The sequence below is a fragment of the Cibotium barometz genome, chromosome 56 (genome assembly GCF_041138505.1).
Source record: "Cibotium barometz isolate CiBa-2024 chromosome 56, ASM4113850v1, whole genome shotgun sequence".
NCBI classification, from domain to species: domain Eukaryota; kingdom Viridiplantae; phylum Streptophyta; class Polypodiopsida; order Cyatheales; family Cibotiaceae; genus Cibotium; species Cibotium barometz.
The window spans coordinates 11,280,818-11,352,906 of NC_141101.1; the positions used below are offsets into that span (position 1 = coordinate 11,280,818).

Here is a 72,089-nt window from a genome sequence, read left to right on the forward strand (position 1 = left end):
AATGGATGTGAATAAATGTGATGAGAGATGAATGGATTTGAATGGATGTGATACGATGTGTGAGTGGATGTAAATGGATGTAGGACGATGGGAATGGATGTGGAATGTGCGATGTGAATTAATGTAGAAGAATGTGGAATAATGAGAAATGACCTAGAACGATGTGGAAAGATGGGAGTTGTTAGAAACTGTAATTTTATATAAAACTTGTTTTTAAAATATTGTTTTATGTCAAGAATGCTGGGAAGCATTTTGACTATCTTGTAGATTAAGGTTGTGAGGACCTATGTAATAAGGTTGCAACCAGCTGACGGAGAGTCACTGGAGGACGTCTCGCATGGCACGGTCAACTGAGGTCTTGACCAGCCTCGGGTCGATTAAAATGGTGAGCTTTCAGTACGATGGATAAGGGCCCAAAGAAGCGGCCTATGAGTGAAGCGCTTGGTGACCTACGAAGGAGCCTAGAGGGTGCTGACCATACGGTGCTCGTTCGCGGGCTCTGGGTCACCGAAGATACCCACGCGTACGTCAAGGAAGAAAAATGAGTTGGAGTTGTTTTCTGACCATGGGCATGGATCTGATTGATTGGCCTTGCTGGTCTTCAACGGATGAGTCCATGGCTCTTTTATATGGATCTTGTTTGTTGATCTTGCTCTTCAACGGAGAGTCCATAACCATACCTTGGCCCATTTTCGCGGGCATATTTAGCAGATCCGTCCTTGTGAGTACATTTAATTCTGCGTTAAGATCCACCATTTGCCTCCAAGGAGCTACTCCCCCCTACCTAGACCATGTCCTCTTCTTGGATAAGTTCTTCTATTCAATTCGGGTCTATGGCTGGGTCCAGGTAATTCCTCATTGCTTGGCTCATTGTTAGCAGCATCAGCCCACCTTTGTTCGATCAAAAGTTCCATGCTCTGCAAGAAAGTGGGATCATTGATCATTTCTTGTATATCCTCTCTTGTTAATCCTCACCACCTGCTGCCTGCAGGTGCCCTAGGTAGGTTGTCCTCATCTTCTTACGTTTCAAGGCTTCTGTCACCCCTTGGTTCCTCATTGATGCATTTTAGAGTTGGTTGCACTCCTATTATTCCCATCCACATGCTATCAGTTGTATTTCTAAATGTTTATGGTTCTTTGCCATTGTTGAGATATGGAGCTCATCTAATGAGGCGGTGGACACCACACTGATGACCCGCCTAGGGGATAGGCCCCACACTTACACCACTGGCATGGTTGGTGAGATCATGGGTGATATGCGGCCAGTGGGATGACAGGCTATGCGACAGCCATTCTAGAAACTGGCATAGTTATAGCGCCAGCTCATTTAGTTGGGTTCACACTATAGAGAACCCTAGTATGTATTTGGTTGAGTACCTTTCATATTGTGTGTACTTTTATCTTTGTATATGGTGTGTTGAGTGTTGAGTGAAGAAGAAGAAGATTTTCACCCTCTCATCTTGTGTGTTCTCTATTAGGGTTTTGTGAGTGTGTGTGTGCTTGCAAGAGCTCAAGCTCTTGCAAGAGCTCAAGCTCTCTTCTCCCCTGCATCTTTTCATGGTATCAGAGCCTGGTTCATGCTAAGGGCTGAGCTGCAAGCAAGAGAAGCACAGGAAGCTGTATGAGGGTAAGAGCTTCAACTACTCTTCCCTATTTGTGTTGGCGACTACACCCTTGTCGGGAGCTCTACGGGAGGTACCAGCAAATGATCTGTAATTGAGGAGCTTTCTTCGTAGGAGTAAAGCTATAGGGCAACTACAGTGTCCTATCGGACACCATTTTTTGGGCCAAAAACGCATTTCGAGCACGTCAGGACCTCCGTTTTTCAGAAAGCAGGCGATTTTGAGCACTACGTAAGTCATCGATTCTCTACAGAACTCTGTTTTAAGAACTGCAAAACTCTGTTTTAAGAACTGCAGGAAGACAGATTGGTTGTGTAGACACTGTGTGTGCTGCAAGGAGGTCAACAGTTGCCATTAGGTGTATGTATGCACATTGAGGTCACTGGTTATGACATTCGAGTGCACTACAGTACCGCTGCAGAAAATACAGCAGTTTGTGCAAGACAAACCAGAGTGCTGTTTCTGGTAAATTTGTGTGTCTGGCAAGATGTCAAATGATGGCATAAACCTGATTGTTGCTGAGAAGCTTGATAAGAATAACTTCCATGCTTGGAGATTCAGGTTGACGAATTTCCTAATGGGAAAGGGTTACTAGGACTACATAGAAGGTGAGCATGAAGAGGCACCGGAGATACCGGAGATCAATCCGACTGCTGCAGAGACGTGAAAGAGTTCACTCAAGGATTAGAACCAAGGAGCCAGAAAAGTTATGTATTGGCTCTTTGTCAGTATACAACAGGACACCATGATTGGGCACATACAGGATGCCAAGTCCCCCAAGGAGGCATGGGACACCTTGGTAAAACTCTATTAAACGAATACCAAGGCACAAAAGATACAGTTGAAGAATGAACTTCATACTGTGGAGAAAAAGAGTATCTATTAATGACTATGCATTGAAGATAAAGGGTATTGTGGAATCCCTTGCATCTATTGGTGTTTCAGTAGATGATGATGATAAGGTGGAAGTCTGTCTACGTGGTCTCGGGCCACAATACACGGCATTCAAGACGTCTATTCAAACTCGGGAAAACATTCCCAATTTTACAGATTTGGTGTCTATGTTGATTATAGAAGAGAAGAGCTTAGGTGAAGACCAACAGTCTTCACAAAACAAAAACAATTCAGAGCAACAGGCCTTCTACACAAGTTCAGGAAGAGGACGAGGTAGAGGAGGCTGTGGACGCGGTCAAGGAGGTGGCCGAATGAGCACCACGAATTCTAACATGGTATCTAGAGCTTTGGTTGACTAGGCCCTTTTGTGGTGTAGAATAGGTCAAATCTATCACCTTTTCTTGTGTGGAGCTGAACCTCCTGCCAGTGGGTGGAGGAGCTCTAGCAGCTCGTGGAGGCAACAACTCACCAAGCTCTCATCAGGAAAAATGTAGAGGATAGCTGGGTGCACACGTTCGTATGGCCAATCGACAAAAAGCCTCATACGCTGATGCGGCATTGCCACATGTGCAGGCCGACGCATGTTCTGGCTACCGTCGATGTCGTACAGAAATACGATGCCTGCAGCTCATCACAAGCCGCGTGGGCTTAGGGCTTTTGAAGCCCATAGTCTCAGGACTCTATAGCTCGAATTTCAACCCTAATGGTGCATTGACGCGTCTTCTACAGTGAAAAAACTAGGACTGCCCTCTTGAAAACCATTGAAGCTCACCCATTAAAGCTTCAAAATCAAGTTTTTTCTTGCTCTAATCCTCTCCTCTTTGCTCTAATCACCTAAGTGATCTTGTGAGGGCTTGTTTCTAATCCTATTTCTGAGTTTGAAGCGGTGGCCATACACCATGAGGTATTCATGAGCCTCATACTCATCAAGCTCCATCATCAACATCATTTTCAAGTGGACAAAGCTTTTCAAAGTGTGCTTATAAGCACTAATAGTGTTGATTAACACTAATAAAGCTACTAATCTAATAGAGGGGAGTCATTCTAAAGTGTTTTTAAACAGTGTTTTTAAACACTAAGAGTGTTCTTAAACACTAATGGTGAATCTAATCACCAATGCAAGTGTCATTAGACGCTAGAAATGTGCTCTTAAGCACTAATCGTATTTTTAAATACTAATGGTGATCTTAATCACCAAACAAAGTGTTCTTTAACACTAATGAAGCTAATCCCCATCAAAATTAGTGGTTGGGCGCACAAACCCTAAGTGCTAAACCATCAAAATTAGTGGTTGGACGCACAAACCCTAAGTGCTAAACCATAAAATTTACCATCTTAATCTCCTTTTTATGCAACATCCTTGGCTTGATTAAGAGTTGTTGCACTCTCATAAGCCTTTCTCTTTCTACTTAAGCCAAAATATCATAAATTTTTGGTTTTTTCTTCTTCATAAATCAGCCCATTACTCTCTAGTAACCTCCTTCAATACCCAATGTCAAAGGACAACACCCAAATTAAGAAGTTCTCAGGAGAGGGCTTCCACACTTGGCAAGTCCTTGTCGAGTACAAGATGATGTCCAAAGGTTTTTGGCCATTCATCTCCGGCACTAAGGCTATTGATGATCAAACTAAGGCTGAAGATATTGAAGATGATGAGAGGGCACAAGCCATCATCATGCTTCATCTTAATGAGGCTCTCATTCACCATGTGGACCAGCTTTCGACTGCAAAGGAGAAATGGGATGAGCTTGATAAGATCTATGGAGCTCGTGGGGTAAAAATTCCAAGATCTCACTTAAAATTGAATTTTTTTAGCTTGGAACTCAAAGAGGGAGACGGCATTGGAGCCTTCATCTCACTTGAAGGGCCTTATGGCTCAACTGAATGGCTCAACTGAATGCGAGAATGGATGAAGATAATGTAGTGGCTGTTTTACTAAAAGCAGTCAAGAAGGTGTACCCCACCTGAGTCTCACCACCTTGAAGAACATACCTAATCCCATCCTTGAAGGAGTCATTCAATCTTACCTTGATGAAGAAAAGAGGCCAAAGGGAGGAGATGAATCTTCAAATGCAACCACTTCATCGAATATCAAACAAGCTTTGTCACATCAAGTGATCAAAGTAAGATGTGCCCACCATTGCAAAAAGGTGGGTCATTTGGCAAATAATTGTTGGATCAAATATCCCAACAAAATGAAATGTACCAAGTGTAAACAAACGGGATATATCACTTCTAAATGTCCTAACAAAGAGTCAGAGGCTAACTTTGTATCAGCCTCTAACTCCACTGAGAAATTGTTTTAAATCTCAATGTAATCACACCTATATTCCCAACCTTGTTCGCCTAATGTTATAAAGGCAAGGCAACCTATGTCCAATACCACACCTATTCCAATTTTCTTTCATAGTTGGTATTGAGGGGGGGTATTAAGAGACTAAGGTTATGTAGAAGGGGAAGAGAAGGGTGTGTGTGGTGTGAATGGACCTATGGTCCACTAGCTCACCTATTTAAAGGTGGAGCTAGAAGGCAATTGGTATGGAGCAAGAAGGCAATTGGTATGGAGCAAATAGCCTAGTTGTATTTGAGTAACTTAATAAGCAAGATATTTTCTTGTATTTTGTGAGTCTCTCTCCTCCACATAGTTGATCTAGCATGAGCACCACAAATTCTAACATGGAGCTCTAAGAGGATGGAAGAAACAATGGTGTTTCCTCGATAGCGGTGCCAAAAATGTTATGGGCTATCGCACCTCCCAAGAGGAAACTCCACACAACCGCAAATGAGAGAAGCAATAGACATAACAATCGTTGGGTACTTACCAATGCTTCAAGTTCACATCCCAAGCTCACTTTTGGAAGCCCCACTCCTCCAATCTCCACCTCCATGTTGTCATTGTGCAGTCGCTCTCACCACAATGCAAGGCAATCTACCTCTCACTCTCTCACATACATGTATGATAGAGGAACATGCACTAGAGTACACACTCTCTCTCTCTCTCTCTCTCTCTCTCTCTCTCTCTCTCTCTCTCTCTCTCCAAAGACAAGCGCTCTCATAGCATAAAGGGAAATTGTGTCATTTTATTTTGAGAATTTTCCTTTTATACAACTAGCCCTTATTCACACTTGGGCTCCCAAAACTTACTAAGGCCTTGAGTAGCTATTATATCAAAATGTACAACTTTTATAGTGCCTTTACATATGACACTTATTAATGTCCTCAATTGGAGGAGCATCTTTGTTAATCCAAAATGGTATTAACATACTCAATTCGATTATTTGAGAGGGCACACTAATCTCTTTGTGTGATTACACTCCCAAGTGCAATTATAAGTGAGATGAGACTGGTGCACGACTATATGTGATGCTGATAGAGAAGAAGTAAATGATCTTGTAAGAAGCAGTAAATGATCTTATAAGAAGTAAATGATCTTGTAAGAAGCAGTCACTAATAATCATGAAGATTTTGGTGTGTGCAGAGGAACTCTGCACACACCAATAATCATGAAGATTTTGTTGTGTGCAGAGGAACTCTATAAATTGTGAGAGTTACCATCTTGGCACAAGATTTTGGTGATTATGTTGAGCAACAAGTTTAGTAGACGTGTAAGCAAGAAAAGGCCAATAGGCAGAAGAGAGAGAAGGACATCATCATAATGCATGTAGAAGAAGGGCCCTAGTCACTATAAGTTAGATGTATAAAGATTATCACTAATAGCCTTGACGACATGAATCCAAGGTTTGGTGGTAGAACTCTTTACTCTAGGCGAGGCGAGATAAGAGCTTTGTGCTCTAGATAAGGTGAGACAAGAGTTTAAACCTTGTTATTAACAATTTATAATAGTGCACGTATGCTATAAGCCCTTAGATTCTTAGCTTGTAATGTTAGTACCTTGTTGTGGACTCTCGAGTAGTCCTTGTGGCTTGATTCATGCTTCATGCAAGGTAAGTATTCACATGGTAATCGATGGTATTCTAAAGCCTGGCTGCATCAAGAGAGAACATGCTCATGGCCATTTTTATTATTTTTGGATTGTTATTATATGGGACAAGTAGATGACCCACGCGTTGCTACTGTAGCATGAAGTTTTTTCTTGTATACATATGTATGTGCATATACAAGTGTGTGACTACGTGCGTGTGTGTATGTATCTATGTATCTATGTCTATGTATCTATGTATATGTATGTGTGTACAAGCATGTGTGTACAAGCATGTGAGTGAGTAGTGAGTGAGTGAGTGTGTGTGTATGTATCTATGTATATGTATGTGTGTACAAGCATGTGAGTAGTGAGTGAGTGTACAAGCATGTGAGTAGTGTGAGTGAGTGTGTGTGCGTGTGTGTGGTATACGCATATGTAAACTTATGTGTATGTGTGTGTATACATATGTACATGTGTGTATGTGTGTGTGTGTGTGTGTGTGTGTGTGTGTGTGTGTGTAAATGTGTTTACATATAATAGTATTAATATAATAATATTATATATATATATCATTATTATATTATATTATTAAATATTTACTTTATATATTTTTAATTTTCTTATTTTATATATATTTTACTTATTAATTATATATTTATACCACATTATAATGTATATTTATTCATTATGTTATATCATTTATATATATTTATATTAAATTATCATATTTATAATATCTTATTATATATTATATATTATATATATATTATTATTATTATTTATACTTATGTATTATTATTAGTAGTAGTAGTAGTAGTAGTAGTAGTAGTAGTAGTAGTAGTAGTATATATAACATTATATTATAATACATTAGTATACACTGAATATATATTTATATATTTATTTATTTATTTAATATCCTTACTTATTAATACTGTATGTTGAACAAAGAGTGCTCGAACTCCAACAAGAAAGAGAATAAAGCATAAAGCAAATGCGAAAAAAGTATAAGCAAGCTCGTTCTTCAAATTGAATCTTTCATGCCTTGGTGTTAGTTTCAATAGCTTCACCAAGGTGTCCCGTGCCTCCTTGGGTGACTTGGCATCCTGTATATGCCCAATCATGGTGTCATGTGTACTAATAAAAAGCCAATACATGACTTCTCTTGCTCCTTGATTCCAATCCTTGTATTCTTTTACATCTGCAGCAGTTGGATTAATCTCTGTTATCTCTGGCGCCTCCTCATGTATACTAATAAAAAGCCAATACATGACTTCTCTTGCTCCTTGATTCCAATCCTTGTATTCTTTTACATCTGCAGCAGTTGGATTAATCTCTGTTATCTCTGGCGCCTCCTCATGTTCACCTTCAATGTAGTCCCAATAGCCTTTTCCTATCAGAAAATTTGTCAATCTAAACCTCCAAGAATGGAAGTTGTTCTTGTCAAGATTCTCTACAACAATCTAGTTAATTCCATCATTTGACATCTTGTCTGCAAAACACAAACTCACCAAAAATAGCATTCTTGTTTGATATGCACAAACTGTTGTATTCTTTGCACAACAGTACTATGCTACACCCAAACTGTCACAACCCGTGCCCTCAACTTGTATACATACACCCAATTGCACCTGTAAGACCTCTTTGCAATACACGCAGTGTCTGCACAACCAATCGCCCTTCTTGTAGTACCAAAAATAGAATTTTACAGAGAATCAAAACTTACCCGCAGTGCCCATGAACACTTGATAACTGAAAACGGAGGTCTAGACGCACCCGAAATGCGTTTTTGGCTTTAAAAAATCAGTCCAAAAGAAAATATAGTTTTCCTTAATCTTCGCTCCTGCAAAGAAAGCTCCATAATAATCGGAGTTCATTTGTCGGTGCCTGAAGAGCTCCTGACAAGGGTGTAGTAGCCAACACAAAGAGCGTAGAGTAGATGAAACTCTTACCCTCGTACCGCTTCCTGTGCTTCTCTTACTTATTGCTCAACTCTTCGCATGAACCAGGCTCTGATACCATGAAAAGATGCAGGGGAGAAGGGAGCTTGAGCTCTTGCAACACACACTCTCATAAACCCTAGAAGAGAACACACACTCTCATAAACCCTAGAAGAGAACACACACACTCTCATAAACCCTAGAAGAGAACACACAAGGTGAGAGGCTGAAAATTGTTCTTCTTCTTCTTTAACAAAAAAGGTCTACAAAAAGGAGATAAAGTGACTAACAAAAAAGGAGACGAAGGAGATAAATTGGAGTGGGTAGGTGTGAACTAGTCAAAGTGTAGTCCAGCGCTGCTGCTGCAGAATTTATGGGGAAGATATGTTGGTGCCAACTACCAAACCCACCAGTGATGTAAATGTCAAATGTCAAATGATCACTCAAACGCCTCATGAGTGTTAGCTCATGTTGAGCTTGACATCTCGACAAAATACCCACTTCAAATCAGTTTATTCTCTATTTTTATGCTTTTGGGAGTGTGTTTGGCATTCATTAATCTTTATCTAGCGCTAATCGAACCATTTGTAAAGGGTTTCTAGGCACTACCATTGGTCTATTAGATCAACTGGTAAGACCACCTTATCTCACTCACAAATCAAGGGCATACAAGTGGATTTCAAGTTTAATGGGATGGACTTCCACACATGGCAAACTAAAATAAAATTAATCTTTGTCAGGATCTTATGACACTTGGAGAAGAACTCTATTTCTTAACATAAAATTAGAGTAAACCATAGACTAGGAATGAATTAAAACATTAACTATACATAAACAAAATAAAATAAAAAAGAGAACCATAGACCAGGAATAAATTAAAAGCATTAACTATACATAAACAAAATAGAATAAATAAGAGAACTTGAAAAATAAAAAAGAGTCACCACATCGACACAAGATTGGGTTGAATCTCCCGTGGGATGAGTGTGGCTCCTTGTACCACTCATCCATATTTATATGTATTAAAGCTTGCTTTTAAAAAAGATAGCTCCAAAAATAAAACATATGTGCTTTTGAGTTTTTGAGCATAAAAGCTCTTACAAAAATATAGCAAGCTACAAATATAAAGTCTTAGGCCTACCAAAAGTGTAAAATACTAGTTGGTATGTACAAAGATTTGAGGCCTTAGCCTTACAAAAATATTAATGTCGAAATATGAAACCATAATAGGTGTTCACATGTCTTCCCAAATATCTCATTGTAGTCCTAACAAATGTTCCACATGTGATTAACAAATAATCCACCACTCAATCATTACCTACATCCAAAATAATATAAGTTAGTGCACATAATCAATTCTCCAAAGCTTGTAGAGATAGAAGCATCACCCTCCTTAGAGGAAAAAAAGAAAATCAAGTAGTGGGCATGGCATCCAAGAGGGAGCTTTCTACAACACGTGGTGGTTTCATTCAAGAAAATCAAGTAGTGGGCATGGCATCCAAGAGGGAGCTTTCTACAACACGTGGTGGTTCATTCAAGAAAGCTATATCCAAAACTTTCTCCAGTGAAGAAGGATTTTTCAAGAAAGTCTTGTAACTTATGTGGGAAACCCAACCACAAAGAAAAATATTTTTTTAATATAAACAAGCCCCAAAAGGGAGCTAGGTAAAGCAAATGATGAAGAAGCCGAGAATAAAGAAGAACAAGACACACTCACCAAGGCCAACTACATCAAGGATAGCTGGGCTTTCTAAAGCCTAAAAGAACAAGCCGACTTCTAGCCCCCATCTTAAACTTGATGTGAACATAACAGAACCAGCCCATCTAGAAGTCTACTCTCTATCTTAAACTTGATGTAAACATAACTAGATCTCTAGCATCAACCATCATTATTGGCATTGTAAGCCTAACTCTGAGGTAAGACCTATGGGTGAACCAACATGGCCATCATAATTAGCATTGTAAGTTAGGACTAGCATTGTAATCATCTATAGTCATGGATATTTTATTGAGGGAGGGTGTTAAAATAAACACCAAAATATAATGGGTGTACCAACATGGCCATCATAATCAGCATTGTAAGTTATAACTAGGACTAGCATTGTAATCATCTATAGTCATGGATATTTTGTTGAGGGAGGGTGTTAAAATAAACACCAAGATATAATGGGACTAAGGGCATAAGGTTCAAAGGTTAATAGCATGATCTTCACCTAGCAATAAAGTAACATAGATGCTCAGCAAATGTAGAAGGAATCTATGAATTGTATTAGTGGATAAAGGAGCCTCAAGAGCCTTGAATATAGTCTACAATGTTGACTTCAGCCCATGTGATGGAGAGAATCATCAAGTGTGCTTATCACCTAATCCATTAATTAGATTAGTTTAATCATTTGTACTCATGCCTATATAAGAGGCATTCATCTAATAGAAATTTAAACTCTCTGTCATTATCATTATGTTTTCATTAGCTTGACCTTTTTGTGATTAGTGTTAACAGTCTTGCTTAGATACTCTCCATGCTTACACCATGACTATCCTCATTTCATATGAGCCACCATGAATTCAATTAGATTCCTCAAACGATGTCCCATTCTTGCATTCTTTGGCATGTTGCACATTTGAGAAGCTTTATCCAACCAACACCTTGAATCTTGAAAATTTTAAGTATATACAATGCTGTCCAAGACCCATATGCAATAGGAAATTGCCAAGTTGGTCAAGAATTCAGACTCTAATTTCTATGCTTGATAGCTTGACTCAATGCTTTCAATCCACGTGATCATTTTCAATCCAATCTGCATGGTTTTTGATTGAATTAAACTTTTTGTGTTAAGTTGTGTGTTAAAGTGTAAAAAAAAGCACCATAATTTTTCTTGAAAAAAAGTTAATCCCCCCACATCAAGTGTGATTAATTTGAAAATTAATACTCATTCAAGAGCATACAAACACCAATGTATGCATCATACATCCCATCATTGCCATTCAATTACATCAATTCATTTGTCAAGTGAGCATGGTACCAAGTAACCAATGAAGAAGAATAGCACAAGAATCTCCATTTAGGTATTTGTGGAATCAATTTCTTAGACAAATAAATTAAGCTTGAAAATAGCACATAAAATAACACATCAAAATACTTAGCTTCTGCACAACAAAATCAATGGGTGCAATCTCCCTTCCCTCATGTCTGTGGATTACTCTTTTCACCAACTTAGGCACTAAGTTGGATTGCTCGTTTCTCTAACTTAGGCACTAAGTTAGACTTCTCCACATCTTTCTGTCCATTAAAAACGAATGGATAGATTGAAGTTACTAACATCACTATCTTGGATCTACTTAGAGCCTAATGTTACCTAGCAACCCAGTTCATGGGATGAGTACATTCATCTTCTCCAGTTTCCTTACAATAATACCCCTCATTCAGCTACTACTGGTTGTGCAGAAGCTAAGTATTTTGATGTGTTATTTTACCTAGCAACCTAGTTCATGGGATAAGTACATTCATCTTCTCCAATTTGCTTACAACAATACCCCTCATTTAGTTGGTTGTGCAAAAGCTAAGTATTTTAATGTGTTATTTTACCTAGCAACTTAGTTCATGGGATAAGTACATTCATCTTCTCCAATTTGCTTACAACAATACCCCTCATTTGGCTATTGGTTGTGCAACAACCTAGTTCATGGGATAAGTACATTCATCTTCTCTAGTTTGCTTACAACAATATCCCTCATTCGACTATATTGGTTGTGCAAAAGCTAAGTATTTTAATGTGTTATTTTATGTGCTATTTTTTAAGCTTAATTTATGTCTAATTTAATGCAATTACTTTAGGTTAAATGGTTGATTAATTTATTTGCTTGAGAAATTGATTTCACAAATACCTAGATAAAGATTCTTGTGTCAAAGAAAGTCAATGTCATGCAACTACTTTCACCGCCTCCTCTCTAGCTCACCTAATATTCCTCCTTACCGTTTTTTGAAGACACTCGTCTCAAGGAAGATTCATTGAAATACTCCCCATGGCTCCATCTTACTCCTATAGCCATGGGTACTCCTCTTCCACGTTCATGGAAACACTCCATTTTACTCCTCTAGCGTGGGTACTCCTCTTCCACATATTATCTAGATTCTATTTTTGGAATGGAGATTACGATGAAATGTTGCTCCAAATACAAAATCAAGCCACTTACATCAAGTGCATGAACCCATGCTTATAATATTCCCATTGCACCATCATCATCCATAACTCCATGTTTCATGTCAAAATTGTCAAAGCCTCTTACCAATAGGCTCAAAGAAATAAAGGATAACAACATCGTACCCAAGCATAAGCCAATTTGTTAAGACACTTGGAGAATAAATTATATTTCTCAACATAAAAACTAGAGCATAGTATAGACTTGTACAAATTAAAAGCATAAATCTTAAACATAAAATTAAATAAATAAGAGAACTAGAAAATAGGAAAGAGATCACCATCGTTAACACAAGATTGGGTTGAATCTTCCCTGCCCTTTGTACCACTCATCCATATTTATATGTATTAAAAGCTTTCTTTTCAAAAAGATAACTCCAAAATCAAAAGCTCAAGTGCTTTTGAGTTTTTAAGCGCAAAAGCTCTTACAAAAATATAGCAAGCTACAAATATAAAGTCTTGGGCCTACAAAAGTATAAAATACTAATTGGTATGTACAAAGGTTTGAGGCCTTGGTCTTACAAAAATATTAATGTCAAAATATGAAACCATACTAGGTGTTCATGTCTTCCAAGATATCTCATAGTGATACAATACGATCCACACACGATTAACAAATAATCCACTACTCAAGCAATCGCCTATATCCAAAATAATACTAGTTAGCACACATAGCCGATTAAACACATTAATCCTGACTATATCTTACTAATGCATACAGCTGATTAGACACATTAATCCTAGAAAATGATATTATAACATACCATTGCACCCAGCTGATTAGACACATTAATCCTAGAAAATGATACTATAACATACCATTGCACCCAGCTGATTAGACACATTAATCCTAGAAAATGGTACTATAACATACCATTGCACCCAGCTATTATAAATAAAAGGCACATCCAAAAACAAAATATCCTTGAAATATTCTCAATGAAATAATTGGTGTCCCCAATAGAGGTTATGACTAACACTATCATAAGCCACAATAAAGTGATTAGCTTTCATCATTAAGCTCATAGTAGTTAGCTTTTATACTTGAGCCCCATTACACACTACATTATTAATGTCCACCCTTGTGGCCTTAGCACTTAGCCCTATGTCCACACCTATTATTCATGTCCCATGGCCTTGGGCCCATACAAGTATATACATTAGAGTAACCATGTTACACACATTTCTAGCACCACAAGTGTGTCCACCAGAAGATAAGCTACATGCCCAATATAGGAAGCCCTCTCATGGTCCTTACAAGGACAATTTGGCTTACAATTTGGCTTGTAGAAATGCTACGCGACGACGAGTACAAAATTGACCACCCAAATTTACTTATCCAAAGGCAATTAATGGCTAGAGCTCTTGACACATGTGGTTAAAACATTAAAGAGTATGATGGCATGCCAACATATAACGAGATTGTAGGCAAAGAGGGGTAGCTTTAACTTTGAAGACGAAGGCTCCGTGAAGCTAGAGAGCATATATACCATAAATAGAATGCCACTTTAGAGTCTCAGCAAATGCCCAAAGAATCAATAAAGAGCTTGAGATAGAGATCAAAGCACTTCAAGACAAAGCAAAGGGAGACATAGGCAAGTAGCTAAGATTTTTATTTTTATTTTGTTGATTGTACTAAAGAGGGCCAAGGACTTGGCCAAAGAGGGGTCAATAGTAGAATGCCCAACTCACTATAGTAAATATCTTAATTACTAAAGTTTTAGATCTTTTTGAAAGGTGATCTTTAATTATTTCTGAATCTTTAAATAATTATTTCCACCAAGTGGAGTCACCCATAGGAGAAGGTTCCATTTAAGCAAACCATAAAAAGAAACCTATAGCTTTAATGATGTACGTTTGAACATGCCACAATGTCATATAAAGGGTGTATTCTCTTTTTCAACTTCTTTACTATTAGGATCATTGTCCTCTTGGCTCATTGAAACCATATAGCATATAACTTTCATTTATAATGTATAGCTTTACACTCCTTGCATCACAAAAACTAAGTAGATACAAGCCTTTAAAACAATAATACGAAAGAGGATCAATATACAAACATTGACATCATGATGCATTTGAATAGAGTTAATGTGGAAAGGAACATGAAAATTCTATAGAATGTCAACATATATGTAGATACATAACATACATGTAAAAGACCAAACCCCGCAAGATACACACAATAGCGTGCATACATAGTATCAAAGAAACATGTATCAAAACAAGCAAGATTCGCAAATGATATATAAACTAATATTAGAATGAGGAATTAAGTAAGTTACATACATGATACATATAGAGACATACATAGCTTACACACATACTATACATGTAGATAGCAATATACGTGTAGATGTATAATAGTAGCAAGAAACTAAGAGACTAATGGAGAAACCAAGTAAGACACATACCTAGAGATTAAACCAAGTAAGATATACATAGATTAAACCAAGATACATATAGATTAAACCAAGTATATATATATATATATATATATATATATATATATATATATATATATATATATATATAGTACATACATACATATTAAACCAAGTATATATAGATTAAACCAAGTAAGATACATACATATAGATTAAACAAAGTATATAGAGATGAAACAATGTAAGTAAATGTATTTAACCATTTGGAGGTCTAAATGCATGGATGATTTATTAAATCCAGCTCTTGATCCATGTATTGAGGTCTTTCTGTTCTCCCATTGTTTTTTCTCTTTTTTTGCCAATAAAAAATGAGTGTTGATATAGTGTGCGGTGTATGCAAGAGAACACTCACAAGAAGTAGGATCTTTCATAACACATAGCTCTAAGACTCAAATTGCATAATAACAGAGATAGAGAAGAATATTGCATCACTAAAGTGATACAGTGGATGGTAAAGCTCGACACCCATGTGCTCCTATGAAGAACTATTAAGAGATAGTGATGATTGATGAACTATATGGAGAAGGGTTGTTGGTTGTGTATCTATATAGACATGTATATATGAGGCAGCTTTGACATGACCGCATAGGTTCGTGATCATAGTTGGTACCACCATTCGCGACCCATTAAGATAAACTACATGATATTCAGTTCTCCACCTCCCACGGCCATCCGGGCTCATCTTGAGCCTTGTTCGGGCCTCGTAATGTCAGGACATGGTGTCCATGTCTAAAGTCTAGATAGGATAATGGTCTAGTGTAGCATATAGCCTATTTTGTAATACACCAAATCTAATCTAAGCCATCTCTAAACCATTTAGCCTCCTAGGCCATTATCCCATGCAAATATGGGGATACTGTGGGCACTCAAGCTGCTCAACCATGGCTACTCCTCATTATGGGGGCCATACAAACATGATCTAGTAAGTGCATGGACAATACAATACGAGGATGGAGCATTGATATATCCAATAATAAGAACTCAAGAGTAATTGAAGCCTTTTTAATTTAAAACTATTTTTGGTTTTAGTAAAGGCATTTCTTCAAAATTCTTTACAAGTTGTTCTTCTCATACTTAATCAAACATTATTTGCCAATAAAGAGAGTTAAGCTAAAAGGTAGATAGGGTACTTGAAAAGTTATTTTGATTGGAATGGAGCCTTTCAACATACTTCATAGTCAAGAGCTTTAAGTTTGTTTAGGTGGAGGGTCGAATTAAATGGCACTCAATCACACTCCCATTTTTAGCATAGGTTTAATGATTTTTTTTTTGTTGGTGTTGATAATAGATTTGCTAACTTTAGGCTCTGCAAAGGGTCCTTTATTTTTCTTCTACCCACGGTCTAACCCCTTGGCTTCTTTTGAATTAACTGTAAGTTTTAGTTGTTCCAAAGGCAAGTCTATGTTTGAGAGTAGCATTATCTAGTCTAATTCAAACAATTTGAATACTAAGCTCTACAGTGAAAGCAAAAATTTTCAAATTGGGTGTCTCTATCCTACTTCTGGTTGTTACGTTAGGAAGGGTTTGTCAACATGGACATATGTTGTCACCATAACTAATGTAGGTAAAATGTCACTCTTCAAACCATTTCTGTTAAAAAGTACTATATTGGTCTTTTGAAGCCAAGCCAAAGGCTCAAATATTTATGTATGGAGCAATGGATATATGTAGATGAGCTCATTCACAAAAAAAAAAGGCTTCACATTCTTGTATGGGGCTGTGCCTTCATAGCAAGTGCACCATCACCATCCACATCTACATTAAAATTTAAGGCCTACTTGAATTTCTATATTCTATGTCAGGTGCTGTCATGTCATTTACCCCACACACATACACTCACCAAATCTAAAAAGCTCTCTTTGTTTTCTCTTTTCCACTATTAATTTCCCACATAGCGCCCCCCCCCCCCCCCCCCCCCCACACACACACACACATACACACCCCAAATCTGTTTAGTTTCTCTTTTCCACTCTTAATTTCCCCACATCTTCTTTAGGCCTTGTGCATCATTCTCATCTCCTCCATCACCTGGCTGTGGAGGAGCCACCTTCTTCTGTTTGCCTGCCCCTATGGTTGCTCTATTTTAGCTGTTTTGCTCTTTCTTTTTCTGGGTTTTGCCATTGCAGTTGCAGAGATTGTGCTAAGCAAAAACGGGCAGTTTACAGTTAAAACTATTGATGGTGTGCACCCACAAAGCAGAGCTTTCTCTCCCTCTTCCCTGAGGGTCTCTCTCACACACACACACCGACATGCATTGACACACACACACCGACGCACGCAGACACAGAGAGAGAGAGAGACAGCGCTTTCCATCACATTTTGCAGTAGCCTTTTGCTTTTGCATTTGGCCCGTTATTTTACAACCTCCTCTGTCCCCCTCGTCCCCTTCTTCCCTTTTTTTCTTTTCTTCCTGTGCTCTACCTGCTGTAGGACAGTCCACAAGCCATTACCCTGTTGCAGAGTCCCAGATCACCATCTTGCAGCGTTTCTCAGCCAGGTGCAACTGCCAGGGTTTGCAAGCCAACCATCTGCCAGCATTTTCTAGGGTTTCAAAGGTCGTATCCTTTCGTAATCCCACATTCTTCTGCCAGGGATTCTGATGCCATACCCATCTGCTAGGTTTTCTGTCTCCATTTCCATCATCCTGGGGTTCTAAACCAAATGCTTCATTTCCTAGGAACTCTGAGCAAACAGCGCCATATCGAGGTTTCTCTGCTGCTTACCTTTTTTTTTGGAAGGTTTTTGAGGTCCTTGTGGCCATGGGTGGGCAAGTCCAGCAACCTAGCAGTGCATCACACTATGATCACCATGGGAGCTTGTTTCCTGGCTCGCACACAGGCGATGCAGCCGATGCTTCCATGGCCAGGTGGTTGCAATCTGCAGGCCTGCAGCATTTGGCGTCTCCCATGGCCTCCCCGTCTGTGGATCCTCGCCTCCTCCCGAATATACTGATGCAGGTAATTTCCCATTTGGCTTTTTCTTCTGTTAACCCTAATTTTCTTACAATGTAGGTTATAATCTGGGCATGGGTCAAAAGCTTTTTGCCTTTCTTATTGAAGTTCCACACGGTGGATCATTTTGGGGAAGTTCCTCAGCTGTTTATGTGCAAATGCTTGTTTGCAGTAGAAGTTTTGGCTTCAGCATACATGGGTAGAATGTTGCAGAGTTCTTTTTTCTTGATATCTAGTTTGCAGATGCTCTTTCTCTCTGCAGACATTGCCAAATGACACAATGTGTTCTAAATAGGCATATACCATGTAACAGCTATGGTCTTTGTATATCTTGACCTCGGCAATGTGGAAATGTTTTGTGGTGATACAATTGGAAGTGAAAAGGAGTATATTTCAATGCTATTACAGTTAACACCATGATAGAAATTAATATAACGTTAAGTAGTTTCTTCTTAGCAATTTCCCTTCTCATTGTAGATAACTTTGGGCACAGGATCCTAACACCAAGAACAATTATTTACTTCCAATTTGGTTAATGCTTGTACAAAAGCAACACACTGTTACATTAGTCAGCGTCTATGGGTAATGTTGAGTTCAATAAAATATACTTAACAACATAGCCATCTTACTCTTTCCATCTTGCACATATATGTTGATGATCGATAGATATCCATATAAATACTATTGGTGGAATTTGTGGCAATGGGCGATGACTCCGACGAAAGGTTTCAACCACCTCGATTCATATCTCAAATGTTAGTGGTGAACTGTTTGATTGCTTTAGGATTACGCAAGGCTTGGTGTACAAAGCTTGGAGGACAGACAGAAGTTGTTCAGGTTGATAAAATCAATCAATGGAGGGGTAGAAGCTGCTGGCGAACTGCTAACGCCTCCTGGCTATGGATTTGGACGGCGGAATGGTGTGGATGGGCTGTCATCACCAGAGCTACGTGGAGAGATTGGGGCTGGAATCTTGGACTTGCATTCAATCGATGACATTGAGCTTCTTTCAGAGGTTAGTTCTGTAATGTCAGTAGAACTACAAACCTGCAACTGCCGTGTAGCCTAGCCTGTGGAACTGCATGACAACAGGCATTATATCTTCCAGGGTAGGCCATGGATTGTGGCAGTGCTTATCATGGTAATAAAGGAAGGTTGCCTGGCTATTTTCAGTCAATGCTGGCCTGCTACTCATTGAAGACGATTGGCCTTGTTTTTGTAATTTCTTTTGCTTTTTGGCCTCCTATACTATTCCGAAAGAACTTTATAAGCCAAACTTTCAGTCAGTCACTTGTATGTCGGCTTTAATGCTGTTTGGGTCATTAACATTCAATGCTGAAGCATTGCATGACAGGATGTTGTACATGAACCCTTCGAGACGTCTCCGTTTGTTGCTGTAACGGAGAGAGGATATGAAAATGAAGCGGAAGTTCTTTGGTCCAGTAATAAGCCACCAAGTAGCAAACAAAGATCTCATAATGAGAGTAGTCCACAGAGAGCATCCTTTTTTGAAAAGGATGTTCCTGGTAAAGACAGTGTGACAGGCCTTGCAAGGATCAAAGTTGTGGTATGCATTGTGTCTTCATCTGCTGACATGCTTGATGTGAATCATTAGCTGTGCCTGATGAAAATAGTAACATAGTTTTATCCATTTACTAATTGGTATACAGTGAAGATCCGGCAGAATACTTACTGGTGTTAGATGTCTTCACAGTTCTGGCTAAACCAATCACGGATTGTTTTACAGGTTCGGAAACGGCCTCTTAACAAAAAAGAGGTTGGACGCAAAGAAGAGGACATCGTAACTATTGAGGGCAATGGATGCTCCCTTACCGTACATGAACCCAAGCTAAAGGTGATATTTTTGGGTTGACTAGGGAGGATAACTGTACGACCAGAACTACAGGTCTGAGGTAGTTGAAGCCTATGAGCTAGGATGGAAGCGGTGTTTTGAAAATCTTTACATGTGTAAACGATATTGAAAATTTGTTGCCAGACTGAATTCTGCAAATGATGCAATACAGAGATATTATTTATGGAGTGTTCTCAAATCGATGCATAGGGCTAGTGTGTGTAGTGATGATGAAGTGTTTCATAAGTCAAAACCCTGCAGCTTTGTAGAACAAATCGGAAAGGTGCCTTGAAATGAGGTCTCTAGCTGCAAGGTTGCCCCTTGTAGCTACCTTATGGGGGTAGCATTCTCTCTGTAGGAGTGATTTCTTGTGTTCTTGTAATCTGCCAATTTACAGCACCATCTGTGTTTGGCACTTGCATAAAATTGCTCAATTATGACTTGCTAAACAACTGTCACCAGACCATCTAATCTAGATCTGGGGGCTACTGCCTTGTCAAATTGATTTTGTCAGCTTTTTGCTTTAGTAAGTGTCCTCTTAAGTTTTGATGGTAAGAAAGGGTAGGTTTAGAAAGATAACTAACTGTTGTGTCAGTTGGTGGAGCCAATACCTAAAAGGGGGCTGCAGTAAGAGCCTGGACAGCTGGAGCTTTTGTTCGTTTGTGTCTGTGTGTGTGCGCGCTGCCTGTTTATCCATATATATATGTATGTACAAACATTTGTTATGTATGCATGTAGCGTAATGTAATTTGTGACGTACAGACATAGTTAAAGGGAAGAAAAGCCAGATCAAGCATGTGTAGCAATCAAAGTGAAGTTTGAGGAGGCTAAGTATAGATTCTCGCTCTTTTGCAAACAACCACATTGATAGGTGGTCTTCCATTGCAGGTGGACCTTACAGCTTATGTGGAGAAGCATGATTTTGTCTTCGATGCGGTCTTGGATGAACAGGTCTCTAATGATGAGGTAAATTTTCTCACACACATCGAACTATGTGCAGAAATGGGAAACATGTCTCAGACAAGTTTCATAGGTTTTGAGCTTGTATGAAAGGTTTTGTGCAAAGAGCGATAGTGAAGGTCATTGAGACACTTATTATTGACAAACATAAATTTCTTTCTACCTTGCAATATTTTGAAAAAGATAAAGGGGCTGCGTAAGTTTGAAAGAATGCATTCGTCACATCTGTGCATACATGCATGCCACTTTTTATATGTTTACCATAGTTTTGTTATCGTTTGCTTCATTAGTCTCGCCTTCTCCCCCCCTCTCTCCCCACCCTTCCCCCCTTGAAATCTTTTCTCTTTGCTTTCATTTTTTAAAAAACTTATTAGTAAGCACTGGGTCCACCCAAGAGTTTGGACTCTTTCGAAACCGAGTCGGTAACTTGTGCTTGGGTAAGAACATAAGTATTGCTTGGCTCTCTAAGATCTCTCTCTAAGTAGTAGAGCTCCATCCCCTGCACACCCAGATTCAGCTTTTTTATTGAGTACTTTTTCATTTTGTTGGGATGACAGAGGATACCCCATACAGGTACTCCGATTTGTCTCATAGGCCGAGTTCGGTCTTTTGGAAGACGTTAATAAAATCTTTCTTTCTTTCTTTCTTTCTTTCTCTCTCTCTCTATCACTTTCTCTCCTATATTTTAGAGACTCGTTCTCTTGATTTAAATCATAACTAGCTATGTTTCTTCTTTTAGTATTTGCTACATCAGTCGAACTTCTATTTTTTACAAATTTATTTTTTTTATTTTTGTCCTTATATGCTTTGTAAGACTTAAAAGTGCGATTATTCTCTCACTTTGTTATATTGGATATATTCCAATGCTATGAAGGTACATATTTTCGTCACTTTAGCATAACGCCAATTTTCCAATATTTTTTTGTCAAAGTGGTGACCAACTGTGCTACTTCACAATCTTATCTTTTGAGGATGCGTATTCCCCAATAGCTATCAATGAAAGCGTCTTTGTTTTGTGAGTGTTGGATTCTTCATACACACACATATACGCACATGCGCACGCACGCACGTGTGTATATGTATGTACACACACACACTTTTTTTTTTTGGAAAACAAAGTCTTCTGCTAAAGCTTTAAGACTTATGCGGATGGCAAAAGTTTGTTCCCCGAGGATGCATGGCGGATTGAATGTGCTGAATATTGCGCATCATGTCTTGGCAAGGAAAATTCCTCTCCTACTCACCTTTTTTCGTCAGACGCAGCCATGGACTCATATGCTTGCAACCATGTGCACGGCCTTACGCACTTCTGCACATGGTGCATGGATCACTGATCACTGGGAGGTCATTTTGGGCAGATTTGTAGGTATGTACACACACACACACACACACACACACACACACCCCATGAAACCGGCCTCTGGTAGAGTGCGGTAGACTAGCAGTCACCCTTCCACTTGTAGTCCAAATATAAAAACAAATTTAATTGGAGCTAGAGTGCCCCAAAAACTGAAATGAAACTGACACCTGTTGGCCCCAAAGCTTGGCGTCCCTTTCGGTATTTCTTTATTCAAATTCAAAAAGATGTAAACCTGAGTACAACAAAACCAGCTAGGAGAATACACCTGCATGTCCAATCTGGCAGCCCACAAGACCTCTTAGCATAGAGGATTCACACACACATCTGTGTCCCACAAAAGCAACACTCTTTGTGTCCCTTTGATTAGCCAAGACCATGTAGCAGGGCAGCCTTGAGCACACATCTGGCATATCCCAAGTACATGGTTCCACAACTCAGCACAAACATACATCCACTGTCCGATCTCTGTTTCCACCCTTTCAATCTGCCATACCCCTCCTCTCACAAGGGGCCAGATAACACAACTCTGGAGCAGACATAAGCCAATGGAAAGAAAGAAAGATGAACTAGTCCAGAGCTTACCAGATCAGCACGTGGTTCTGCACTCACGAGGCAGTTCGTATCAGTCTGTACCTGACAACGAGTGTCTGTACTCTTTCCCCTGCAACCACCTGACTGTTGCACCAAATAAACTCTGATAAAATCCCACGTGTAGCTGGAGATACTACCTGCTTGTACTTGTCCGTAGAGGACAGTAGAGTCTGACTGTACCTGGCCGTACAGAACTGTACAGACTGTACCTGCTGATTGGACTCTGTTCGCCTACGCCGCCTGAACCTGAAGATGTCCAGCTGACTGTTTCTGCTGTCGTACAGCAGCGCCTGTACTGACTGTACGGAACTGCAGACAACTGCTCTGTCCGTACTGTTTTCAGCTTGCTGTCTGTACCTGCAAACGTCGCCTGAGCCAATAGCCAATAGTATTGCAGTTGCCTGAACCAGCGCCGCCTGTACAACTGTGCACTGTACCTGCTGCCCGTACAGAGCTGTACGGCCTGTTTGATAGGGCAGTTTTGCATGCAGCCAAACACCAGCAGCAAGCATATGCAGTCAACCAGCCTTCTCCTCTTCTCCACGCTTGTTTCTTGCACGAATCCCCAAAAGCAAGAGAGAGAGAGATGAGAGAGGCTTGTAACTCCAAAAGTGGAGTGGCCTCTCTCCAAAATTATCCTAGGGCCCAAACATTAAAGTTTCCTAAGGCGACTTAGGCCTAGGGGCCACCCATGGTTCAAACATTAATAAATATTAATGTTTTGGTCCCCCTTCACATCTGCAGATGTCCACACATCATTCTCTTTGTCCGGGCACCCCAAATGTGAATCATTTAACATTTATTTTGCTCTGCACCCACCATGCCCACACTTGTGCTGTTCCATTTTCACAGGGTCATGACATACCCCCCTCTTGAAAAATGGCAAGCGTCCTCGATTGCATTCTGGTGATACAGCAAAATATCCAAAGTGAAATATACAATATGGCAAGATCAGCGTCCCAATCTCTCTAAGCCATGCACATGTAACATCATTCACTTCAAACCAATGGCGTAGTAGTAGTCCAAGTTGTATACCACTGTGAACCATACACAACCACAACATCCAATGTGACTAGTACACATATATCATAGAAGTCTCATAAACAGATGTACTGTCAGCCAGCAGTACCTTCGGTTGAGACAAAAACTGCACCAAGCGACCTCTAGATGTCATTTGAGCCTGTCTGTATCAAGGGAGTGGAGGTGCTACCCCCTGCTTGAGCATCAGATAATACTCCAGACCCATGCTCTGCTGAACCTGAATGAGCCAAAACAAGAGTCGGCTTCAACTTAAAGGCATCGAGATAAAGCTACAAAACCTGAGGTGAATCTGTTAAGTCACCTTCCTCCATCCACTTCGCATCCATCGGTGAATAGTTTTTGAACTTCACAAGATAGCGACGGGAAACTTTACCTCGTACCTTTCTTTCCTTATGTGCCATTATCTGCTCGGGAATAAGAACCTCATCAAGTTCCTCAACTTCCGGTTGAGCCTCATCTGATACATCCTCAGGCACATCCCCACGGAAAGGTCTAAGGAGACTCACGTGAAATGCATTGTGAATCTTCCAGTGATCTGGTAGCTTCAAACGATAGGCCACCTTACCAATTTTTCCTAATACCTGAAAAGGTCCATAATAACGCATGCTCAACTTAGGGAATAAGCGCTCTTTACCATTCATCTTCTTGAGTCTAGCCTTTTCAAATCGCAAAAGAACCCAATCACCCAATACAAACTCTAATGCACGTCTGTGACGGTCTGCTGCTTTCTTTTGCTTCTGTTGAGTTTTCTGGAGTGCCAACTTAACTCTCCGATAAGCTTCATCCATACTCTCCACATACTGATCAGCCTCAAAGATCTTATCCTTTGTATGCAAAATGGGTGGTGCCTTCTTGCCTCCTTCCACAATCTCAAAAGGCGCCTTGCCCGTTGAGGTATGAACAGTGTTGTTATACGCAAACTCCACCAAAGGAAGATACTTTTCCCATTGTTGCTTGTGCTCTGACACATAACACTTGAGAAGATCCAACACTGTAGAGTTAGCCTCTTCCGATTGACCATCTGTTTGTGGATGAAATGAAGATGAAAACTTGAGAGTTGTACCCATGTTGTCAAACAATCCTCTCCAGAATAAACTCGTCATCCGTGGATCACGGTCACTAATGATAGACGTAGGCAAGCCATGATACTTGAAGATGTTCGCCATGAACAACTTCACCATATGATCCACTTTGATCGTCTTACGCATGGGAATGAAATGAGCCTGCTTACTGAACCTGCATAAGATAGGCCAAATGCTATCATTGCCCGTTTGTGTCCGTGGGGGCAGATCAAATATAAAATCCATGACAATGCTCTCCCAAGGTCTATCTGAAATAGGTAAAGGCTGTAATAACCCTGGTGTCTTTTGACGGTCAAACTTTACCTTCTAACATACGATGCATTGCCTTACAAAGGCATCAACATCTCTTCTCAAGGTTGGCCAATAAAAGAAAGTCTCCACTGCTTTTACCGTGGCGTCAATACCTCTATGACCTGCATACGGTGGAGCATGACTTTCAATCATAACCTTGAGTCGCAATGGCCTGGTAACACACAATCTGCCATGCATCAATAAAAACCCATCTCTGAGAGTATAGTGCTCATGCCGCTGACCCTCAGATATCTGATCATACAACCTTTCAAAGTCCTCATCATGGGTATACTGCTCTTTCATTTCATCAAGCTCATGATGATAAGCAAGTGAAACTGCTGAGACTTGTGGCTTGCGTGACAAAGCATCTACCACAACATTCTTTTTGCCTTCCACATGCACAATCTGGAAGTGAAACATAGACAAAAAGTTTGCCCATCGCATATGCTTCTCTGAAGCTTAGTTTGCGTGAGGAAATAACGCAAGGTCTGATGATCTGTCTGCACAGTGAAATCAGCCCCAAGCAAATAGTGTTTCCATGTAGAAAGAGCATGGATTACAGCCAACAGCTCTTTCTCATAAACCTGTAAAATGCTTCTCGGCATCCTGCAATATTCTACTCTCATAGGCTATCACATGTCCTTCCTGCATGAGAACTGCCCCAATGCTACTTCCACATGCATCACACTGGACAACAAAAGCCTTTCGGAGGTCCGGTAATACCAATACTGGATCCGAAGTAAGCTTTTCTTTAAGCTTTTTGAAGGCTGTAATTTCCTGATCAGCCCATCTAAACGGAGTTGCCTTCTTTGTTAAGGCATGAAGCGGTGAAGCAATTTCAGCAAAATACCGTATGTACCGCCTGTAATAGGAACACAATCCCAAAAAGCTGCGTACATCATGCACGGTCCTCAAATCTGGCCAATTAAGAATTGCTTCCACCTTCGCTGGATCCATACGGACTCCATGCTTAGACACAATATGCCCCAAGAAATGTATCTCTTGCAAGAAAAACTCACTCTTCTTGCCATTAATAACCAGCCTATTGTTCCTGAGTTCTGCAAACACAATGGCCAAATGCCTTCTATGCTCCTCCTCAGTGTGTGAATGCACAATCATATCATCAAAGAATGTGCCCACAAACGCTCTATGAGGCCTGAAAATCCTGTCCATCATTTTGTTAAATGTGGCAGGTGCATTTGTCAAACCAAAGGGCATAACCAAAAACTCATACAACCCAAACGTGGTTCGAAATGCTGTCTTATGCACATCTACGGACTGGCACTGCTTCATGTGCAGGACAATGCACACGTGACCTTGGATGCTTAGAGTGGAACCTTGGTTGACTCATCCTAGATTGGGCTCACGTGGGACCAGTTTCCATTCCAAGTCTTGCACCTTCCGTTTAGATATGTCTACATGGCATCCAGGTGCGGGATGCACATGACACTCTCTACACTAAGATGAATTTAAAAGTAACAAAGAGATATTTGGTTATAGACTTGAGAAGGAAGTTATAGAGCATTGTGAGTCGGAAAATCATCTTTACATTTTGATTTTTCTTAGCTTAAAACCAAAAACAATGATGTAGAAGGAGATACACAACATTGCTGTAAACCTTGAAGATGTCGCTTGTTCCGGTAGATAACCTATGTATATTGTATGAGGACTCTTTGTTTCAACAAACAATTGGAATTCCTATGGGTACTTAGTGTTCCTCGCAAACTTCAAAATTATAAATTTGAGTTTATGGAACTTTTAATTGCCTCTTAACACTTCTTCTATAAATCTTCATAAATTATATCAAGTGAGATGTTGTATAGATGACTTTTTTGTCCCCGACGTTCAAGATTTTCATCAATTTATTTATCTTTAATAAGCATAACTTGCACCTACTGTATGGTTTTGATTATGTGAGTGGGGATGTCAGAGCATGTAGTCTATGCTATGCATGATGGAGTTGATGATTTGAAGCTAAGTGTCTAGACTCTCATGGAGTCAAGATTGCACTTTGGTTTTTTAAAGTGTGGGTAATAACTCAAACTTCCCTTTGGACATGTAGACTCCTTTAAATTCTTCACCCAAGTTGTGGCTAGCTGATTTATGTTACTTATTCTATCTAAAGTGGTGCAATTACCCAACTAGCTACCCCGTGTGTCTGTGTATGTGCTCTCTTGAGTGTTATGCTTCGCCATGGCCATAGGCGCAATGAAATGCGTTTCATACCTAGGCTAGGTATGAAATTTTTCGTAAACTTTTCATACGGATGAAGCATATTTTAGTTTTCGGGCTCTTTTTTAAATGTGTGATTTTAAGTCTTGGTTTGTGACTTAATCTGATTTCTTGATTTCCTCAGTTTTGAAATTAAAAGTTCGAATGTATAAAGAAACATTAATGCTTGTCATTGGCCCTAGATTGAACTCTGACATCTACTTGTGAGACTCTTGACTTTGGCATTGTCACGTGCATCCCGCACTTGGATGCCACGTAGACATTCTGTACAGAAGGTGCAGGACCTGGGATGGTGAACTGGTCCCATGTGAGCCCAGTCCGGGACGAGTCAGCCAGGGATCCATCTCAGTCGTCCGAGGTCAGGTGTGCATTGTCCTGCACATGAAGCAGTGCCAGTCCGCGCTGTGAGTCTCCCTCTGGAATGATGTCAGATGTGCTGTGTATCTGGTTTGCAACTGGATGCCAGGCCTCTGTAGGCATGTAGTTTGCATGTAGAGATGGGGCCAGCCCATAGGGCTACCCCAGTGTAGGTATTTGCATGTGCATACTTAGATGGGCATGGGGGAGGTGTAGAACCACCCCCAAGGGGCCAGGAGGGCCCAAGACATTGCCCACCAGCCAAGGCAAGGGCTGGAGGGTCAGTCGGCCAGCTCCAGAGCCTCTGGACAGGCAGCCGACAGAGGGTAAAACCCTAGGACAGCAGTCGGCCAGGTGTGGGGGGCAGTCCCACACCTCTGCGCAGCATGCCCAGCAGCCAGGAGCTGTCCAGAAGGAATGCGCAGGGTGGCCAGCAGGCTGCCAGGTGTGAAAGCATGGAATAGAGTGTGAAAACACTTTATTAAAAATATCTCAGTCGTGGGACTTCATAAAGCCAGCCGACTGGATGCTATGAAGGGTATAAAAGCCCAGCCCATAATCCCATTATCTCATCTCACAATTCACCAAGAGCCTCAAGCATTCAAGGGCCAGGACAGCCAAGGGTTTGCTAAAGCTAAGGGGTGAAGGACTGAAGGTCAAGGGCAGGTTTTCCAGCCAAGAAAAGGTCAAGTACTTTGTATTTGTTTCAGATTTACATCATTCTAATAAAGCAAATACACCATCCGTGGTGGGGGCCCTTCAGAGGGTAATTGGGACCCAATACTGTGTCCTTCTCCATCTCCCCTTTCTCTCTCTATTTTCTGCACATCATCTTTCAGTTTTGTGCGTTAATTCCGTCGCGAAAAGAGTGCTGTTTTCTGAGTTTTGAAGTACCGATCCTTCTCCGAAGCTTCCGCATATTACAGTGATATCAGAGCCTACTTCAAGGACGAAGATTCAGCAAAGAAAACCAGAAAATTTTTCGCTCGTGTGGTTGGTTTTTAGACGCCGGTGGACTACCCTTTTCGGAGTGACTCCTGTCCCTCGAAGGACGTTGGTTTTTAGCCTCCGGAAGCCTCCGGAAGTCTCCCACACAGATAGTGGATGGTCAGATTGCGTTCCGGAAAGGAACTGCATTTTCCCGCTATGGCGAACTTCGGCGACGAGAGAGAACCAGAACCATGGGACCAGAGTGCACCAGGCAGCCCAGCTAGGGCACCCAGCTTGAGTGTACAAGACATGTTCCAGCAGATGATGCGAGCAATCGCAGACCAGACAACCAAGTTGGACGAGCAGAAGGCGCGGATTTTGGCTCTGGAGGAGCGTTCTCGCTGTCCAGCGTCGCGTTTTCCATCTCCTCCTCCCTCTCCTTCCGTACCCCAGATACCAGATCCTCGTCACAGGGACCCTCTCGAGGGGTCACAGCCGCAGTCAAGCTCCTTGCTTGAGATGCAGATACGGGCATTGGAGATTCGACAACGAGAAGACGAAGCCATGCGACGAGTGGAACACGAGCGTTACCTCCGAGCTTTGGACGCCAGATTGACACCGGCGGCGCCCTCGAATCATTTTCCCGAGAAAATGAACTTCAGTAAGTATAATGGTAAACTCGATCCCACTACTCTGTATTCATGGTTACATCAATTTGAAGCTTACTTTGCCGCAGTTAGGAAATCAGATATTGACAAAGTGATCTTAGCCAGTTGGTATTTGGAAGGTGAGGCCATTCCTTGGTGGACTCAGTGGGCTCATGCCCACACCAGATCAGGTATGGCAGCTTATGGGTGGGACGAGTTCGTCCGTGACCTTAAGCAGCGGTTTTTACCGCCCCACTACCTTGAGCGACTCGAAGACGAGTTCAGGGGAGCGCGTCAGAACGCGCAACCAGTCCTTCAGTTTGCCAATAGAATTTCGACCTTGTGTCTACAATTAGGCTTATCTGATGCGGACAAGAAAGGGCAGTTTTTGTATGGCCTGGACACGCACATCCAATGGGAGGTGCGTATGTTTAGACCAGCCACCTTTGAGGACGCACTCTCGCTTGCGCAGAGTGCAGAAATGAAACATAATGGTGGCAAGCCTAAGACTTCCCAGCCGGCTTCTCCCAAGGCTAACGCTTCGGGGGGCAAAAGCCAGAACCAGACGGGGTCTTCCCCAGGACAGAGCCCGGGAGCCTCTGGCTCCAAGAACTTGAACAATGCGTCTAAGCTTACTCCAGACCAGAAAGCGGAGGCAGGCAAGACAGGTGGCAAGTTGAGTGCTGAGGAGCTTGCTCAGTACAGGAAGGAGGGTAGATGTTACTTTTGTCACACAAAAGGACATACTTCTCGGGATTGTCCGAAGAAGCCTCCAAAGCCCGCCGCCGCCTCCACAGCTTCCGTGGTGAGCACAGCTCCCACACAGACCCCAGCGGCTACCCCTAGTTCTTCAACCCTCGGTGCTTCAGTTGGAGCAATTATTAGCCGGGAGCTCGAAGATAAGCAGAAGGGCGCCCATGACCAGGAGTATGAGCGCAACGAATTGCTCAAGTCCTTTGGCTACATAGGTGGCCAGAGAGTCGTTGTCTTGTTTGACAGCGGCAGCACGGAGGATGTGATCACGGAAGAGGCCGCTAGGCGTGCCCGTTTCGAGCTCACTCCGGTGGACAAACAAGTTGAGGGTTTTAGCACAGGTATGACTACGAGCGTCAAGTATGAAGCTCTAGGTGCTAAATTAGTCATTCAGGGCATAGAGTTTGTGCGTGACTTTATGGTTGCCCCTCTTGTAGGAGCAGACATAATTTTGGGTATCCAGTGGTTTCACAAGTTTCTTCCTGATGTCAAGTGGGACAAGCACACGTTCCAGATTGATCGGAATGTGTCAAACACCCCGGTGACCATTAAGTGTGAGCCAGGTATTCCAAACTTTTCGCTCATAAGCCACTTGCAGGCTAAGCGAGCAGTCAGGAAAGGCGCACAGTGTGCGATGATTTACATCCAGACAGCCCAGACGGTGGCCAGTGCTTCCGAGAAGTACTCGGTTCTCCATGAAAAGTTCCAGAAGATTTTTCTTCGGGACAGTCTCCCTCCCCAGCTTCCCCCGTCCAGACCGGAGGATCACAAGATTGATCTCCTCCCAGGCTCGGAACCCCCGAGCAAGTTTCCGTATCGCCTTTCTAAGGCAATGGAATCGGAGTTGGACCGCCAACTCCAAGAATTGTTGCAAGCTGGCTTCATCCGCCCCAGCGTGTCGCCATTTGCAGCACCGATCTTATTTGTCAAGAAGAAAGATGGGTCTTCTCGGTTGTGTGTCGATTATCGTGCACTCAACAAGCTGACTATCAAGAGCAGATTCCCGATGCCTCGAATTGACTATATTCTCGAGAGGCTGAATGGAGCTAAGGTGTTCTCTAAATTGGATTTAAAGAGTGGGTACCACCAGGTTCGGATTGTTGAGGGGGACATCCCCAAGACAGCTTTCCGTACAGAACGGGCCCACTATGAATTTGTGGTCATGCCATTTGGTTTGACGAACGCCCCAGCTACATTTAACCGCATGATGATGCGTATTTTCCGGGAGTTGATTGGAGTGTGTGTGTTCATATTTTTGGACGACATACTCATATTTTCAGCTACAGTTGAGCAGCATGACATTGATGTGGAGAAAGTCCTTAAGTTGCTGGAAAGCAACGAGCTCTATATCAATGAAAAGAAGTCAGAATTTTATCTGTTCCAGGTACATTACTTGGGATATATAATCAGTGCCGAAGGCATTCGACTTGATCCGGCTAAAGTGGCCGAGATTGTTAACTGGGAAGTACCTCAGACTGCTTATGACATTAGATCATTTGTGGGTATATGCCAGGCATATTCCACCCACATTGACAAGTTTTCTGATCTCTCGGCAGACCTCACCGATCTGCTAAAGGGAGTGAAAACAAGGAGGCAAAAGATTCGAATGACTCCACGAGCGTTGGAGGCATTCCAGAACCTCAAGGTGGCTTTGTCTGAAGCGCCTTGTTTAGCCCTTGCCTCATGGGACGAACCATTTCAGGTGATCACCGATGCGAGTAACATCGCAATTGGAGGTGTACTACAACAGAATGGTCATCCGGTCGCTTACATGTTTCGTAAGTTACTGCCCGCCGAAAAGAACTACTCAGTCTATGATCGTGAACTCCTAGCAGTCATTCAGGCCTTGAAACATTGGAAACATTTCCTGTATGGCCGTGACTTCGAGGTCCGCACTGACCATCAGGCATTGCGCTGGATTCAGACGATGCCAAGTGCACAGTGGAGTGATCGACAGCACCGCTGGAGTCAGATATTCCAGCAGTTCGGGGGTATGATTGAGTACCTTCCAGGAAAGGCCAATCCAGTGGCCGATGCTTTGAGCAGGAAGGGACAAGTAGCTGCGATTCAGACCACTAGACTAGACCTTGTTGGTACAGGACTAGAAGACATGAAGCACACGTACGCGGATTCCGAGGAATTCGGTACGCAGTGGGAACAGGCATTGGATGCCACAGGACCATGTCATTTTCTGATACGCGATGGTTGGCTTTACTACAAAGGCCGCCTGTGTGTCATGAAATCATTCCGGGCAGCTCTTCTCCATGATGCCCATGACGCCATTACAGGTGGTCATAGGGACATGAATTCGACTTTGGAGAAATTAGAACGGCAATACTATTGGCCAAAGATGAGGCGTGATGTGTTTACATATGTACAACGCTGTGACATTTGTCAAAAGGTGAAAGCTCCTCGTGGAAAGAAGATAGGGTTGTTACAGCCTTTGCCAATTCCTGAGGGTCCTTTCCAAGACATTTCGATGGACTTTGTCACAAATCTGCCTCCCAGTCCGAGTAAGCGTAATACACAGTGTTTGACTATTGTTGACAGGTTCAGCAAATTTGTGATGCTTATTCCTTGCAGGGCCAATGTGACCGCCGAGGATGTTGCCCAGCTATTCATTCGGCATTGGTACCCGATTGGTGGGATTCCTAGGACCATAGTGTCAGACCGAGATGCCAAGTTTACCAGTCATTTTTGGAGGGCATTGTTTGATAATTTTGGTACTAAGTTGAATTTTTCCAGTGCATTCCACCCACAGACAGATGGCCAGACAGAGATATACAACCAGTTGGCCTTTGATGTGCTGAAGTGTTATGTCCACGATCAGCAAGGTAAGTGGGAATCGTTTTTGCCTTTAGTTCAAGCTGTTTTAAATGACTCTTTTTCTTCAGCTATTGACAGGACTCCATATGAGGCAGCGTTTGGAAGACCTTTCCAGTCGTTGTTAACCAGGACGTCGTCTTCAGTATCGGAGGCGAACAGAGTGACGGAGTCTTACCAGGAGATCCTAGAGTCCGTCAAAGACAGATTGGCTAAAGCGCAAGAGGCCTACACTCGACAGGCCAATAAAGACCGAAGGGACATGAAGTTTTCGGAAGGAGATTGGGTATATCTTCGGATTATGAAGCAAAGATTAAAGCAAGTGGGCAAGCGATGCCCAAAGTTGTCTTTCAGGAGCTTCGGACCATTCCCCATCCGGAAAAAGATTAATGAGGTGTCTATGCAGTTAAAGCTACCTCCGAGTTGGACTATGCACGATGTATTTCATGTCAGTTGGTTGAAGCCATATGCAGGTCCACCCCCTTCAGAGGTCAAAGACGAAGCGGAACCAGACATCATTGATGAAGCAGAAGTAATGGTTCCAGAACAGATCCTTCTGCACCGTTTCAAGCATGGCTCAGGCCGAAGACTACGACAGTTCCTCACGAAGTTTCAGGACCGAGGAACTCATGAAGCGGTATGGCTCGACAAAGAATTTTTCGAAGATTATCCGGCTTTATTGACGGATTATTTGGAGGCTATGCAGCTTCCGTCAAGTTAAGCAGAAGGGGATGTCACGTGCATCCCGCACTTGGATGCCACGTAGACATTCTGTACAGAAGGTGCAGGACCTGGGATGGTGAACTGGTCCCATGTGAGCCCAGTCCGGGACGAGTCAGCCAGGGATCCATCTCAGTCGTCCGAGGTCAGGTGTGCATTGTCCTGCACATGAGTCCAAGGTCAGGTGTGCATTGTCCTGCACATGAAGCAGTGCCAGTCCGCGCTGTGAGTCTCCCTCTGGAATGATGTCAGATGTGCTGTGTATCTGGTTTGCAACTGGATGCCAGGCCTCTGTAGGCATGTAGTTTGCATGTAGAGATGGGGCCAGCCCATAGGGCTACCCCAGTGTAGGTATTTGCATGTGCATACTTAGATGGGCATGGGGGAGGTGTAGAACCACCCCCAAGGGGCCAGGAGGGCCCAAGACATTGCCCACCAGCCAAGGCAAGGGCTGGAGGGTCAGTCGGCCAGCTCCAGAGCCTCTGGACAGGCAGCCGACAGAGGGTAAAACCCTAGGACAGCAGTCGGCCAGGTGTGGGGGGCAGTCCCACACCTCTGCGCAGCATGCCCAGCAGCCAGGAGCTGTCCAGAAGGAATGCGCAGGGTGGCCAGCAGGCTGCCAGGTGTGAAAGCATGGAATAGAGTGTGAAAACACTTTATTAAAAATATCTCAGTCGTGGGACTTCATAAAGCCAGCCGACTGGATGCTATGAAGGGTATAAAAGCCCAGCCCATAATCCCATTATCTCATCTCACAATTCACCAAGAGCCTCAAGCATTCAAGGGCCAGGACAGCCAAGGGTTTGCTAAAGCTAAGGGGTGAAGGACTGAAGGTCAAGGGCAGGTTTTCCAGCCAAGAAAAGGTCAAGTACTTTGTATTTGTTTCAGATTTACATCATTCTAATAAAGCAAATACACCATCCGTGGTGGGGGCCCTACAGAGGGTAATTGGGACCCAATACTGTGTCCTTCTCCATCTCCCCTTTCTCTCTCTATTTTCTGCACATCATCTTTCAGTTTTGTGCGTTAATTCCGTCGCGAAAAGAGTGCTGTTTTCTGAGTTTTGAAGTACCGATCCTTCTCCGAAGCTTCCGCATATTACAGGCATTGTGTAGGTTGAACGTTCTATGATTGTATATGTTTTTATGCTTAAATACTATATATCTTGGTTTTTGGAGCTTGTACCCTCCTTTGCATGAAACACATTTTTTATTGAAAATTTACAAATTTGGGTTTTGAGTATTTATGCTAATTGGGCTAAGTAATACTTGCCATTGCATTAATATCTTGTAACTGATCATGGTTGAGTTTGCCCTTTACATTTGGAGAAGTGATAGAAGCTGAGTTCAATGGCTTATCTATGAAGATTTGTCTACTTAGCCACCATGTCTTGACGCAGTGTATGCTATGCATGATAGAGTTGACGATTTGAAGCTTGATGAGTAGACTTTCACGGAGTCAAGTTTGCACTATGGTTTTTGTTTAAGGTTACTAGCCTGGACTTTCCTTTGGTATATACAAAGATCCTAACTCCTCTAGTGGTGGAATTTACTCTTGGGAAGCTTGTGAGCTTGTTCTTGATATTTATGGTAACATCTTGAGCCTGAGTATACTTGTATAGATACGATAAGAATCCCTCACATTTACTTGCTTCAATAGTCTCTCTCTCTCTCTCTCTCTCTCCTCTCTCTCTCTCCCTTAATCTTATCTATCTTCTTGTAGATTTTAGTTTTTGATTGTACTTCTTAGTAAGCACTAGGTCCACTCGAGATACCAGACTCTTTTGAAACCTAGTGAGCAACATGTTAGTATACACTCAATGCCCACCTCTCAGCATGTATCTCACTTTGATGTATAATGCTTGTTAGGCTCCCATTATGAGGAGTATCCATGGTGCATATGTCTTTAGTGGGAACCTTGGCTTAGATGCCGATGGGGTCATTATTGTGACCATTGATGATGGTTAGGAGATGGTTAGGGGTACGAGCGTTAGCTGGGCCCAGGGCATTGTCCCGGCTTGGAAGTCCTAGGGAGGCTAGCAGTCCAACTGGTGGGGTTCGGGGGCGGGAGCTCGCGAGGCGATGGTACGAGGAATATTCCCTAGAATATTTTCTCGAATACCAGTTCCATCATTAGTGGTCGGTGGTCGGTGGGCCGTGTTCTTGATACGCAGCAGGTGGTGACTTTGATTATGCAATATAACCGCCCTCGTTGTATATGCGTCTACCACAACGCCTTCAGTACTATATATAGACATGGTTGCCATGATCTAAGACATCCAATGCTCGTGAGTGTCCATCTCCTTCGACACTTATTACATCCTTCATCCAGAGCTTGTTGTTGGGTTTTATGCTGTGTATGCACCCAGAGGAGTGCTAGTGATCATCAGTAGATTACTGGGGCACTTTTTACTTCAGTTAGTGGAGGTTTTTTCCCCCAGTTTAGCTCAGTTTCACTTATATGCAGTTTATAAGTGTTTTGGTCCACCCGGCACATTTATGGCCGGACATGTGAACACTTATCTTTAGGGTCACTATCATGTGGCTATTGTACTTCACATTTTTATCAATCAAGCATACTGAAGTCGTGTTCTCTCTGCTCTTGGTTTCCACGCCTGTTTGTACCTTGTGTAAACCCTAACCCTAACCCTTGAGTGCCTTCAATTGGTATCAGAGCATTGAAGCTCTGCATTGCCCTGCCCGTACACTGCCAAGCTTTTGTTGCTGCTGCCCGTACAGCATCCGTACATCTAGTCAAGCGCCGCCTACAACTTCTGTACCACGTCGCCTTCAGTCGGGTACTGCACGTCGCCTTCAGTCGGGTACTGCACGTCGCCTTCAGTCGGGTACTGCAACAGCCATCGCCTTCAGTTACTGTACCTGCCCGTACAGTCAAGCGCAGCCACCATCACCTGTGCGCCGTCAGGTAACCTCTGCGCCTGCTGCCCGTACCTGGTCGCCTTCAGTCGGGTACTGCAAGTCGTCGCCTACAACTACTATACTGCGCAGCCTTCAGCCCGTACACCTGTGCGCCGCCTACTGTACCTGCTTCGAATGAGTGCGCCTGTCATCGCCTGTACCTGAAATGTACTTCTGAACCTGCAACGCACGCGTATACTGTACCTGCTTCGAAGACTGCGCCTCTGTACAAACCTGCGCAGGACGGTACTGTGGAACTGGTCACCCTGCTCCGTACAGTGCACAGTACAGTACACGACTGCAATAGTACAGTCAAAGTACCTGCACAGTACAGTCGACCAGAATCTGCTACGTCAACATTCGACTGCAGTTTAGTCTACTACTTTCGTACATGCTTCCGTACAGCACCTCGACTGAGTTGCTGAGTACCTGCACAATACAGAAGTGGTAAGCATTACATATTTTGAATACTGGGCATTTCTATTTTCTCTGTGAAAATATACAGGCACAACAGGCAGATTTTCTAGCAAGGAAATATACAAGTTTTTTACACAGTTTGGGTGCAGCAAATTTGGGCATTTTTGGGGCATTTTGGCATTGTGTACGCCATTTGCTGCTCTACTCAGTCATTGGTGCATTGAGCTGCACATTCAGAGGATTGAGAGTGCAGGCAGATTTGGGTGAACTGTATTCAGTGGAGTACAGTTATTATCAGGGTTTCTGCTATTGGGTTTTTTGGTAAACAGGTACAACATTGTGCGTAAAGCATAATGGCAAATCAACAGCAAAGTGATGTATTCACATATTTGTCTAAGGAAGACAAATTGGATGGCACGAACTACTCCTTGTGGAGTTTTATGCTGAAAAATGTGCTTGTGGCAAAAGGTCTTTGGGATTTTGTTAGTGGTGATGAACCACGTCCAGGTCCATTGGCTCCAGAGACTCCTCCCCAAGGGGGTGCTCGTGGACGAGGACAACAGGTACAGGCTCCAGGACAGCCATTGCCTGTTCAGAGAACAAATGCTCAAAAGACATGGGATGCCAGGGATGCACAAGCTTTGTCACTCATTGCATTGTCAGTACAGAGGTCCATTATACCTCATATTCGTTCAGTTGGCTCTTCACAGAATGCATGGGTGACTTTGGAGCAGATGTACGCTGCTCGTAATGAGGCTAGGATCTCATTTTTGAAAAGAGAGCTGGAAAATCAGAAAATGAATGAAGGAGATGATATGTCTAGCCACTTAAACAAGCTGCAGGATTTGAGAGAGCAACTCATCAATGTGGATGAGATTATTCCTGAGACACAGCTTGTGTCCACCATCTTGCACTCTTTGCCAAGATCTTACTTGGCTTTTCATACCTCTTTGAACCTCAGCATGAGGAATGCTGTTGAACCCCTCAAGTATCAGGAACTTGTTGCTCTCTTACTACAAGAGGAGCAAATGAGGAAGAATATGAATATGAACACAAATGCTGAACAAGCATTTACTACAGGTCAAATCTTGCACTCTTTGCCAAGATCTTACTTGGCTTTTCATACCTCTTTGAACCTCAGCATGAGGAATGCTGTTGAACCCCTCAAGTATCAGGAACTTGTTGCTCTCTTACTACAAGAGGAGCAAATGAGGAAGAATATGAATATGAACACAAATGCTGAACAAGCATTTACTACAGGTCAAAAAGGGAAAAGAAAAACTCAGCCAAAGAGTGCAAATCAAAATTCAGGTGATGGTGGTTCTTCACAGGATACCAAGAAAAGTGATGGACAGCCCAAGAAGAAGGGCAAATGTCATTACTGTAAGAAGCCAGGTCACTACATCACGGAATGTAGAAAGAGGATTGCCAAAGAGAAGGCAAAGGAAGCTGGGATGTCAGTTAATGATGCTTCTAAAGCTCCTCCAGAGACTGCTTCTTTTGTTGAGGACAGGGATTACTGTTTTTATACATGCAGCTATGATGCCTCTTGGTCTTCACAGGCACTCAGTTTGACAAAGCATGCATGTACTTGGTATTTTGATAGTGGTGCCTCAAAGCATATCACATCTCGCAGGGATTTGTTTAGTCATGTTGGCCCTGCCCCTGTTTCAAAACTGTTCAGTGTGCCAACAATGCTTCATATCCAGTTCGTGGCATTGGGGAGATTCAGCTCACAACCATTGATGGCTCCATTCTCCGCCTTACAGATGCCTTATATGTACCAGGGATAAAGAAGAATTTGTTGTCCATTTCTTCTTTAGCACATTGTGGTATGCAAGTCCACTTTGATGATGATAAATGCATGGTCAGAGACAAAGCTAATGCCTTGACCTTGATGCTTACTGGTACATTATGTCATGGACTTTATCAGTTGGATGCATTTCAGCCAGTGGATCAGTCTGCTTATCATGCATTCACTCTTACTCCAGCTATGGTTGATGCGGAGTTATGGCATGCTCGCATGGGGCATGTAAATTTTGGTAGTCTTATGCTTATGCAGCGACATAATATGTTTACAGATCTACCTCTCATGGAGAAGCCTCCAGATCACATTTGTGAAGGATGTATTTTGGGAAAAATGCACAGGTTTTCCTTCCCACGTGATCAGGCTCTAAGAGCAACTGCAAAGTTGCAACTTATACACAGTGATCTTTGTGGTCCCATGATGCAGACGAAGTCATTAGGTGGTTGCTTTTATTTTGCAACATTTATTGATGACTTCTCTCGTATATGCTGGGTCTATCCTTTGACACAGAAATCACAGGTATATGATGCATTTTTGGCCTTTGTAGCACTTGCTGAGACAGAGTCGGGATGCAAGGTGAAGACTCTTCGTTCTGACCGAGGGGGGGAATATATGTCACATATTCTGAATTCCTTTCTTGGGAGTAGAGGTATAAAACATCAGTATACTACTCCTTACACTCCACAGCAGAATGGGGTTGCAGAAAGGAAGAATCGGTCACTCATGGAGATGGCCAGATGTATGCTAAAGGCAAAAAGACTACCACATATCTTTTGGGTGGAAGCAGTAATGTGTGCTTGTCATATTTTGAATCGATGTCCCACAAAGGCATTGGTTTCTATTACTCCTTTTGAGGCTTGGCATGGCCGCAAGCCTTCTGTATCGCATTTTCGTATCTTTGGGTGTCTTGCATATGCACACATACCCAAAGAATTGAGGAGGAAGCTGGATGATAAAGCCACAAAATGCATTTTTGTTGGGTATAGCCGTGAGAGCAAGGGCTACAGGTTATATGACCCACTATCCAGGAAGATATTCATCAGTCGGGATGTGATTTTTGATGAAAAATCAGAAATATCCATGGCTGGTTATGAGGCAAATCAGGCTGAAAATGATGTGTTTGAAGGTCTACTACCCATGGAGTTTCATTCCACAGTTGGTGATCCAACTCATGAGGGTACTGGACAGCCAGCAAATGATGTAGGTGGTGCAGAAATTCAGCAGCCAAATGAGCCAGAAGCTGAACCAAATATGGGACAGCAGGCACCACAGGTCAGACATATACCTAGATGGTATTTGAGGACATTACAGGACAGCCACTTAGAGGGTCCTCTTGCTGGTCGTACTCGTAGGGAAACAAGGACCAATGAGCATGCACACATCATGGATTTGAATCTGGTTATGGCAGCCAGTTTACAGGATGATGATGAGCCTGATTCATTTGTGGATGCACGAGATAATGTGCATTGGAACAAAGCCATGCAGGATGAGATTGATTCTATTAAAAAGAATCAAACATGGGATTTGGTTGATCTGCCCAAAGGCAAGAAAGCAATTGGTACTAAATGGGTCTATAAGTTGAAAAGACATGCAGATGGATCCATTGACAGGTACAAATCCCGTCTAGTTGCAAAGGGCTATGCATAGAAGAAGGGCATTGATTATGAGGAGACATTTGCTCCTACATCCCGTATGTCGACACTTAGGTGTGTCATTGCATTGGCTGCACATCGTGGTTGGGTTGTTCACCAGTTGGACATAAAGACTGCATTCCTACATGGGGACCTCGAGGAGGAAGTTTATGTATTTCAGCCCATGGGATTTGCAGAACATGGTCATGAAGGGAAAGTATGCAGGCTGAAAAAGGCCTTGTATGGTTTGAAACAAGCTCCACGAGCTTGGTATGCAAAAATAGATGCTTTTCTACTCACTCAGGGATTTGTGAACAGTCCATCAGAGGCCACTCTGTATGTAAAGAAAGAAGAGACAGATCTGCTGGTCATCAGTCTTTATGTGGATGATCTCTTGCTCATGGGATCAAATGATGACAAAATTGCAGCTTTTAAGGAGATACTGCAACAGACATTTGACATGTCTGACTTGGGCCTTGTACATTACTATTTGGGCATACAGTTTGTGCAGGATAACAGAGGCATTGGGTTGTTGCAATCACGCTATGTTACTAAACTTCTGGAGAAGTTTAAATTTCAGGATTGCAAGCCTATTAGTACTCCTATGGAGCCTGGGATGAAACTGTCACTACAAGATGACAGTGTTTCCTTTGATGCCACTACATATGCTCAGGCTGTTGGGTGCCTCATTTACTTGTGTAATACAAGGCCAGATATTCAGTATGCAGTCTCTCAGTTGAGCAGATTCATGCACAGCCCACGGTTGTCACATTGGCAAGCTGTGAAGCGTGTATTCCGTTATTTGCAGGGTACCTTGTCTCTTGGATTGCTTTATCCTGAGGGGGGTGACATGCAGTTACACGCTTACAATGATTCAGATTGGGCTGGTGATTTTGATACCAGACATTCCACTAGTGGAAATTGTTTCTTTCTTGGCTCTTCATGCATTTCTTGGCTAAGCAAGAAACAGACCACAGTGGCCACTTCATCTTGTGAGGCAGAGTACAGAGCAGCCTACACTACTACTGTTGAGTGTGTTTGGCTGCGTCGTCTTATGACTGATATGGATATTTCAGTGGAGGAGCCTACACCTATCTATACTGATAGTCAGAGTGCCATTGCTGTGGCCAGGAATCCTGTGTTCATGCTCGCACGAAACACATTGAGATTCACTATCATTTTGTTCGGGAGAGACTCCAGGCAGGAGATATCAGTCTGATCTACTGTCCTACAGATTAGAATGTGGCAGACATCTTCACCAAGGCATTACCACGTCCGAAATTTGAAGCATTCCGCAATGCTTTGAATTTGTTTCCTTTTGGTGGATGATGTACAGTGATCACATATCACTCCAGGGGGGTTTGTTGGGTTTTATGCTGTGTATGCACCCAGAGAGGAGTGCTAGTGATCATCAGTAGATTACTGGGGCACTTTTTACTTCAGTTAGTGGAGGTTTTTTCCCCAGTTTAGCTCAGTTTCACTTATAGGCAGTTTATAAGTGTTTTGGTCCACCCGGCACATTTATGGCCGGACATGTGAACACTTATCTTTAGGGTCACTATCATGTGGCTATTGTACTTCACATTTTTATCAATCAAGCATACTGAAGTTGTGTTCTCTCTGCTCTTGGTTTCCACGCCTGTTTGTACCTTGTGTAAACCCTAATCCTAACCCTTGAGTGCCTTCACTTGTCTAGATCGCCATCTAAGCTCTACTTGAGAGCGCACGGGTGGACAACACCATCACTTGTATCTCTTTGGTATAATCATAAATTTTTAATTCTCTCCATTGTGTATCTATTGCATTGTCTATTGTGCTTTGTCCTACTATCTCTCTTTCCGTTGTGCCATATTCTTATATGGTATTAGAGCGTAGGCACTCTTAGCAGGAATAGTGTATAAAGTTTAGTCTTTCTTTGCATAGAATCCTAGGAGTGATGGCTTCTATCTCTATTGTCGCTGTTGCTGCTGCACCAGTCTTGTGTATTCGTCCACTTGCCTTCACGGAAGGCAAGCGTGATGGGACGAACTACACTCTCTGGAAATTCAAAATCGATGCCATTCTAGACTCTTATGAGATCCTAGAAACTGTTCTGAGAATGGATGCAGAATCAGTGGGAAGTCCTGATTCCAACAACCTTGCAAACATGCTTTCGCCAGATGCTACACTTCTTCGGGCATGGAGAAGGCGCAATGCTGACGCACTGTGTCATCGTCACCAACGTAAGTGATTTTGTTCTCACTCCGATTCAACATACTACCAAGACTACAGGGGCTTGGATCATGAGAAATCAGTATGAGACTCGCAATCAGATCAGGATTTTGAACCTGGAGAATCAGCTTACCGCTGATGAAAAGATTACTGAAGGAGAAGTTGCTGAAGCATTATCTCACGAATCAAAAATCTGCGAGATCAAATGATTGTTGTAGGGATTATATACACAAGTGAGGAGTTGGCTCGGAGGTGCATCCGAATTCTTTCACATAAGTATGATGGCTTGGCTATATCACTAAACACTCAGGTTAGAGTAATGTCTATCACTTGAAGAATTTAGTGCTATGTTACTTGAGGAGGAGATGCGGTTGAAGACCCGTGATGGTGGTGATGCTGCATTTTTGGCCAATGCTAAAGGCGCGACATCTTCTAATGAGAAGAAGAAGAAGCCAAAGAAGAAGTTTATAGGGAGTTGCTATTACTGTGACAAGCATGCTGTCAAAGACTGTAGAAAGAAGCAAGCTGATGAGAAGAACGGCACCTTGAAGTCTTTATGGAAGGGAAAGGAATCGGTCAACAATGTCGAGACTGAGCTTGAACTTTGGGTCGCCATTAAAGAGGTATGTTCATCTGCTCAGGCTCTAGTGTTGACGATTCATGGATTTTGGATAGTGGAGCATCCCGACACATGACCAGTAAGAAGGGTTGGTATAGTTCCTGGAAGCCTCTACAGGAACCCATCAGTGGCGTTGCTAGGAATAATGCTAAATGTCCAGTCGAAGGGTCTGGAACCATATCTTTTGTGGCAGCTATAGGTGAAGAAAAGAAGCTGTCAGATGTGCTCTATGTATCCCAAATAAAGAAAAGTCTACTATTAGTTGCTACGATGACAGATCGTGGGCTTGAAGTACGCTTCAAGAAAATTGAAGCAGAAATTCTAGATGCTGTTGGCAAGGTAGTCAGCAAAGGAGTAAGGCGCAACAATCTCTACGAGCTGAGTGCCCTTACAATGTCTGCAGATAAGAGCACAAGTAAGCTTTGGCACGAGCGATTTGGTTACATTGGATTTGCAGTGCTAAAGGAGATGCAAAAAAAGGGTATGGTAGCTAATTTGTCTGCATTTTCAGAATTGTAGGAACCATGTGAAGCTTGCATGATAGGCAAGCAACAACGCAAGGCTTCTCTAGAGCTGGTACATGCCGACCTTTGTGGTAAAATGTCTACTACTGCATTAGGGGGATCTTCTTACTTTATGTTGTTAGTCGACGATTGTAGTAGTTTATTTCCTTCGTGATAAGGTTGAAGCTTTTGACAAGTTCAAACAGTGGCATAAGCTTGTGGAAAATGAGCAAGGAAAGAAGGTGGAGAAGTTTCGTACAGATCGAGGAGGAGAATTCTTTTTAACGGAATTTGATAGCTAGTGCGAGGAGAATGACATCAAGCGCCAACTCACCACTGCTCATACACCTCAGCAAAATGGTGTTGGAGAATGCCTCAATCGAACTGTCATGGTGATGGCTCGATGTATGTTGAAGCAGTCATTTTGGGCTTGAAGCAGTCAACATAGCAGTTTATGTCCTCAATCGGAGCTACACAAAAGCACTCAAGGATGTTACACCTCAAGAGGCCTACTCTGGTCAGAAACCTTTAAGTTTCTCATTTCAGAACATTTGGCTGTGAATGTTATGTGCATATTCCAGATGCATCCAAGACCAAGCTAGTACCAAAAGCAAGAAGTGTATCTTTCTTGGATGTAGTCAAGAGTCGAAGGCATATCGGCTCTACAATACAGAGGCAAAGGAGATTGTGGCCAGTCGAGATGTGGTATTTGCACAACAACCACGCTTAGTGGAGGAAGGAGGTCCGTCCACTCTATCATCAGCCGGAGAAAGTCCACCATGAGCCCAACCCACCAGTCAGATTTCCTCTCAAGGAGGAGGAGTTTTCAGAGGATGAAGACTCTCATACATCACAACAGCCCGCTGCTACACCACAAGGAAAGACACTTTTAAAGTGGACACAACAGCTCTTTGATGAGCGTAATCCAGCACCTGAGAAGCCGGAATCTTTAGGAGATGGACCACGTAGATCAAGGAGAATAGAGGAGCAGAGAAGAGCATTTGATCCAAGGTGGAAAGGTATGGTAAGGTAAGGTACGCATTCAGGTACGGGTTGAGATTTTGAGGTACGTTAAATACATAAGGTCCGTAAAAACTATATAGTGTACATACAGAAAAATGAATGAAAAAATAATTCATTTCTGAACATTCAACAACAACACAATCACCAAAATGCGAGCTTCATCTGTCAACATGTTTCCTTCACTATCATACTCTCAGCTCTGGCTCTGCAATGGCGCTGACCGTAGCGATTGGCACATCATCATTATCTCTCGTTGCAATGTATGTATCAATGAGAGGAATGTCTATGTTCGCACTTTGCATAAGTCGGCTAAAATCGGTGACGGCGGCTGGCCTAGGTTTTTTTTTTTTGGCCCAAAATGTTTTTAAAAACTACCACCACGTACTTGTCAATGAGGTGATAGCTCGAGTGGTGAAGGTGTTTGCTTAGGACCAAGAGGTCTTGGGTTCAAAACCCCGCTTGGTGCTTCCTCGGCGGCATCGCCTATGGGTGCATAAATAAGCGGCTATAGGCGGGCGCCTACGTGGTGAAAAATCGGTAATTACGGAAGGATCTTGGGCCAAAGGTCAGCCTGGGGAGGGGAGGGGGGAATTTTTTTTGCCACGTACGGAGCCGTACAGTACCGTATTGAACACTAAAACGTATCTTATAATAAGGTACGTACGTACGGATGCAACCTTGATCCGATCTCATTGTCAATATGGCCTTGATGGTTGAGATAATGGGAACAGTGAAGGAGCTAGCCACCTTGGATGAAGCCTTAGCAAATCCAAAAGGCTTGATCCAAAGTGGAAAGCCGCGATGCAGTCTGAGTATGACAACATTATAAAGAACAACACCTGGGAGCTAGTTGATCGACCATCAAACAAAAAGATAATTGGTACTCAATGGGTTTGGAAAGCTAAGTATAAGGCTGAAGGCTCACTTGAAAAATACAAAGCTAGGTTGGTTGCACAGGGATTCGCACAGGTAGGGGGTTTCAACTTTGATGAAACCTCTACTCCCATAGCTTGTATGACAATTATCAGGGCGGTACTTGTCAGAATACGTAGCGGAGATGATGACCAGATCTGGGAACACAAGAGCAAAAACGCAGGCAGAAAAACAGCACAAGAGAGAGAGAGAGATGTAGGCGTGTAACTCTGCTCTATATACACAAGAAGATCCCGAGAAATGATACAAATGAGGTATGGGGGCTGAGGACCTATATATACCTCCCTGGAAGGCAGTCGGCGAGCACTAAAGTGCCCACGACTGAAGAAAGAGGTCCCACGACTGCATAAATGCAGTCGGCCAGCAAACTGGTGCCCACGACTGATGAAAACCAGTCGGCCAGCAGCAAGAGTGCCCATGACTCATAAACACCCAGTCGGCCAGCACTGTACTGCTCTTGGCACCCTCTGGCAGCCCTCCCAAGCCTCAGAAAAAATGGGAAAAATAGGGGAAAAATACGGAGAGTGGGGAAAAATGAGAAAACACCTCATAAGGGCAGGCACACCCACAACAAAGGCCCTGGTGTATAAATCTAGACAGGAGATGACTTCTAACACCCCCTCTCAGCTCCTGGCTGTGAAACCAACCACTGGGAGCTGAGGTGCCGCCTGAGCAAAGCCTGAGAGAGCGACTTCGTGAAGAGGTCCATCGTACTGTCCTCCGTCGAACAGAACTCTAGCAAGATGTCATCAGCAACGATCTGTTCACGAACAAAGTGCCTCTGGATGACCATGGGTTCCTCTAGTGGAAGCCCAAACCTGCAATGTAACCTCCTCCTGCTTCATAAAACTGCTCCTGGGCCTGAGTAGATCCCCTCGTGTCCGAATCTCCTCCCCAAACCGAGTCACTCCAACCGCGGAGTTGGACTCCATCCAACAATCCCCTCCTGTGCACAAGAGTCCATGATCCTTCGCATGCCGTAGAAACCACAGGAAACGCAATCCTGCCTCCCAAAGAGACATCTGCAACCAAGAGCTCAACTGCCTCATCAGGAAGCTCCCGTCCAATCTGGTGTCCATCAACCAGATCAATGAACCATACAGCTTCTGAGTCATAGAGACATCACACTGCTCACAAGGATCAACACCTGTTACGGTGCACAAACAAGTCCTGGAAACCTTCTGAAGACCACGCAAGGCCTTCTGAAACCTGTCAACCACCCCCTCTGAATCCGGAACCACAAAGCCTGGAGAAACCACCTCCTTCTGCAAGTAAGCACCTGCCACCTGCCTGGCTTTCCGAAAGGTCCTCGTGGAAAGAACATCCTCATCTACTGGAGGTTCTATGTCCCGAACACTACGAGACATCAGAGCATAAGTGACCTGTTCAGCTTCCTCTGACTCACGAACACAAGAACTACCAACATCAGTACTGGAAAGTTCTTGCCAACTGCTGCCATCTACTGGCAAGCTATCCACCACCTGGTCTCGGAAAGCCTGCACCTGCAGCGTATCCACACCTGAGTAACCATTACCACACTGCCACTCATCACAATCCTGAGGACCTGGGAGAGAGAGTGCTGAAAGCCTGTAAACTCCATTCTCCACTCCGCCTTCCCAAACCACTTGGCCTGTTGCTTTGTCCCGGAGAGCAACAAAATGCTCATCAAACTCCACCCGTACGCCAGTCTTGCAAACCTGATGCACTGACAACAGATGAAAACCAAGTGCCGGAACATACAACACCTGGGAGGAATGCTTCCCCCCTCTGCCATCGGGAACTATCTCCATCCTGCCCTCACTGTGAACTGGGATAGTGGACGTATCCCCAGTAAGAATATGACCAGAAAGCCTGCAGAGATCCTGTAAACCGGAACGGGAAGGAGTCATGTGCCTGGAAGCACCACTATCGAGAATCCACTCCCGAGTATCCGTTGCGGAGAGTCCTCCAATCTCCTCCCTGCGTGAAGAAAATGAAGCATCGGTGTCCATCACCTCCAGGTGCACAAAAGCCGGAGTCTTCATGATTGCTACTGAGGAATCTTCACCCTTCTCGGTCTTCCGCTTGGGACACTGCCTCCAGTAGTGGCCTTTCTCGCCACAATCATTACAGGTCCTCTCTGCCTTCAGCTTCTCGCGGTCAGCGTCGGATTTCTTCTCAGAAGACTTCTCTGATGAAGCCTTCCCTTTGCCCGAGTTACGGCCTTTCGACCGTTGGCCAGTTAAGGCCTCCGAACCTCCACCCTGAGGAGGGTTCGTGAATCGTTCCTCTTGGTCCAGGACCATGGGCACAAGCTCCTCCCACGTGATGGTGCTGAGCTTGCCACTGGTAATCAAAGACGAGTAAAATGCTGAGTACGAAGAGGGCAAGTGTGACAGCAACGTGATGGCCATGTCCTCTGACGATATCTCCTTCCCAGCCTGAAGAACTTCCTGCTGAAGAGCCTGCAGCTTGTTAATATGCTTCCGCATCGTCGACGACTTTGCAGGGCTCATAACCCGCATCTGTACTTCCAAGGAAATCCTCTTCATGGGCGATACCCTGTTGTAAAGTGAGGCCAAATGCTGCCATATACCTCTGGCCAGCGTCATATGCTTTACATGATTGATTACGTGCGGTGTGCAGTTGAGGAAAATAAACGAACGGACCCTGGCGTTGACACGATCCCACATCTGTGTCTGGGCCTCCCGGTCCTTTCAGATCGACGGTAACTCCCCTTCCTCTACTTCCGGTCGTGGAATACCAACAACGACGAAATCGGCAAGATCGTAGGACTCCAGAACGGATTCCATCATCACCTTCCATATGCCGTAGTTGCTCCCGTCCAACTGACGGTCCACCGGAAACGTGGGGAGTGTCGGGATCTTCACATGTCTCTCGGCCATCTCAAACAGATCTGCCATAGCGGGGATGTACTCTGAAAAGGGTCGGTGGGTGGGAACAAAGAAGAACTAAAACCTGCAAGTGGCTGTCCAGCAAATCATCTTGCTTCTCCTCTTCCCGAACAGTCCAAAACAGTCTTGCTCACACAAATCCCAAGACCTATCTAGAGCCTACGGCTCTGATACCATGTCAGAATACGCAGCGGAGATGATGACCAGATCTGGGAACACGAGCAAAAACGCAGGCAGAAAAACAGCACAAGAGAGAGAGAGAGATGTAGGCGTGCAACTCTGCTCTACATACACAAGAAGATCCCGAGAAATGATACAAATGAGGTATGGGGCTGAGGACCTATATATACCTCCCTCGAGCACTAAAGTGCCCACGACTGAAGAAAGAGGTCCCACGACTGCATAAATGCAGTCGGCCAGCAAACTGGTGCCCACGACTGATGAAAACCAGTCGGCCAGCAGCAAGAGTGCCCACGACTGATAAACACCCAGTCGGCCAGCACTGTACTGCTCTTGGCACCCTCTGGCAGCCCTCCCAAGCCTCAGAAAAAATGGGAAAAATAGGGGAAAAATACGGAGAGTGGGGAAAAATGGGAAAACACCTCATAAGGGCGGGCACACCCACAACAAAGGCCCTGGTGTATAAATCTAGACAGGAGATGACTTCTAACAGTACTTGCCTTGGTTGCTCACAAAAAGTAGCCAGTCTTTCACATGGATGTCAAATCAGCATTTTTGAACGGCCATCTCAAGGAGGAAATATATGTAGCTCAACCACCAGGTTTTGAGATGCCCGGATCAGAAAACAAAGTTTGCAAGCTGAAGAAGACATTGTACGGGCTGAAACAGGCTCCAAGGGCATGGTATCACATGATAGAGTAATTTTTCAAAAAAGATTGGGTTTATAAGAAGTGCTTCTGATGCTAACTTGTATGTTCTAAAAAGGCATGACAAGATTGTTTGGTTGTCTTGTATGTAGATGACTTAAATATTTTAGGTGACAATGAAGAGATGATCTAGTAGACAATGGATATGAGGAGCCATGAGTTTGAGATGACAGACTTGGGTCTTATGCATTTCTGTTTGGGGATTGAGGTGTGGCTAGAGTCAGGTAAAATCTTCATTTCGTAGCAAAAGTATGCTTGGGAGATTCTCAAAGTATTTGGGATAACAAACTGCAAGCCTGTGTCTATGCCAATGGAAGTGAACGTGAAGTTTTCTGTAGAGGATTCTTCATCACTTATTGACATCAACAAGTACAAGAAGTTGGTGGAGAGTTTGATTTTTCTTACTAACACTAGACCTGATATCAGCTTCACAGTTGGTGTGTTGAGTAGGTTTTCCAACAAGCCATGAGAGAGTCATTGGAAGGAAGGGATGAGGGTACTTAGGTACATTAGAGGTACTTTTGAGTATGGCATCGCTTACAACATGGGTGACACTCTGATAGGTTATTGTAACTTAGATTGGACTTTTGAGTATGGCATCGCTTACAACATGGGTGACACTCTGATAGGTTATTGTAACTTAGATTGGACAGTAGATTGTGATTCTAGGAAATTAGTTTCTGGATATTGTTTTTCGCTTGGTTTTGGTACTTTCTCTTGGACCAACAGAAAGCAACCTACAGTGGCACTTTCTTCCACAGAGGCTGGGTATAAGGTAGCTTACTTTGCTGCATGTCAAGTAGTATGGCTGAGGAGAATCTTGGTTGACATGGAAGTTCAGATCAGGGAGGCTACAGTCTTGTGGTGCGACAATCAAAGTTGCATGGCTATCTCCAAGATCCATGTGTTTCATGCTCGTATGAAACACATTGAGATTCAATATCATTATGTGCGGGAGCTGATAGAGGATGAGATAGTTGTGTTGGAGTATTGCTCTACAGAGCAAAACTGCGCCGATATCTTCATCAAGTCTCTTGGGAAGGACTAGTCCACTCAGCATCTTCATCGACTTGGCGTTGGGCTAAAAACCTAGTTCATCTTCGGGCATTGAGGGGGGGGTTTTAGTATACACTCAATGCCCGCCTGTTAGCATGTATTTCACTTTGATGTATATATTTGTTAGGCCCCCATAATGACTCCGGCTTAGACGTCGTTGGGGTTATTATTGTAACCATCGATGATGGTTAGGAGATGGTTAGGGGTACGAGCGTTAGCTGGGGCCGGGGGTGAGAGCCCCCAAGGCAACGATACGATGAATATTTCCTCGGTTATCAGGTCTATCAGTAGTGGCCGGTGGGCCACGTTCTTGATACGTGGACGGTGACCGTGTCTATGCAGCGTAACCGCCCTCGTTGTATACGCGTCTACCACACCACCTTCAGTACTATATATGGACATGGTTGCTTTGATCTAAGGCATCCAATGCTCGTGAGTATCCACCCCCTTCTACACTTAGTACATCCTCCATCCAGAGTTTGTCTAGATCGCCATCTAAGCTCTACTTGAGAGTGCACGGGTGGACAGCACCATCACTTGCACCTCTTTGGTATAATAATAATTTTTTAATTCTCTCCATTGTGTATCTATTGCATTTTCTATTGTGCTTTGTCTTGCTCTCTCTCTTTTCGCTGTGCCATATTCTTATACAACATCGTATGCTTGGGTGCTGATGAGAACGTAAGTATGGCTTGGCTTGCAAAGAGTCTCTCTCTCTCTCTCTCTCTCTCTCTCTCTCTCTTTCTCTCTCTCTTATTTGATAGACTAGTTTTCTTGATTTAATTCCCAACTTTCTAAGTTTCATGTTTTAGTAGTCACTCTATCAGTTGAGAATAATTTCGTATTTTAAACTTTTCCTTGTTTGTGTTTGTTTTTTTGTTAAATAAGTGCAGCTATTATTTTAACCAATTAAAATTGATATTCAAATGCTGAAACTTACTACCTCAAAATCAAGAGTTGAGACTGAAAATGACGGTTCAGAATTGTGTTTAAGTCATATGCAAAATTTGGGCCTAATTTTTTGACATGTAAAAAAGGTGGGAGGAAAAAACGTGTTTCAAATTATGAAATGTACGTGTTCGATTCTGGCACAGCCTTCATGTCACTCCACGAAGGGGTGAAAAATAGTGTGTGATGTACTCCTCGCAAAAAAAAGGTTTGATATGATTTCATTTGGTATGAAATGCGTTTTGATGCAACTATGGTACATTTCTGCAGGGTCTAACATCTGGAAAGTGAAGCTTTTTCTACTTCAATTTTTGTTGATCCACTTGTGATGCCAATTTGCTCGTGATGATTTCTATCATTGGCACCATCACATTAGAAGCTTAAATGTATTCTTTATGATGTACAGGTCTATCGAGTAACTGTTCAGCCGATTATTCCTACCATCTTCCAGCGGACAAAGGCGACCTGCTTTGCTTATGGTCAAACAGGTGTGGTGCCTCATCGCTTTAAGGGCTCATGTTTGCTTCATGGTTACTGGAAACTGAAACGCGGGGTCTGCACCCCCAATTTCAGGTCATGTGTAGATCAAATGACTAAAATTTTCTAATACCTTTGGCCTTTCTTAGATTCCTTCTTCTCCTCTCCCTTCTTTCGTTTCCTCTAAATTACCTTCCTTTCCCTTCTCTCTTCACCTTTTTTTCTCCCCAGCTTATACCTCCCTTGCTGATGTGGCATTTCCCGTTTCACCCCCCACCCCCCCCCCCCAAAAAAAAATAAAAAATAAAAAATAAAAAATAAAAAATTCAGATTCAGATCCCGACCTTGTTCCTGTTTCTCAGAACCATGGTTTCCTTATACGCAATGCAAGCCTTTGCAGGCATAGATCACCTTTAACAGTTTTTTCTTATCATGATACTGAGAAAGTATGGTTTGGATATGTATTTGAGTGTGGTAGTCTTCAAGTAATTAATGCTTTAGGAAGTCTATTTTTTAACAAATCTCTTGGATATGTTGGTTTTTGAAACCTGGATTAATTGTCTGATTTTTTATATCAGGGAGTGGAAAGACCTTCACCATGCAGCCTCTACCTCTCAGAGCTTGTCAAGACATCCTTGATTTGATGCAGCACCGAGCTTACAAGAACCAGGGGCTCCAATTATGGCTTAGTTTCTTTGAGATTTATGGTGGGAAGCTATATGATCTTCTGAATGATAGGAGGTGTGTGCACTATACTCTGAAGCATTTTCTGATTGCTTGGGAGGGTCTTGGGTTTGTGGTGAAGTGTTGGGAATGTTGCTATGATCTTGCAGGAAACTCTGCATGCGCGAGGACGGTCGCCAACAAGTCTGCATAGTAGGCTTGAAAGAATTTTCGGTATCAGATGTAGAGCTTGTGAAAGATTACATTGAGAAAGGTAATGCATCAAGGAGTACGGGGTCCACTGGAGCCAATGAAGAGTCTTCAAGGTCTCATGCTATCCTTCAATTGGTCATTAAGAAGCACTCCAACAAGAAGGAGGAGAGGGGAGGGAAGCTTGTAGGCAAGTTTTCTTTTATTGATCTTGCTGGAAGTGAACGTGGTGCTGATACCACTGACAATGATCGCCAAACCAGGTTTCACATTATCTTTCACCTTGTGATGTTTGGTAGGGTATGGTGTTTCATGTTCTCACTGTCATTTGGTTTGGACTGCAGAATTGAGGGTGCAGAAATCAACAAAAGCTTACTTGCCCTCAAGGAATGCATTAGGGCACTTGATCATGAGCAAGGCCACATTCCTTTCAGAGGAAGTAAGTTAACGGAAGTTCTACGGGACTCTTTTGTTGGCGACTCTCGTACAGTCATGATTTCTTGCATCTCTCCAAACACTGGATCCTGTGAACATACACTGAACACGCTGAGATATGCTGACAGGTAAGCCTCTTCTGAAGACCCATCTCATAAGCTTTAGCAGTAATTGCTCTCTGCCACTCATCTATTTAGATGGAAGAAACATAGGAGAGGTGGAGCCCCATTTATAGGTTCCCAGATTAGTCCAACTGACAGCCGATGGGGCTGTCTCCCAGGGCTGTGCTGGTTCTCCTTTCTCTGGCTATCCTGTGTCATCTGAGGTGTGGACTCCTATCTGGGCCATACTTTGGATGCTGGTTGAGCGACCTGCCCGACACAGAGACTGCTGGGTTTTATTTTAGCCATAGTCATCTGCTATTGCTTATAGCCTCTTCTGAAGACCCATCTCATAAGTTTTAGCAGTAATTGCTCTCTGCCACTCACCTACTTGATGGAAGAATCATAGGAGAGGTGGAGCCCCATTTATAGGTTCCCAGATTAGTCCAACTGAGAGCTGATGGGGCTGTCTCCCAGGGCTCCATGATCGTGGGCTGGTTTTCCTTTCTCTGGCTATCCTGTGTCATCTGAGGTGTGAACTCTTATCTGGGCCATTCTTTGGATGCTTGTTGAGCAGCCTGCCCGACGCAGAGACTGCTTGGTTTTATTTTAGCTAGTCATCTGCTATTGCTTTGGCTCTGGTTCTGGTTCCGGCTTTGGCACGTGCATCATGGGTAATGGCACCTAGTAGCAAAAGAAGTCTTTTCCTACCTAGGTTAGACCTAGGCTAAGTCTTGTGCAGATTTTACCCTACATGCAACCTATGCTACTGTTGCTAGGGTTGAACTTGTGCAAAATATGAAAACCCTAATTTTGGCCAGCAAACCCTAATTTCAGAAACCCTAATTCAGCATGCTCAAAACGTAAGCTAAGGGTTGTCCTAGGATGACCTAAGCTTTGATACCAATGTAACATGCATTGCAGAAGCAATTAACATTAATCCTATGTTTAGCAAAGGCACATAAGAGAAGGAGAGGGAGACCTAATCTACTTTATATTGCCAAAACATGCTATATATACCATGATCTTGTTGATCCACAACTTTGTGTAAATGATCTTGTTGATTCATAGTTTCACGATGCATACCAAAGATCCGTGATGAACATGTATGTTGAGGATGTTCAAGCCCCCATGCATCTTTGGCGTGCAAACATAACTGCATTTGAGAAGACGTACTGCCTTACAGTCAGTTTTGGTATGCCAAAGACATTCTATCGCTCTGGACATAAACTGCTGAATGTCGGAAGAGGACCAAGGAATGAGCGGCAGATAAAAGTGCACATAAGCCATAATGATGGACTGGACAATCCGAAGGTGAACATGAAGTGGCCAAGTGGAAAGTTTAAAGTAGTCCAGCTTATGGTAAAGCTTTTGAAGCACCCACTCTCTCTCTTGTGCCAAGGAAATGTGCCAACCAATGGGGTACACCGTACACCAAATGCCGCACCACTTGATCAAGAGGGAGCAAGAGGCCTGGCCCGGTCTGGCCACAAGAAACGATGCTAGTCACGCTCATGCAAAGGCAGGAGTTTTGATTTTGCAAAGTTAACTTTTAACCCCGCCACCAAACCATACAGATTAAGGGCTTTCATAAGCTGTTGAAGATCTGATTGAGAATTGCGCAAGAAGAAAAAGGAGTCATCAGCATAAGCCTAGCTAACAAAAGCCCCCCCCCCCACCCCCAAGAATAGCAATGCCATGCAAGCGCTACTCCGAAACCAAAGCATCCATGTATAGCAGTAATGGATGAGTGGCAATAGCATATAGCAAGGGACTGAGAGGACAGTCTTGCCGGATGGAGCGGCCCAATGTCCAGGAGGACGAGAGAGCATTAGCCAACAGGCAACGAGCAGAGCCATCTGCATAGAGCCAATGCACCACATGTTGCATGCGACAACCGAAGTCCAACTGGGTGAGAACAACTGCAATAAAATCCCATTGAACGGTATCAAAAGCTTTCTCAATGTCTACTTGCATGATGAGAACATCTTGAACAATGTATTTGGCATTCTCTATCCTAATGTAAGTATTAGCAATATTATCAAGAATCTACCGGCGGGGCACAAAACCATATTGGGTAGGGTGCAAACTAGCATACAAATTGTGGGACAGCTGGAGAACCAGCATCTTAGAAACCAACTTATAAACCACTGGCATTAGAGTAATCGAATGCCAATCCGACAGACGTTCACACAACGGTTTTTTAGGGAGCAAACGCAGCAAACCTTTTTTCCGGTGGAGGGATGCTACAGTGCCCGTTGGGGGTGTTCGTGGTGCTCGATGGTGATGTGTCTCCTACGTCCGATAGTCTTCCGCTGCGCATTCTGACATGGTATTAGAGCTCGGGCATGTGTGGTCCTGGGCGGCTGAGGCGTGTGTGGTCCTGGGACCCCCTCGCGCCTCGGTGGCATGCGGAGCTCAAATCGAGGGAGGGTGTTGGAAGGTTCGCGATTTCGAGCGTGTGATCTATGGCTAGAAGGTGCCTTGGATTATCCTATAAGTGGAAGCATGGGAAGTTGAAGAGCCATATATAGGCTTGAGTGGCACCTTGTCATAGTCATCCCTCTGGCTGGTGTTTTGGAAGGCAGCTCACCGGGAGATGGGAGCCCAGTGGAGGGATGCTGCAGTGCCCGTTGGGGGTGTGCGTGGTGCTCCATGGTGATGCGTCTCCTACGTGCGATAGTCTTCCGTTGCACATCCTGACATAATCATGCGCAGTAAAACTGGGCTCAAATCATCCCAAAACTCAGCAAAGAACTCAATTGTAACCAATCGGGCCAAGGCAGCTGTCAACTCCTCATCAGTAAATGGCATCTCTAGCCTCATTCACGGAGAGAATAGGATGCACTTGGTGTAAGAACACATCATGTGCTGCAAATTCATTTAAGGTGGAGGGTCCAGGAGCAGCAAACAAATCAGCAAAATATTGTTGGACAACACCATCAAGCTGCTGCTTATTGTCAGTCCAAGTCCCATCATGCAGTTGCACCCTATGAAGGGAATGCATACGTCGGGAAGTGTGGAGGCTTTTTTCAGTGGAGGCATTTGAAAAAAGCCTTAGGGAGCAGCCCTTATCCTGCAATGCTTTATGACGAGAACGGACTTGCCATTTGTGGAGTTTACGTTTATCATTGTCAGCCAAGCAATGATGTGCAAATTGAAGGCAGGATGCTTAGTAGCAAAAAGGGCACGTTGCTGGCTAAGATCTGTAAGCTGCTGTAGTTGAGACTTAGCAATGGCCACCCGAGTTTGTAAGCCTCCCATGTAGCATTTGCCATAGTCTCAGATAACATCCTGCATGCCCATGGAAAAACGATCCCATGCCCATTCGGCATCGATAAAAACATGCAAAACAAGACGATCAATGAGTCCATGTACCATGAAGTGGACGCACTGATGCTTGAGATAACTATTATTAACCAGCAAGAGCTTCTTGCAAGGTAGTGGCACATGCTGCGGTGGGAGACCAAAATACAACATCATACAGACCGGGAAATGATCCGACAAGTGCATCGACAAATCCAAGCTCATTGCGCAGGTAAAAGCATCAAACTACACTGAATTCAAAATGTACCATCGGTCCAATCGAGCCCAATAGCTAGTGAGAGTATTGCACACACACACACACACACACACACACACACACACACACACACATGCGCGCGCGCACGAGCCTTGAGACTGAGCAAAAGCAAAGGCAAAGGCAGCAACGAAGAACACAAAAGACGACCAGCAGACGGGAGAGGAACAGCTGAAGAAGAAGAAGCATGAGAAGGCAGACAGCGACGGCCAGTAGGAACAAACGACATGAAGAGGCAACGTCAGCAAGAGCAGGTCTTCTGCACGAAAACAGGCGATGGCCCTCTCTGAAGCAAGAATAGTCAACAGCGATCACAGTAAGAGCAGGTCTTCAGCAAAAGGACAGGCAATGGCCCTCTCTAAAGAAAGAACAGACGACATCCCTTTCTCCAGCAAGGAAACAGTCGACGACCAGACGAGCAGGTGAGCACCACTGCAGGGATCTTACAGAAAACGTGAGTGCACAGCAGAATCAACCACAGTCACACACACACACCACACACACCACACAATAAACTAGAGAGAGAGATTTACTTGAGCATTCTACTGATCTTATCAAATTGTGTAGGGTGAAGGGACTATCCAAGAATAGCAATTCCAAGAGGGATCCTAGTCCAAATATGGGAGTGCAAACCCAGAGGGATTCAGCTACCGTTTCCCCCCCTTCTTTACCTTCAGAAATTGATAGCAATCTGGACTACAGGGTCGCAGAAGCTAGTAAAAGAGCGGTGGAGCAAGTGAACTGGCAGAGTCAGCCTGGAGAACAAGATGGCTGGTCACCACACCAGGGCCTGATGAGCCGGGAGAATGGTAGAAACTACTCTTTTCTGAATGATAGAGATGAAACCTTTGTCAGAGACAGCATGTCTAACAGCGTTGATTACAATCGTGATGCTGCTATGGATAGAAATGAACAAGAAAGAATCTCTCCCTCTCATCGGAGGGCAGTAAAAGACGAGAAGCCTGATAAGTATGAGTCCAGGGTATCAAATGAGGATTTTAAAAGTGAGAAGAACATCTCAGTGCCAAGAAGGGCACCATACAAGGAGGAGACTGCTTCTAATGGTGCTCAGGCATGGTTAAAAGATACTTCTGAGATGCTGATTCCTCAAAATGGATATGATGGTCACATTTCTGCTATACTTGAGGTAAGGACTGGTTGATCAACTTTGGTAAATACAGACTGTGGGTATGTAAGTTCATTTTCGTCCAGGCTTCTTGTATCAAAACATCAAGTGTTGGAATGAAAACATGTTATCATGCTCCAGTTTTGAAAATGTTTTATGGTTTTCATAAGATGGTGCATACATGCAATAAGCCATTTTTCAAAACCCAGATAAAATTAGTGTTTTTTATACTACAACTTCAGGAAGAGGAGGATCTGATTGCTGCCCATAGATTGGAAGTGGAGGATACCATGGAACTGGTCCGGGAGGTATTTCCTTGCGTTTATCATTTGGCTAGTCAGTGAATTGTGAACAAGTGTTGCTTTGCTTTTTTCTGTGTTTAAATGATGATGCATGTTTTAGATTATTTTGCTAAAATAGTGGGTTATCATGAATGTGGAAAAAACAAAAATGATGCTTGCCAAACACACACAGCCCACAGATATACCACGCATATTGGACAAGAATTGAAGTGGTCGCGAAATTCTAATACTTAGGCATTGTACAACCCCTAAATGGTCTAAATGTGCATAGCTAAGGATCCAGGCAAGATGGATCTGCTGCATACCATGTTTGCTCCACCCTTAGGAAGGCTTGTACTCTTGTCTTATGTCCCATAGACCAGATATTGGTCTTCCGAGGACAATAGCATGATCTCTCTCTCTCTCTCTCTCTCTCTCTCTCAAGTAGTGGTTACACATCTGGCCCTTGATCAAGCGATCCCGGGTTCAAGTCCCATTCCTTTAGACTGGTCATTTGGTGAGTAGCTCTGAACCGGGTACATAGCTTAAAATTCAATCAGCACATGTAAATCTCCTTATCTAATTCCCAGTTACCATCTATCGAGCCTTGCGTTTAGCCTTAACCCTCTGGAAAAAGGTTAATGGCCTGCTTTCCACTATCCAGGGTTGAAAGCTTACCTGTTAATAACATTAGTTTCTGTGACGTGTCTCTTGGCAGGAAATGAAGCTTCTTACAGAGGTGGACCAGCCTGGCAGCCGAATTGATCGCTATGTTTCCCAGCTGAGCCATCTCCTCTCCAGGAAAGCAGCTGGAATCGTTAATCTGCAAGCTCGGCTAGCAAGATTTCAACGCCATCTGAAGGACCAAGAGATTCTGAGCCGAAACATGAACAACTATGGACAATAAGGTCTTTTTTTGATGATTAGGTTTTTTGAAGTGTGCAGGTCTTTGGATTAGAAAAGGGGCAAAGGCCTAGATCTTTTCTTTCTCATCATATTGTATGTGAGGCTTTACATGTTGGAAATTCTCAGCAAAGTTGTGCATTATGGGCCTCCAGCTGCTGCTGTGGGTATGCTTGGTGTACCTTTTTTGGTGCTCTCAGGTATTGTATTGTTAGAGGCTCTGAATTCCTTATTGCACAACTGCCTTTCATGGCTTTTTTAAGAATTTGACTGAATCATGGTCATGGCTCTGATATGTGGTGGAGCCTGAATATGATTGACATTGTACACACTATTTAATTGTAAAAAAATGGTAAAGACTGTCGAAGCTTACTTTTGACTTGGTTTTTCTCTGAATGTGTGTATTAGGACTTGGTTATATGTTTCAAGTTAGTGTAGCATGGATGTAATCATGTATTTTATGCTTCATTTCTCAAATATTGCGTGCTGTGTGTCATGCATAGGACTTATACGGTAATTTTTATGTTTGAGGTCACACCTCACATTGTCCCTCCTTTCTTGCAGGCCACTAGCATCTGATCTCTCTCTCTCTCTCTCTCTCTCTCTCTCGCCCTACTGTTCGTGCCCCTCCCTTGCTGTTCGTGCTATGTGCTGTTTGTGCTGCGTGCTGTTTGTGCCCCTCCCCTCTGTACGTGCTGTGCCTTGTGCGCTGCTCCCTGCTGCTTGCAAAGGGAGCTGTTCAGGCCCCTCCCCTGCTGCTCGTGCTGCGCGGTGTTCGTGCTGCCCCTTGTTCGCTGTTTGCCCTCTGTGATCCCTGCTGTTCGCGCTGCATGCTGGGTGCGTGTCCTCGGCTTCCCTTATCCTACCCCCCTGCTCAGGCCGCCAAGGCAGCAACTAGGGGGAAATAGCCGAAGATGAACCTACAAGAACTGGATGCATACATCAAGACTGAGGAGGACAACACTAAGAAGGCATTGATCGAGCAGAAGGTGTTGGACAGGGTCCTGAACCAACACAAGAAACAGTTGGAAGGTCTCCGCAAGGAGATACATGGCAAGAATAACAAGATTGAAGAGCTGGAGGCAAAATTGAACCATCAGGAGGAGATTCGGACGCACGCTGAAAGAGACCTAGATGCAGCAACAGGCAATGCAGAGCTTGGCCCAATGATGGGGAAACTCCAGGCAAAAATGGAAGTCCTAAAGGCTACTGACAAAGACTATACAATGGATGAAGGGGAAGTGCATATATAGGAGGGTCTAAGGACGGTCCTGGAGCAGCTAAAGGCTGTGAGTGATAAGTTGTGGGAAGAACTGCAGACCATCAAGAAAGATTGGATGGAGGTGGTGAGAAGCACAAACGCCCACAGAGCAGCATACATGAGATTTTCGAGGAGGAGAAACGCACTAAGGACAGGGCCCTCCATGTACGAGTTTGGGGCTTCTCCCAAGGCAGATGCCATAATGCTTTGCAAGATGATAGGAGTGAACGGGACCCCCCCCCCTTTCTTTGTAGTTACATGGAGGGTAGGGAAGGATATGACACGGGAGCGGCCCCTCATCATCAGGTTCCTTGATGCCACCGAAAGACATGCCTTGTTAGATAGATGGGAATGCCCTCAAGGCCACACAGGTGCACACAGGAGATGATGAGCGCCATCCTAAATAGGGACGCGGGGTCTATGAGACCAGACACCTGAGGTTAGCAGTATGGAATTGAATTGGCACCTTGTGGTTTGAGGTTTGAGCGACACTCTCATAGGCGGGGATGCCATTTTCTATATAGAGACTCATCAGAGCCTTGAGTGTTGGGGTAAAGGCATTATGCCCACCCTTGTAGTGTGTACAAGCCCATAAGTTTTAAGTACATAGTACACTTAGTACTTTTAATGTACTAAGTGCACTATGTGTACTAGAGCAAATATACATGTGTGATAGGGGAGTCACACACTCATACCATGAGTTGACTTATCCCCACATGTCTCTCTCTCTCTCTCCACTCCCAAAAAAAATACCCATACCGACTATGTAGTCCTGCAAAGGAGGACCAAAAAACCCTTTCCCATACTCTTCTTCTTCTCTGTGTATGTGTCTCCCACATGAAACCCTAACTCTCTCCCTTCAACTGCCAGCGAAGATCGGTGACGGAGTGTCTGGCTTAAGCTGCGGTGGCGTGAAGCCCACGGGCGCCTCCTCCGTTTCCACGGTCATGGTGAGACGAGAAGAGGGGGCGAAGGTAGCCTGCGAGGCAGCTTTACCTGGCCGCCTACGGCGGTTGACTGACGCCAGGATAAGGCGGCGGGGGCTGCTGTGGCGGACGAGAGAGCTGGGGCAGAGGTCATGGATGCCTTTAGCCACTGCACAAACTGCGCAGCCCAACTACACGGGTCTGGTCAGCCTCTCGACTACTGCATGTGAGCCGCCTTGTTGCACCCGCCATAACTCTGCTGTCGTCACTACCTGCCAGCTCATAGCCAGCCCCCCCCTAATCAGTGCTGCCTGTCTACGCCAACCTGCACCAGTTGCTGCCCACCTATCTACGCCAACTTCACATGCTGGACAATCAGCAGCATCAGCACACAGTCAGCAAATACGACGCCCCCTCCTTTTCTGCAACAGAAATAAAAAATTCTCAGAGGTATTTGCTTCAATTTTTTGGGATTTGCATGTCCATTTTTATCAATTGAGCAGGTACAGGTCCAAATAGCTCATAATTGGCAAAATTGGGTGACATTGGTCACATTCCGGGTCAGTTTGCAGGAAATTGGGTGTCAACATTTGGGGCTTTTGATGTAATTGTGCCATTGGGCGTTCATACATGCTGTATGATGTGAGCAATCTCACATTCGGGGCAAAATTTGCAGGAAATTGTGTGTCAACATTTGGGGCTTTTGATGTAATTGTGCCATTGGGCATTCATACATGTTGTATGATGTGAGCAATCTCACATTCGGGCCAAAATTGCAAGAAATTGGTGCGTAAATCAAAGGGCTTTTGTGCCAATTGGGTTGCTTTGATGTTTTGGTGTGTTGATGCCTGTCAAGCACTGGCATTTGATGTTTTGGGCAATGTGTTGATGCCTGTCAAGCACTGGCATTTGATGTTTTGGGCAATGTTTTGATGCCTGTCAAGCACTCAATGTGCCAGTAAATCAAGGGGCTTTTATGTATTGGATGTATATGTGGCCAGGGGGAAGCATTGTGAAGACTCTGGATGCCTTCATTTGCATTAATGTACCATTCAGATCAGAAATTGATCTTGAATCAAGGGGCTTTTCAAGATTTTGTGCTTGTTGAGCTTGGCAAAGCAGCAGGGAAGACTTTTATGCCTTGAACCCTCAGTAATCCACTTGCAGTCAAGGGGCTTTTGCCCAATTTCTGTCCGGGACTGTTGTATGTAGTGGTGGGGACTGTCAAGGTCTGATTTTCACTCATTTGGACAGCCAGGAGAGCATTTATTGCTGTTGTACTTGTTGGTACAGATTTGGTACAACTTTGTACAAGTTTTGGCATGGCTGTACATTGATTTGAGTGAGGAAAAGGTTCATTTTCAGCTGCTGTACTTGTCGGTACAGATTTGGGACATCATTGGTGAGCACTTAGTACTGTTGTAGAGTACTTTGGAAGGGGAACAGAGCACATCTAAGGTGCTGTCATAAATCTGCAGCAACCAGATTTTGGTGATTTTATCACATTCAGTGGGAGGAGAGTTGCATTCGTGCTTCCGCAGTGGGAGATAAATTTTGGGAGAACAACTGTGAGCACTTTGTGTGCTTTTGGTGCAGTGTTTGCACATCTTGCAGGGAGTCAGGCATTGACTGTGTCAAAGGTTGCATATTGCTATGGCAACCACAGGTGAGAGCTCTTCATTGCTTCATATCAAAAAGCTTGAAGGCTCACATAATTATGACATTTGGCAAACCCAGTGCTATAATGTGTTGCTCCAGAAGAAACAGCACAAGCCTATCAAAGAAAGGGGTGTAATGCCCGCTTCTCTTACTACTGAAGAATGGGAAGATATGGATGAGCTAGCAAGATCCACCATCATGTTGTCTGTGTCAGACACTTTACTTTTCAGCATACGTGAAGAGAAGACAGCTTGGGGAATGTGGCAAAGATTGCAGGACTTGTATGCCCAGCAAAGTGCCTCAAACAAAGTGTATTGGTTGAAGAAACTCATAGGTCTTCAAATGAAGGAAGGGGCGTCTATGACAGCCCATCTAAATGAGTTTAATGGTGTTGTTAGCCAGGTAATCAATCAAAAGTTGAGAGATGGATTCTCTGCACAAAAAAGGAACATGGAAGTTGGTGCAAGTGGGTTTACAGGCTCAAAGTTGCACCTGATGCAAAGCCAAGATACAAAGCCAGGTTAGTGGCTAAGGGCTTCAAGCAGGAATATGGTGTGGACTTTGATGAGATCTTCTCTCCAGTGGTCAAAATGACCACACTTAGAGCTGTATTAGCTTTGGTTGCTCATGATGATCTGGATTTGATTCAGATGGATGTGAAGACTGCTTTTCTTCACGGTGATCTCCATGAGGAGATATATATGCAACAGCCAGAGTGTTATGCAGTGAATGGAAAGGAGAAGCTTGTATGCAAGCTGAAAAAGAGTCTTTATGGGGCGTGGTTACTAGATACATGGCCAAACCTGGCAAGAAGCATTGGGAAGCAGTGAAAGGTGTCATGAGATACCTGAAGGGCACACAGGATATGTGCATCTGCTTTGGCAAACAGGATGCATTAGTGCATGGTTACACGGATTCAGATTATGCCGGTCATCCAGATAATCGGAAGTCTACTACCGGTTATGTGTTTACATTCACAGGAGGTGCTGTGTCATGGATATCCAGGATGCAGAAGTGCACTGCCTTATCTACTACAGAGGCCGAGTATATTGCAGCCACAGAGGCTTGCAAGGAGGCATTATGGCTATCTCGGTTAGTGGTTGATTTGGGTTATACAGGGGATATTCCATTGTTGCATTGTGATAGTCAGAGTGCCATCCAATTGGCAAAGAACCCTGTCTTTCATGCAAAGACGAAGCATGTGGATTTGAAGTATCACTTCATCAGAGAGGTGATAGAGAACAAGCAGATTCAGCTTGTCAAGATTCATACGGATGACAACCCAGTTGATCTGTTGACAAAGAGTTTGCCTCCAGAGTGGTTTGCTCATTGCAGACACTTGGTGGGCATTGGATGAGGCCAGTTTCAGCCTTGATATGGCCTCATGTACATGCTGATATTTCTTTACCTTCATTTAAGGGCACTTTGCCTTTAAGTGGGAGGTTGTTGGGGTAAAGGCATTATGCCCACCCTTGTAGTGTGTACAAGCCCATAAGTTTTATAGTACATATAGTACACTTAGTACTTTTAATGTACTAAGTGCACTATGTGTACTAGAGCAAATATACATGTGTGATAGGGGAGTCACACACTCATACCATGAGTTGACTTATCCCCACATGTCTCTCTCTCTCTCCCTTCTTCTATGTGTATGTGTCTCCCACATGAAACCCTAACTCTCTCCCTTCATTGGCCTCTACATTAATGAGATCTCGAGCTTCATTGACACATTAGGCGGGGTTGGTCCCACACTGCCAGACATATTGATCTCCTTATGTTAACCGCTCCATTTGTTAACATGGTTTCGCCCGTCCGACTTCTCGTAAAAGCACTTCATCAGCTTATCCACACAAACAGGCACTTAACTTTTGTAAGACAGCGTTGGAGTTATAAAGTAGCCTTACCATGTCCTTAATATCAAATAGGGAAAATTTACAAGCTTAATATACATACTTGCTTTAGACTAGTAATAGAGGTCAGACCATTTTTAAGTTTTAGTTGACCAGTATAAAAACTAGTTATTTGTATGTAAGTGATTTTTGACAATAAGCAAGACATAATCATTCCGTTGCAATAGATTATGTAAGTTTTAGCATTCATCCTACGGGGGCAACAAAATTTAAGGTTATGATGAAAGATGAACAAACCCCATACATCAAAATATAATGCAAATCACAAAGTTCATGGCCAAAGTTTAATAGGAATGGAGATCCCATTACACACTTGGAAGTGTTTGATCAAATGTGCAATACATATGGCCCACATGATGACCTTGTAAGAGTGAGTGTCTTTGGCCTTACCATGGAAGGGAAGGCAAGACATCGGTTCTGATCACTTAAACCAAAAGACGGGCTGCTAAACATAATGTAAGTACGAGCATTAACTTGCTAAGCATTAGGGATGGGCTGATATAGACGATTCCTCTCAATGCTGTGACTAGAATGCAAAATCAGAGGAGAGCCGCCACTTATAAAGCTAGACAAGCTTCAGCTTCTCATACTCAAAGGCGACATAAACCAGCCCGAGTTCTACCCATTGATGAAGCCTCGAAACATGCTAGAGTCACCCCTAAAATTAGAAGACAAAGGTCCAAGAAGATAGGACAAGGAGAAGACCATCTGATAGTTCACAAGGGTCAGGCCAGGATACATCTACCAATGTCTCTTCATCCTCTTCTGAGGACGGAGGAATTGAATTCTCAGCTCACCATGAACCAAGAAGAACTAGTCATAGACCCTAGCAACTTGCCTAAAAGCTTACAGGAGTACCCCAATCCTATTGAGGGAAAATGTAGGCTAGAAGTAGCCCAGTAATTGGTAAGGGCATGCCAAGTGCAAATGGGCATTGCACCTCTAGTAGTCCCCACTATTGGAGTGGATGCCAACGCAAATTTGGTTTCGCCTTGCTCAAGAGAAGGCTGAGAAAAGAACCAATCCATTCCACAACCTAGGAGACTTAGGATAAGGATTAGGTGAAGAGGAAAAAAGCTTTGAAGCCAATAGGAAAGAGGCAATTCACCAAGATTTTCCAAAAGTGCTGGTGAATAAATTAGGCCAAAAGTGATGAGGACATGAATGCTGGCCTTCCCATAAAATACAAGGACAGTTAAGTCACAACTATTCTAAATGGATGTGTTGGAGTCAGCATCATTACCAAGTAGTCACTTGACACACTACCAGTCTAATAGTCAAGCTCGTTGTGACGGGGCCACAATGAAACCCATGGGGCTTTTGCATCCTTGACAGACCCTTCATGAGAGAAACCAGAATGGTTCATGACTAGGACTTAGACCACATCTAAATTTGGAAAAGCGACAATGAAACCATTATGGTAAACTTGTGAAAATAGAAAAATCATCCCATGAGTGGTGGACCTTTTGCCAAAGACTCAATAACAAAAAATAACACCATTGAGAGGTGTCCAAGAGGCAGAAGTCAAGGAGGTCAACCTAGCGGGACGGGTTTACATTGGGAAAGATCTATCTTGAGAAGAAGAAAAAGACCTCTCATTGATCTACTCATAGAGTTCCAAGACTACTTCACTTAGAAGTACATTGACGTGAAGGGTGTATCTCTGGAGGTAGTCAAACAAACTATTTCCATTGTTGGAGTAGCACAACCATAAAGGCATAGGGCCCATTAGATGAATCCAAAATACTCCGGAATGGTCAAGGATGAAATTGAAAAACTCATCAAAGTTGGATTCATTTATGAGATAGAGCACACAAAATGGCGATCCCCAATAGTCATAGTGCCGAAGAAAATAGAAAGATCCAAGTTCGTGTTAACCTCAAAAAGGTTAATACAGCCACGATAAAATACCATTACCCGTTGCCATGCATTGATCATGTGATGGAATGAGTATCGGGCAAGGAGACCTACAACTTCCTTGATGTGTTCTTAGGTTATAACCAAGAGGAGATAGATCGAACGATCAACATAAGAATGTATTTAGCACGAAATGGGGCACTTACGTGTACGGAGTTGTGCCATTGAGTGTGATTTTTGAGAGGAAGCTTGGTGGAGGGAACTTTTCTTGACTTTTCTCTCTCTTTACTTGAACTATCTCTCTCTAACTATTGCCACCATCATCTCTGCCCAGCCTAGCCTAGCCTCCCTCTCTCCTCTCCACCCTCTTCCCTCTCTCTCTATCCTTCTTTCACACTACCTCTCTCTCTATCCTTCTCTCACACTCCCTCTTCCTCTCTCCCTTTCTCTCTCCCACCCACCCTCTCTCTCCTTCTCCCACCCTCTTTCCTCCCTTTCACTCTCCCACCCTCCCTCTCTCTCCTTCTCCCACCCTCTCTCTCTCTCTCTCTCATCTCTCCCACCCCCCTTTTTTCTCTCCCACCCTACCTTCTCTCCTTCTCCCACCCTCTCTCTCTCTCTCTCTCTCTCTCTCCTTGTCCCACACTACCCTCTCTCTCCTTCTCCCATCCTCTTCCCTCCCTTTCACTCTCCCATCCTCCCTCCCTCCCTCTCCTCTCCCTCCCTCTCTTTCATCTCTCCCACCCTCCCTTCTCTCCTTCTCCCACCCTCTTCCCTCTCTCTCTCTCCTTGTCCCACATTACCCTCTCTCTCCTTCTCCCATCCTCTTCCCTCCCTCTCTCTCCTCTCTCCCTTCCTTTATCTCCCACCCTCCCTTCCCTCCCTATGTAGCTGTACTTGAGACTGCCAAATCTATTCGCTTGGTTGCCATATCTGAAATGCCACTTATGTACCTTATTGACCATTGGCCCACATTATTTGCTTCCTGACGTTGTCCCTTCTTTTGCAACACAAACCCACCAGCCTCCAATTCTTGAATCTCATCCACAGTCAAGTTTGTACCTCATTCCATTGACCAAACAACAGGGGGTCTAGTAGGTGATTGACAGATGGTGTTACATACTCTCCAAGTACGATCCACGCTGCTGTTACAAAACCACATGAACTAACAACTTTTCTCCCTGGTTGCACGTGCATTGGTGTGCCACTCACTGCTTCCCCCACCAATCTGCAAGTGCTTGACGGACTTGGAGCTTTTGATGTTATGGCCTTCTCCATCAACTTTGTTATTGTAGAGCCTGCTCCATGATATTTGGCTCGCATGAATGCATGCATCTTTGTGGATTGCAAGAGGGCATTAGCAAGGTACGAAACATCTGCATCATATAAAGAGATGGTTCCCATGAAATCCTCTCCTACTACCAACTTGCATACTTCGTTTCTGCTAGATTAGTGGTCATGTGTGGCACACAAGCATCGTCAACATCCTACAACAAGAAATTAAGTTAATTACATCATCCAACCACATTCTATAACCAGATAGTTAAGTTGACAATTTAGATTCAAAATACAAGCTATTCTTTTTAAGAACCAAGAAAACAATAGTTACCTCTACAAGATGTTTCCTCCAATGGGGATATCTAGTATGCCACCAATTAAGCCAACAATCCATGGTAGGTAAGTTTGCATCAGCGACTTTACTGTGCATCCACCACGATCTAATGTGTCTGTATTTTAAAGTGTCTCTTCCTCACTCAATGCACAACGCCACTGTGACGACAGTCGCTTGTGCTCTTCCTGAAAATTCCTAATGACATATTGTACTATATGGATGTTCAAGCTTTGTTCCCAATTGAAAAGACATGAATGCTCTCACGACCTTCCAATATATTATTTGTTCCATTGTTATAGACAGTCCTAATTACCCTCCAGTTGGCTCTAGCCTCATCAGCCCATGAAGCCAAAAAAAATCTAGCTTGGAGAAGCCAATTTTTTTGGGACCGCGTTGTTAATCATCTCCCAAAAAAGCACTTATGCCACTGTGTCCTCCTCTTTCATTTCACAAGTTGCAATTGTCATGAGCTCTTGTAGGCTGTATGCCATCATATGACAATTGGAAAAGTACTAAAATCAAGATCAAATTTTTTCAAGAACTTGGCAAGACCAAACTCTACCTTGGATCATATACATGTGCAACCATTGTTGTCCATCCTTGCACACACGCCTAACGTGATCAAAACAAACCGAAGCCTTTCTCAAATCCATGTCTCCTGTTTGGCACATATGGTTCACCAGATCTAAACTCGATATGCATGCCCCATGGTTGACATTTTAAACACATAACACTGGTCTGACTCATCCAAAGCTTGCCTAGGAAAACGACTACCATGGAAGAACTCAAAAGCACATTGTTTCTTCAATTCTAGGATACCTGACTCTACTCCTGCACTGAACTATTGATCCTAGAAGCACACACCATCCTCCTGAATCTGCTAGAGAACTAGACCAATTAACAAACTATGTAAACGTTCATTCATAAGAATTACCAAACAATTAAAATTAATATGGAAAGAACATAACCTTTGACATTGAATTAGGGGATGCATGTGTTCTAATAATAGTGACAACTCCATGTTGCTAATATTTGATTCATTCTTCGTATGCTTCCTGACAATTACATCCAACACGAGTTGTTTGGTGATATCCCTTTGTACCTTCCTTGGACCACTTGAAGCAACCTTTGAAACTACCTCTTGCACAAGTTCTCTTATCTTTTGCAATGCTTGCCTTGATGTGCCCTTTGTACCTCATGCAAATGTTTGCCTTTATGTATCATCAATCTCGACATATGTGGATCAGCAACAAGCACACAATAGTACACCATATCACTACATATTCTTCTATATACAAGTTTGTTCTTGCAGTAGAAACAAGCTAGTGATCCATATCCATCCTTTGTTAAGCCCAAAGAGGAAAGTTTCTTTGTGAGCTTTTCTATTATGTGAAAAATTACAAAGTTATAATAAATACTCTTATAAATCAAAGTTATTGAAATTAAGCCAAGACAATAAGCTTACCAATCCATAATGTTGTATTCGGTGTGCCGTTCATAGTTTTGCTTCCACACAAGGCATAAGTACACTCAAATAAGCCTCCACAAGAACTCTTTTGTATAATCCCAAGAAACTTCACATTACTCTCTGCAGTTTTCACCCGACAATGGCCATCGTGTGCTTGCTCCATTCCTTGCATTGGAGAGGCTGAAGGATCATGTACATTTGGCAACTCAAAAGCCACATTACCATTATAGATTTGAGGAATCTCTTCTACTTTCTCAATATGTGTGCTTGCTAATAACAATCTACAAAGAACATCAGCATGAGATTCCTCAGACAATAAGTATTTGATCACACTCTTTTGAAGTGGTGTACCTGTGGGAGAATCTCCTATTGTAAGATCAATAATAACTTCTTTTGGGGTGCTTGTTGTAGTGTTGCTTGACTCTCCTATTATTGGAATAACAAGGTATTCTGTTGTTATATCTTTATCATCAAACATATAACATGGTTCCTCTCCAGCAGCAGCGAGTCTAGTTGACTGGATAGGTATAAGATGTTCTACACCATCATCTTGTGGTTTAATTACAAAAACTTTCAATCCAGTCTGTTGTTATATCTTTATCAAAGATATAACATGGTCCTCTCTAGAGCGGGTCTAGCTGACCGGATAGGTAGAAGATGTTCTACACCATCATCTTGTGGTTTGATTGCAAAAACTTTCCATCAAGAGCGAGGACATAATATTCCATAAAAAATATCGACCCTGTATAGTTCTAACAATACGAACACTCTCCAAACCTCCCACAAAAATGTAAAAAGAAGTGCTCTCCATGGCAAGAAAAGCTCTCAGAAAACCAGCTCAGAAACACATAAGCTCTCAAAAAACCATCTCACAAACATACAACAAAGTAATGATAAACGAATTCAAAGTCTAAACACGAATTCTATACATATTAGATTTTTTTTAAATTATACTTATTTTATAAAAATGATCATTATAAATAATATCATTAAGACACAAAATCTAAAATTTATTTTTAATGTTTATACTATACAATAAATGCATGCATAACTACCTCTCGTTTAATGATTATTCCATAACTAACTTCTATATAATGATTATTTCATAACTAATTCTTAGATAATGATTATTTCATAACTAATTATCATTTAATGATTGTATAACTTTTATATCTTTGCCATGATCTCAATTTAAGTTTTAACCTTTTTATCATCTCTTTTATGATTCCATCCATTTTTATTTCAAATAAAGAGTACATCCTTGTATTGCCCCCAACAATGCATGAGAGAATTTAAAAAGATTCAAAATGCAACTTCTGAACATGACTATCATCATCATGGTCGTTGTCATCATCCTCATAATAATAAAGGTCTCTCCTTTAAGTTTAGCCACAATTGCAAAGTTATTCTTACAAAGTTAACTCGTTGAAAGATAGCAAGTGGCAACTTCTCATCATTTGGAATGATGGAAGAAAATAATGTACTGCCTAACCCCTTAAGTACATGTTAAGCTGGCTTACACAAGAAGGTGGACTACAAAGAAGGTGGACTAAAGGCAACTGTGGGGCAAGGTTGTCCACTAAAGGCGACCCGGTCACCCTTAGTGGGCAGGCCTACTAAGGGTGGACGTCACGATTACTTACATATAGATAGATGTCTTGAACTTCAATTTTTTTAAAGGTTTTGTAGATGCTTTAAATTGATCAAGAGAATGTAAAGGAGGTCCATAGTTACCACTTGTTTTTTATCAAGATCCCATGGCTACTTGGCACCGTGGAACGCGTGTTATTTGTAAGGGGGGGGAGAGAGCGCGTTATTTTGGGGGGGAAGTGAGCACGTTATTTGGGGGGGAAGAGAGAGAGCACGTTATTTGGGGGGGTGCCCCACTAAAGGCGACCTGGGGAAGTGACTGCGTTATTTGAGGGGGAAGAGAGAGTGTGTGTTATTTGGGGGTGTGTGCCCCACTAAGGGCGATCGGCTCGCCCTTAGTGGGGCACCCCCCCAAATAACAGACACACACACACACACACTCTCTCTCTCTCTCTCTCTCTCTCTCTCTCTCTCTCTCTCTCTCTCTCTCTCTCTCTCTCCCCCCCCCCCCCAAATAACGTGCTCTCCCCCCTCCCTTCCAGTAGGCTAGCATTCCACGCGTTCTCTCT

The 72,089-nt window shown here is 43.2% G+C and overlaps 1 protein-coding gene across 1 annotated transcript; it reads left to right on the plus strand.

Annotated features, from left to right (window-relative positions):
* The first annotated feature begins 16,942 nt into the window (after positions 1–16,942).
* Positions 16,943–59,616, plus strand: LOC147606896 (kinesin-like protein KIN-13A). The gene is made up of 12 exons (XM_086791319.1): positions 16,943–17,981; positions 18,760–18,990; positions 19,330–19,542; positions 19,723–19,830; positions 20,716–20,793; positions 51,868–51,949; positions 52,517–52,679; positions 52,772–53,074; positions 53,156–53,374; positions 57,495–58,074; positions 58,296–58,361; positions 59,053–59,616. Exons 1-12 carry the CDS (start codon positions 17,784–17,786, stop codon positions 59,239–59,241), a joined length of 2,430 nt encoding a protein of 809 aa, XP_086647445.1. The 5' UTR covers positions 16,943–17,783; the 3' UTR covers positions 59,242–59,616.
* Positions 59,617–72,089: the final 12,473 nt, after the last annotated feature.

Bases quoted from the DNA above. Each gene is read 5' to 3' on its own strand.
- LOC147606896 (XM_086791319.1), top strand. From the start codon at position 17,784: ATGGGTGGGCAAGTCCAGCAACCTAGCAGTGCATCACACTATGATCAC. The intron at 19,543-19,722 runs GTATGCATTGTG...ATTGTTTTACAG, and splicing joins TTGCAAGGATCAAAGTTGTG to GTTCGGAAACGGCCTCTTAA. The intron at 58,362-59,052 runs GTATTTCCTTGC...GTCTCTTGGCAG, and splicing joins CCATGGAACTGGTCCGGGAG to GAAATGAAGCTTCTTACAGA.